The 72,089-nt window shown below is 38.0% G+C and overlaps 1 protein-coding gene and 1 pseudogene across 2 annotated transcripts in view; one reads left to right on the forward strand and one right to left on the reverse strand.

Annotated features, from left to right (window-relative positions):
- LOC147504229 (uncharacterized) overlaps positions 1-207 on the forward strand; it is a 462-nt gene extending 255 nt beyond the window's left edge. Inside the window, exon 1 of the mRNA XM_086605102.1 lies at positions 1-207. This exon is cut by the window's left edge and continues 255 nt beyond it. Within this exon, the coding sequence (XP_086461228.1) occupies positions 1-207 (207 nt within the window).
- A 20,873-nt stretch (positions 208-21,080) lies between these two features.
- LOC147504230 (DNA polymerase delta catalytic subunit-like) lies at positions 21,081-53,270 on the reverse strand (annotated as a pseudogene). The gene is made up of 11 exons (XR_015220362.1): positions 53,017-53,270; positions 46,184-46,212; positions 40,398-40,481; positions 40,164-40,270; positions 39,886-40,045; positions 22,832-23,027; positions 22,601-22,737; positions 22,336-22,473; positions 21,825-21,902; positions 21,337-21,511; positions 21,081-21,233 (listed from the first exon to the last, which is right to left on the reverse strand). The product of XR_015220362.1 is annotated as a DNA polymerase delta catalytic subunit-like (transcript).
- Between the last annotated feature and the right edge of the window lie 18,819 nt (positions 53,271-72,089).

Raw genomic sequence — 72,089 nt, forward strand, 5'->3', positions numbered from 1 at the left:
TTTCTTAAAGCTCGTTGGGTTAGAGTAACACAAAAGCTTGTGCACTGGTGCCTGTCCCATACCTTCAGGGAGGCCAACTTTGGCGTCGATGCTGTTGCAAAAAGAGGATCTTCTCTGATCCAGGATGAGACTCTTTGGAGCTTGACTAGATCGAGTTACATCAAGGCCATCGAAAACCCATATAGGCCTTATTACCGGTTTAGCTAGGCTGGATGCATTAACTTAGTATCTCTCTAGCTGTATTCCTTCTCTCAATGTAACATTCTTTTTATAAGTAATAAAATATATCTACTTGTATGCAAAAAAAAAACAAATTTGTGAGTTGTCATGATGTTGTCGGATTTGTAAACCCTTTATCCTTCACAGGAACTAATGGGCATGAGAATTATTGTAGAGAGCTTGTAGAATACAAGTGGAAAGAGAGTTTTTATTATCCCCTTTACAATCCAAGGTATGTATATTGTCTGATGTTTTTCTTACTACCCATGTTGTTTAGTCCTTTTAATTGGAATGCATATTGCAGTTTTAGTGTCTAATATCTATTTTTAACTATCCATGCCCGATCAATCTTCTTGCAATGGACATTAAGTTTTGATTGTCATTAATTTATTGCGGATGACTTTTAATTGGTTGAATTCGATGCATCATCTACCATCTAATAATGACTCACGTGTGTATGTATATGAAATAATTCGTTACATGCTCAAAGATATTACATTACCTCTTGATTACTTAAAAATAATGACTTTTTCTATTACTCTTCATTATTTAGATATTACATTACCTCTTGATATTTGATCATGTAGATGACAAATTTAACCCTCAAAGATACATACATAGATGATGTTCGACTTCAAATTGTTAAGTTCATCCAGCATAATGGAGCGTTCGAGCCAGCCACTTCTTATCTAGGTTTCGACCTATTCCAATTAAGGTTTGATGTTTGGTCTCACCATTATTTTGATGTTTTAGATGGAACAAGAAGATTGCTCTTTTGATTGATGGAACAAAGTTAGTCATTATTTTTATGTTTCAGATGGATTGGATGGTTCTTTGTGATTGATGACTCGAAAAGTTATAAAATTCTTTTAGCATTTCAATCTTGCGTGTTGGATGTCTAAAGTTATTTCTTTTGTTTGTTGCATGGATGAATTATTTACATTGAGCAATGTGTTTTTAAATCTAGTGTGGATATGGTGAAAATGGGCAAGTTGTAGGTTCAATGAATAGGATGAATGAATATGGTGGAAATCGAATAATTAGGGGCTATTTTCTCTTTTTTTTAAAAAAAACTATAGACCACGGTTTGAATCGGACAGTGGTAAATATCATCACTATTTCCCACGGTTTCAACATCAAGTAGACCAAACCGTATAAACTATTAACCATGGTTTTAGCATTAAAATACCACAGTTATATAACGAACCGTGGTAAATACAAGGTACTTATTGCCACGGTTTTATTAGAAGTATTTGTCACGGTGGTTGTTACCACGGTTTTAAAACAGTGGTTAAAGCCCTTTTACCACTGCATATAATAGTGGTATATGAGATTTTCTGTAGTAGTGTTGGTTAACTACCCAAGCGCCTAATTCTGTGGACTCGTGGGCCAAACTTGTTCAACTATTTATGGAACATTTTTTATCCACCACTGAAGACCGATGAAATGCTTTCCAAGATTCATTTCTTTCGACAGAATCCTCATGAATCATTTTCAAAGGCTTGGAATCATTTCACCGATCTTCTTATAGAGTGTCCACACCATAACCTCGCGAAAGACATGTTAGTTCGTGCCTTTTTCAAGGGACTGTTCCACCACCACAAAGAGGTGCTTAACATAATGAATGGGCGTAGTTTCCTCAGTAAAGGAGCCTCAGAGGCTTATAAATTTTTAGAAGATCAAACAAAGCGTAATAATAATTGGGGGGGGGGGGGGTAGGGACGATATCTCCCATTCTGCTAGTTCTTCTACAACAGTTAAGGCCGCCGGTATGTTTGAGATGAAACCCGATCCTGAACTTAAATATTTAATCGAATCTCTCACTAAAAAGGTAGAGGCTATTTCTGTTCAACAAAAGCTTATCCCCGTCATGAATGTCAACTCTAATCCATGTAATTTCTGTTTGAGTCCAGAGCATCCCGACTCCTATTGTCCTCTCGCCTATGAACAACAACAATCACAACAAGATAATGTTTGTTCCATTAATAGCGAACCTAACGCAGCTTAGCGGCAAAACCCAACTTTGGTTGGCGAAATAATTAACAACCTCCAAGGTTTAATAACCAAAATGTTAGGCCAACAAACAATTACAACCAAGCTCCACCGAGGCAAGGACAAGCTCAGGGTCATTATAATAATTATAACAATAATAATTATAATGCTAATAGATGTATCATTTCGGTAAATAATAACTATCAAAATCCACCCATTAATAATCAACGTGACATAGTTCCTATCACACAACCTATAGCTAACACTCCTCCACAACCGGATCATTTCGACGCCTTTATGCAAACCCAACAACATATTTTACAAGCTATCCAACTTTCCTTACAGCAGTTAGCACAAGAGAAAGTACAACCCAAAGGTGTGTTTCCAGGTCAAGCGATACCTAATCCTAAACCAACAAACACAGCCTTTGAGAGAAACGGTAATACTAGTACTGAAAATATAAACGTAGGTGAGCTAAATGCCATCACCACTCTCCGTTCTGGCAGAGTGGTTGATTACGCCGTAACTATGCATATAATTATCCCACCAGTAGTCCCTACACCGGATATTGAACTAGATATCGAAATAGAAACTGAAGATCCTACCCCTGTAGAGGTACCAGTTAAACCACAGCCTAAGAAATAGAAAGCCAAGGTTAAACATCCTATTGATCCATATGCTAAATATAGAGAGAAACCACCGTTTCCTCAGATATTAGCTTGATAGAGTTATATACTAAAAGCATTACTTTTGTATTAACTCTAATTCTTTATATTTTGAATGAGAATCATATGGGCAAATATTATGCATATTATATATGTTATTAGTTATATGCATGTGTCTAATACTTTATGTTGTAGATGATATGGTGTGAACACACAAAAGATCATATCATCAGTACCTTATAAAGTATAAGTAATCATTCACAACCTAGATGGATTTGGACAAACAATTAGTACGGTTATAGTATAATATGGTATTAGTCTATCTTGACTATAGGATTACACTAGTACACTTTGTGTGTATTAAACAGGACCAAGTGAAGTTGTTTCTCCTTATACTGACTATATAAGAGAACAAACGCCTCTGTTATTATGGATGTTTGTCCCCCTAATCCGGATATAATAACGGGCTCTTACATGTATTGTACATTGCTTTAAATCATCAATGGGTGAGATTCATTTGTGAATCAACAAACTCGATGGATTGGGTAATGACATTGTATGTAAGGTGTGCTGTTGATTATAGAAGGAATCCGTGTCCCGCAAGAAGTCGGGTTGATGATGTCCCCTTGAGGAGCTCAAAAAGATTGTCATGTAAACCCTGTAGGTAGATTTATTCCGACATGACAATGAGGTTAAGTGGTACTACTCAAGGACATAAGAAGTTGATTAATGTAGTTGTCAATAACTTGACTTAATCAACGGACATTTGATATCTTAAACACGGGGAGATCAACGAGCATATAATATGGAGCCCATAAATGCTGACACGTAATTTGGGATTAGGGCGGTAGTACAACAATTGCCTTTAGTCCACTAAAGGCAATTGTTGATAAGCCATTTGTTGATGGACTTGGGCCGTGTGTTCGGGGAGAACATGGGAAGCCCAAGCCCGTCAGGAGGCCCAACCCTAATTTCTCCTCATGGTCCCTGTTGTAGCCTATAAATAGAATACTCTTTCTCTCTGGCCAAAATTTACTATTCATTGTTTTGAAAAAGAGGCAAGAAAAGTAGATCTGAATTCGTTTATGATCTTGAGAGAAAGAAGGGGATTGGTAGATTGTTGCCCACACAACGTCCAATCTGTTCTAAAGGAATACAACAGAAGATCAAGAGGTTGATTGTTGATTCAGATTCATAAAGCTTGGATTCTCAGAGTTATCAAAACCGGATCTAAAAGGTATGTTTTCTCTATCCAAATCGTGAGAACCCATTGATTCCGTTGCGCGTGGTTCTCGCGATTTGTAAAAATATTTGCATTCTGAATAACGGTTCCTACAATTGGTATCAGAGCATGTAAATGTTGGTAGAATTAGAACTGTTCTAACATGGTTTTTTAGGCATCTAGACCAATTGTTATGGTCAGAATAATTTATGGAAAGAAATGGATCGTTTTTGATTTTATGATAAATTAATCGTTTTTACAAGTTTTGATTATCAATGGATGTAATTTAAATCACGGTATGTATCATGTTATTATTTTTATCATTGATGTAATCTATTGTAAAGATCAAAAGATAAAAAAGATCAAGATTTGGATTGGTCGAAATCTGGATCTGGATTTTCTACGCTGGAGCGCGGGTCGCGCCTTATGCAGGCATAACTGGAGCGCGGTCGCCTTAACACCAGAAAGAGAAAAATTGAGCTTGAGCGTGCCACGCACCTTGAACAGGCAAAAGTGGAGCGCGGGTCATGCTTAAGCGCCTGGAGCATGAGCGGGGGTCGGGCCCTATACAAGAACAACTGAAGCGCGGGTCGCGCCCTATACGGAAATGAGAGAATTTTTTTTTCTCTAAGATGTGATAAATTTTTGTTTGCTGTTCGGGGGTCTATGAAGTGATTTCGTGAGGTTTCTAGTGAAGGAAACAGGTCACGATTTCTAAAAAAAAAAAAAAGAAAAAAATCCCCCGCGACCTGATCGCAGGTTGAACCCCATCGGACTTTGCGAAGGCAACTAAAAGAGTTCGGCGAACAGGATGGAGCAATGAATATGGGCCATAACAGTTGGGAATTTGTTTTCCATTTTATTGTTCATATTTGCTTATTCTATATGCATGTTTTTATTTGTGGATGTTTGTTAAAACTAAGCCCACATGAATAATAGATAACATGGACATAGGCCTGACCAGTAAACAGAAGGATCCTTAGTTCTAAATAACTAAGTGGGAGTGGGAATTTAGTTTTGTATAAATCCCACGGTCTCCATTACTGGTTTGTTGGTAATGTAATTATACTTGCGAGTCGGTTTTAGTGCCTTCCTCCATATCGGATGAGTTTAATTACGGATTACCAGAACAAACTTCTAAGGGACAACTATATGAAGTTATTAATGTATGAATTCATTTCTCTATCTGAAGGGATTCATTACAAATAATGGACTAAGAAGTTGAGTAACGGTATAAACTTAGATGCAAGTAATGGTATCCTCCCCATCAGAGTCACTGCTATTATTTGTAGGACCAAAGTAGGCCAGCAATTTAGTTTTACTTGTCTAGATGGCATGTGTCCACTTTAACGAGTGGTGTGATGTTAAGTTGACGAGAAGTAGAACTAATAGGAAAAACCTCTTTACACGAATGTAGATAGGGTAAACGTCCACACTATCGTGGCTTACTACATCTCGGTGTGTAGGGTGCTGATGGGTTAATTAATTGATTTTTAAGTTAACTCCATAAGTATTTCCACGAATGTAGAATGGTAAACGTCCACACTATCGCGGGCTTACTACTTCGGTGTGGAGGGTACAAGTGATGGGTTGATTAATTAATTAATTTTTGTTATTAACTCAAGAAGTTTTTGCCCTACATAATAGTTATTTTATGTGATTCTCAGGTTTTCAAAATGGTTACTTTCAACCCACTAGCAACTATTCTTAAGGAAAACAAACTTCTTGGCCCTAATTGCATAGACTGGAAACGCAACTTGGATATCGTGTTGATTGCTGAAGAGTACAAATATGTACTCAATGAGGAATGCCCACCTAAGCCTGAAGATATTGCTGGAGAAGAGGAGAAAGAAGCATTTAAGAAGTGGAACAAGGCAAATGAGATGTCGCTGTGTTACATTCTGGCATCTATGTCAGGTGTGCTGCAACATTAGCATCAGGCCATGATCACGGCTTATGATATGATGCTCAATCTCAAGGAACTCTTCGGACACCAGAATAGGGATGCTAGGCAAACTGCCATGAAAAACTTGATGACCACAACTATGACTGAAGGGACTCCTATAAGGGATCATATACTCAGGATGATGGCTTATCTAAATGAGTTGGAGATCCTTGGAGCTGATATCGATGCGGAAACGCAGGTCGATATCATTCTCATGACGCTGCCTGAGAGGTTTGAACCGTTTTGCCTTAACTACAACATGAACAAAAGGTTGTATTCTTTGGCGGAACTGATGACAGAACTTCAGTCAGCTGATAGTCTCTTTAAGCAGAGTTATGTTTAGGTTTATGCTACTGAGAAGGTTTCTACCTCTATGCCTAATAGCGGAAAGAAGAAGAATAATATTCAGAAGCATAAGAATATGGCAAAGAAGGGCATGGGACCTCAAGGAGCTGTGAAAAAGCCTAAGGGCAAATGCTACAAGTGCAAGCAGTCAGGACACTGGAAGCCAGATTGTCCTTTTCTCAACAAAGAGAATAATGGAGGTATGTCTCATGCACTAGTAGTTTAAACATGTTTAGCGGTGTTATCTACCAGAACCTGGTGTGTAGATACGGGAACCACTAACCATGTCTGCATTTCGTTGCAGAGGTTCCAGGAAACCAGAAAACTTAGTGCTGGATAGATTGCCATATCTTTGGGGATGCTACTAGAGTAGTAGTTGTTGCAGTGAGAGATGTTTGTTTATCTTTTGGTAGAAATAAGACTAAGGTGTTAAAGAATTGTCTTTATGTGCCTAATTTTAGAAAGAACTTGATTTCAGTTTCTATGTTATTTAAGGATGGATATTCTATTTCTTTTAAATGACAAGACTGTCATTAAGAAAAATAAACTTTTTATCTATTCTGGTACATTAGAAGGCAATTTATACATCATTAATCTTATTCCACCCATAGTGCATTAAATTTTACCCAGAGTAGTATTATTCTAGAAGTATTGAGAGGAGAGACATTAAACTACTTCAGTACCAATTGTACAAGAATAGGAACCACAACGTGTCACAAATGACGTAGAAGAACAAGAGGTGCTTCATTGTAGTGGGAGGGTGATTGGTTTGGGAATGTCTTTAGACATAACCACTGATAACCAAGATCCTGATCCCTGGACCTACAATGAAGCACTCCAAGATAGAGATGTAATATCTTGGCAAAAGGCAATGAATTCTGAGATGGAATCTATGGATTCCAATCAGATCTGGGAGCTTGTCGAGCCACCCAATGGTGTAAAACCCATTGGATGCAAGTGGGTCTATAAAATAGATGTCAAGATAGCTTTCCTTAATGGAAGTCTTGAGGAAACCATCTATATGGAGCAACTAGAAGAATTCATTGAAAAAGGTCAAGAGCATCTTGTTTTGTACAAGAAATTTGATGGAAACATAGTGGTAATTCTTGTGCTTTGTGTAGATGACATCTTACTCATTGGAAACAATGAGAAAGTGTTGACAGACATTAGGGTATGGTTATCCAAACTATTTGATATGAAGGACTTGGGAGAAGCGGATCACGTCCTTGGGATCAAAATTATAAGAGATCGCAAGAAAAGGATGTTGTGCTTATCTCAGGCTACCTATATTGATACTGTGTTGACCGTTCTAACATGCAAAACTCCAAGAAAGGTTTTTGCCTTTCAGGCATGGAGTTCCTCTATCAAAGGATATGTGTCCCAAGATACCAAAAGAGATAGAGGACATGAAGGCAGTTCCTTATGCTTCGACTATAGGAAGCTTAATGTACACCATGCTATGCACGAGGCTAGACATCTGCTTTACCATTGGCATGGTTAGCAGATATCAGAAGAACCCAGGACAAGGGCACTGAACTGCGGTAAAATATATACATCAGTACCTGAAAAGGACTAAGGATTATATGTTAGTATACCATGCAGATAGTTTGGTTCCCTTAGGGTATATAGTATACACTATCGTGAACTCCTAAAAGTATTTCCACGAATGAAGAATGGTAAACGTCCACACTATTGTGGCTTAATACTTCTCGGTGTGGAGGGTGCTAAAGGGTCAGATAGGGACAAGAGTAAGTCTACCTCAGGTTGTGTGTTTACCTTATGAGGTGGAGTCATAGTATGGAGGAGTGTCAAGCAGAAATGCTTGTCTGACTCCACCATGGAAGCTGAATATGTGGCGCCAATCGAGGCAGCAAAAGAATCGATTTTGGGCGAAAAACTCTTGTAAGCAAGTAAACACATTGAGCACAAGTACCACCTAGAAAAGAGGAGATGTTTATGTTACCAAGATAGCATCAGAAGATAACCTAGCTGACCCCTTGACAGGCATGTTGAGGGGATGAGAATCAGATGCTAGGCAGCATAGCTTTAAGTATAAGTGGGAGATTTGTTAGTAGTATACTAAAAAACAATGCTTTGAGTATAAGTGGGAGATTGATAGGGTTATATACTAAAAGCATTACTTTTGTATTAACTCTAATTCTTTATATTTTGAATGAGAATCATATGGGCAAATGTTATGCATATTATATATGTTATTAGTTATATGTATGTGTCTAATACTTTATGTTGTAGATGATATGGTGTGAACACACAGAAGATCATATCATCAGTACCTTATAAAGTATAAGTAATCGTTCACAACCTAGATGGATTTGGACAAACCATTGGTACAGTTGTAGTATAATTTGGTATTAGTCTATCTTGACTATAGGATTACACTAGTACACTTTGTGTGTATTGAATAGGACCAAGTAAGGTTGTTTCTCCTTATACTGACTATATAAGAGAACAAACGCCTCTGTTATTATGGATGCTTGTCCTCCTAATCCGGATATAATAACGGGCACTTACATGTATTGTACATTGCTTTAAATCATCAATGGGTGAGATTCATTTGTGAATCAACAAACTCGATGGATTGGGTAATGACATTGTATGTAAGGTGTCTTTGATTATTATAAAGGATCCGTGTCCCATAAAAGTCGTTGATGATGTCCCCTTGAGGAGCTCAAAAAGATTATCATGTAAACCTTGCAGGTGGATTTATTCCGACATGACAATGAGGTTGAGTAGTACTACTCAAAGACATAAGAAGTTGATTAATGTAGTTGTCAGTAACTTGAGTTAATCAACGGACATTCGATATATTAAACACGGGGAGATCAACGAGCATATAATATGGAGCCCATAAACGCTGACACGTAATTTGGGATTAGGGCGGTAGTGCAACAATGGCCTTTAGTGGAATAAGCCATTTGTTGACGGACTTGGGCCGTGTGTTCGGGGCGAACATGGGAAGCCCAAGCCCATCAGGAGGCCCAACCCTAATTTCTCCTTATGGTCCCTGTTGTAGCCTATAAATAGAATACTCTTTCTCTCTGGCCAAAATTTACTATTCATTGTTCTGGAAAAGAGGCAAGAAAAGTAGATCTGAATTCGTTTTTGATCTTGGGAGAAAGAAGGAGATTGGTAGATCGTTGCCTACACAACGTCCAATCTATTATAAAGGAATACAACAAAAGATCAAGAGGTTGATTGTTGATTCGGATTCATAAAGCTTGGATTCTCAGAGTTATCAAAACCGGATCTAAAAGGTATGTTTTCTCTATCCAAATCGTGAGAACCCATTGATTCCGCTGCGCATGGTTCTCGCGGTTTGTAGAAATATTTGCATTCTGAATAACGGTTCCTACATAGCTATGTTAAACAAGGATACAAATTTTGACGAGATCAGGGAAGTTTTTAAAAATCTAAATATAAACTTACCTTTTCTTGAAGCAATTAAAAAATTATCTCACCATGCTAAGTTTCTCAAAGAGTTGTGCACTACTAGGCATAAGACAAAGATTCCTAAAGAAACCTTTTTAACTGAACAGTTTCCAACTTTAACGAAACACAATGGAATCGTTAAGTACAAGGACCCTGGTCGTCCTACAATGCACCTTAGGGGATACTCACACGACCACTGCTTTATTAGACATGGGGGCGAGTGTTAACTTACTCCCTTATTATTTATATAAACAAATAGGTCTACATGAGATGCAACCTGCAAAAATGACGTTGCAATTAGCTGATAGGTCTATCAAGTATCCTAAGGCTGTAGTGGAAAACGTGCTTGTTAAGGTAGGAATGTCTTGCATATCTTAAGGCTTCTAATGATCTAGACCTGAGAGCTCGAGCTGACACTCATTCATCTTCCATCACCAATTTTCCCCACCTTCCACCTTTTCAAAGGAACCTGGAGTTTGCGCTTGACCCTCTTACTTCTTCTGTGTTTAATGATTTTCTAAATCCTCCTAATATGGAAATAATTTCCAGGGGAAAAGCACTTGACACTTTCATTTTCCGAATTGAGACAGTTCCCACCTACACCATCAATGAGTTTTGTGCTAAACCCACATTCTCATTTCTTCCATTCCTTACTTCTAAAACTTATCCATATCGAACATATTTTCCACAAACATCCATTTTCTCACGATCATTCACTTGGACACCCTCTCGTTCAAAGATGAAGAAGAAGGTGCATGCTCGGTTACGTTCTAGATCTATCAGACTTCGCTTTCCTTTCACTAAGTTGTGTCATAGAAAATCTTGGTGCTTGATTTTGTTTGGGGGCGCATTCCATGGTAATTATTTATGGAACGATCCACAACTATTTCGATTGTTGATATATGGTAAACTGCATGTTAAGTATATACATATGTTTTAAATATAGTCTTGAGTATCTGACTATAAAAGACTCATTTTGTTGTTCGGTGTACTTCCTTTCACGTCCATATCTTGGTAAGTGTACTATTCAGGTAACCGGGCCCTCCCTATGGAGTGTGTGGTCGTAAGTACCGAATCCCAAGTCCACATTTAACATAATTCACGTTTTCCACTCTTGCATGTTTTCTCGGTCTTTGAGTCATATTTATCTATGGTGTGAATTATGCATTTATTGTTTTATTGTTTTTCCTATATTAAATTTTATTCATAAAAAGTAAAACATATCAAATCCATAAAAATAGTAATTTAGGAAGTCTTGGGAATCAGACTTTAAAAGACCCACGCTTTAAAACAAAATTTCTAAACTCTGTTGTCTAAAATTTGTTTGGGGGTGGGGTGTTCGTTTTTCCTTCCTTGATTGGTCAACTTTCCATTTGTGTTGCTTAGGCCGTTTAATCATATAAAAAATTTGGGTTGACATTATCTATGAATTTAGATTTTATTCGTTTGCATAACTTAAGTCACGCACGCACTTCGAGGCATTTTCCATATTCTTATATGTCACCCACAGTTGGAATAAAGTGTTTTATGGATCATTGGATTAGAAATTCTCTCCCAATCGTTTCCATATCTCATTCGTAAAAATCTGACCGGTAACGAAGCGGCAATTTTAGTTTGAAGTTGTGCGAATAGTTGACAAATTTCGAAAATCGAATTGGGCTTGGGTCCCAAATCTCTCATGCACGTGCCACGCACGTGCGCCTCCTTCCTCCAAAAACAAAACAGTCGCGAGTTCCTTCTCACTTTCGCTATTACCAAAGCTTCCAAACCCTAGAAGAAAAAAAAAAAAAAAAAAAAAAAAAAACCTAAATACAACCATGCCCAAAATTTAAACCCACTCCAAATCTCCTCCACAACATCCCCTAGGGGTGGGCAATGGGCCGGGTTGGGCTAGCCCGGCCCTAAACATTTAAAGCCTTTCAGTTATTAGGGCCGGGCCAACCCGGCCCTAAAGTCTCTATAGGGCCGGGTCATAAGTCTAAATTTCAAGTCCTGACCCTACCCTAAGCCCTCTTTAACAGTTTAGGGCCGGGTCGGGCCGGGCCTATATATTTTCTTCTTTTTACTGCATCAGTTTTAAAACTCATTTATATTACAAAAAAATTTCAAATATTTGCAAACTCAAAGTCCCACCACTTTGAAATTTGAATAACAACCAATCTAGTAATAATTCTTGATAAGTCCAACAATTTAAAATGCATATCCACAATCTAATAAACTGAAGTACATAGAGACTCATATTTATATTTCAAAATTACAGTTAAAATGCACAAGACACATTTTGGAATGAGCTTTCAATGACATAAATCCGTTATTTATTGTACTCAAATCTCACCAAAATTACATTTAACATTGAAGAACACAAAGACAAATAAGAGTATGGAATGAGTTTTTACTAACGTCAACCTATTTTTCATTAGGCTAGTGCCCAGTGCTCATTATTGTTCTTGGCGACTAGGTTAGACGAGGAGTTGTGAGGTGTACGTGAGTTGTGAGATAGAAACAATTAGGTTTACAAGTTTTTATGATATAAGACAAGTTATTAGAAGTACCCATACGGTAAGTGATAAATTACAAAGGACAGTGTTATTTTAATTGAAAATATGTAACAAGGAGTTGGATAGTTTTAGTTGTGTATTTTATAGTGAAATTATAACTAGCGCTTGGTTAAGGCTTGGTTTCAAACTCTTTCCCCACCTTATTCAAACCCACAAATTGCCGACAACCGTCAATGGCTCAAAGACAGAGAATTTTGCCGGAATAAGCTTTTACGGCTGACCGCTTCGTGCCGTTTTACAGTGACGAGATGATTAGGAGGGATTGGAGGCATTTGTGGTATTCGACGAACGATTTTTATCACGAAGATTTGGTCCGACAATTTTATAAGACGAGGGAGTTGGATGGGAATATAATTTTTGTTAAGGTGGCCGGGACGAGGAGAGAAGTATCTACGAGGTTGCTTGCTGAGATTTTAGGTATGCCGCCTAGACGCCATCTCGACGCCACATTGCAGGAATCCCAATTTGGTGGGATCGAGCCTTTGATGAACGCGACGGTGTTGGAGGGAAACTACAATGTGACTCACATTGTGTTCGCCAATCGCCTCTACGAACCAACCAGCTGACTGTAACTCAGTGGATTGGTAGGAATGTCATCGGGAAGGAGAAGGTCAATGACATCAGTCTTAACTGTCTTCACGTTCTATGTATACTCCAGGAGCAGAAGTATGAATTATGTATTCTCGAGTTTTGATTAATATGATTAGGGGAGTTGGGAAGAGTATTGCACCTCTCCCCATTTTGATAACAAAGATCGTGATGAGTTTGAGAGCAACTCCGAAAACTGAGCGTACTATGATTAAGTTACATACGAATGTCATAGCGTATACGGACTGTGTTCAGAAGGTTTGGAGGTTTCCTGGAGAGAGGGTAGGGGAAGAGACTGACTCGGACGATGAGGAGGACACGACATGTTTTGATGCCGATGCCTTGGAGAGGTGTACGGCTGATGCAGAACGCTTGTCGGTGCTTCATCGTGGCATGCATTCTCTTAATACAATTTGTGAAGACCTTCGGACTCGCTAGATTGTCATACATTGTAATTGTAATGCCCGTATTTAAAATACTCTTTTTTTTCTATTTATTAATTAATTAAATTATTTATTTAAAAATCGGCTGGATTGGATTTGGGATATGCGGGCCTTGTTTTTAGGGCCCGAGTCCGCGTTGGGCTTGGGTTTCAAACCCAAGTATATATTCGTATTGTTCTAGAGAATAGGGTTCTTAGATAATAAAAAAAATAAATAAATAAATAAAAATGGAGGCGGCTTGTTTGCTCGAGCGTTGGAGCGTGACGACTCGGATTAGGTGGAATTCGTTGAGCTGTCGAGCTGTTAATTACTGTGAGTAGTTAGTTTTCATTTTTTTCTCGTTGATACACACAAGTAGCTTTACTGTAGAAACATGTTTTCGTTCATTTAACATTTTTCTTCTCTGTTCTCTTCAACAATTATTCTTCTTGTAAATGTTTAAAACTTATGCGATTTGTTAGGACTGTCAACACCCGTAGGTGGTTGTAGAGGGAGGCGCGAGCCCCCAAACCTCCTCCCTGTAAAAACGTCATTACTGTGATACTGAGAGTTGGTTTTATATGCGATTTTAATTGTTGTGGTGGTTTTGTATTGTTGTTTGATGTCAGGGAATCAAGGGATGGAGGTTGGTTGTTGGTTGATTGGGTAGGTGTGGTTGAAGCTTTGAACCGGCAGTAATGGTGGTGCGATCCAAAGGTGGAGAAAAGTGAGTGATGGAAGTAAATCGAAGCCAGTGTTGATTAGAATTGTAGGGCTTGCATATAGACTAAAATCAATGGGTTTATGGTTGATTGTAGTGTGTGGGTGAGTACTGATGTATGGGGATGTGGAAGTTTGGAGGAGGCGCGATCCAGTTTGAAGGAGGCGCGATCCAGTTTGAAGGAGGGGATGTGAGGTGAGGAATCGAGTTGGAGCTTTCATTAAAGCTATAGGGGTTTTGATTTGGAGCAAAACCGCTGGAAGGAGGATATGAGATGGTGGTGGCCGAGATTCTCGCCGGTGGTGGCTGGTGAGGTGAGGAAGACAACCTGATGGTTTTCCTTGGGCCTGGGGCTTGGGCCTTAGGTGGTTTAGGTGGTTGGGCCGGATTCTTTTATTTTACTTTTGGTTGGGCCAAAGTCTTTTGGTTTTGTTTTGGGCCGGATTAGATTAAGTGTTGGGACATTTTCAGTTTAGTCTTTGGGCCCAAGATTAGTTTAGTTTGTTATGGGGCCAGTTTCATTTTAGTGGTTTGTGGGCCGAACCAATTAAGGTTTTGGGCCAGTTTAAGTTTCATTTTCTGTTAGCTTGGGTCGAACCCAATTAGCTTTCTTTGGACCGTTTTTTTCTGTTTTTGTTTTGGGCTTGGTCCATATGTTTTAAAGTGGGTTAGGTTGATTCATTAGGCAAGTATAGACTTTTGGGGCCGGGTTCTAAGGTTTGGGCTTCGCCAGTTGGGTTCGAACCATTACCTTAGTCAAGAGCCCATGAGCCATGCACATGGCCCTTAGCCATGAACCATGGCTATGACCACGCACCTGTTGAACATAGAAACGACAGTTTGACTTTGACCATGACATGTTGACTTTGACCACAACGTGTTGACTGTTGACTTTGACCTTTGACCGTTGACTGTGGAATGTTGACTTTTTCCAGTTTTTCACATATTTAAGAATATGGACAAATATAGTAATAAAATATTGTCGAAAATTATATAACGTTGTTTGTCATTATCTAATTAAGATTTGACGTGAGTAGTGTGTAAAACATATATATATTGGGCTTTGATTGTGGACTGTGGACTGTTTAATTGTGCTACATTTTATGTTGTAAATTGTATGGACAAATCAAATGCTAAAATACTGTGGAAGCTTGTATAAATTTGGTTGTCATTATCTAATTAAGATTTGACGTTGATATTGTGACATTATATATATGTTGGGATATATATATTAAATGCAATAGTTTTGGAGAAATAAATATATAAACACTCCATTATTTTATCTGTGAGATGCTAGTAGAGTATTTGTGGATATTTCCCACGGGATTGTGGCGTAGTGCAATAATATATTGGCACGTGACAGAATGAAAGGGGTTATGAGATATATTCGAGATATTTCTAAATATTGTGGTTTAGTGTAATAATGTATTTGACATGCATGTGATATAGTGAAATTATTATGAGTCATAAATGGATGACACTTGAATAAATTACGTAATGAAAATCCTAGAACCTAGCTACCACAACTCATGTGATTTTCCCTATGTGGGCGTATGTGATATGATTGGCCCTTCTGGCGTTTCAGTGAATCTGAATGGCCTTCGGGCGTAAGTAATGTGATTGGCTCTTCTGGCGTTTCAGTGAATCTAAATGGCCTTCGGGTGTAAGTAATGTGATTGGCCCTTCTGGCGTTTTAGTGAATCTGAATAGCCTTTCTGGCGTAGCCGAATAGTGGCTTGATTATTCCGTTCGCAAAATAGAACGAGACGCGCGATATTTTATGCCGAATAGTGGCAGTACTTACATAATGGCTTCCGTGTGAGGGTTGTCTGGTGTGCGGCATCCCGCTTAGGGTAGTTATGCACGGAGTGGTTCATTATGTAAGGGGATGCATGTGGATGTACATGTTCGGCGTTGGGAAGCGATTGTGGTAGCCAGGGAAACTAGGTAAGACATAGATACGACGTGAATTTTAGGGACACACAAAGAAAGCCTTAATTAATATAATTATGGTAATATGTTGGTTAATGATATATCTTTAGATAGATGATTGTATATGCTTGGCTGGTTATAGTTTAGTTAGAACCTAAGGCGCCTCGTGGAGGAACTAAATGCCTTTTTATTATGCGTATGGTTTGTTGTGTGGTTAGTTGGAAGTTAAGGAGCCTCAGTGGAGGATCTACCTGCCTTAGTTATTGAACTTAAGGATGTTGTATTAGTCGTGGAAAGTTAATGCGCCTCGGTGGAGGAACTAACTACCTTATAGATTGTGTAAATATATGTATAAGTATATGTTGTATTTTAGGGCTACTCACACCAGCATTTTTATAATGCTGACCCGATTTGCATGTTTGCTTATCGGGTGTGTTCATTAAATGAACATAGTTGATAAGTATTGACAGGTTTAGTGTTGAAGAAGATTGGTTGCTACTTGTGGATTGCGTTAGCGTCGCATTTCAAGATAGACTTTGTTTTCCTTTGAGGTGATATAGATTTTCAGTTGAGATAAGGTTATTTGCATTTTCATTTGTTAATTTTTGTAATGAAGAAGACTTTTGTTTAAGTTAAAATTTTTATTGGTTTTTAATTATCCGCATATTTAAAATTGTTTATGGGTTTTTGGAAGTGGAGAGTGCGTCACACCTCGGAGATCGAAGAGTCGGGAACAAATAATGTTTTCCCGAATTCTGTCGAAATTCGGGTGTGACAGTAACTATGAAACTCATGCCCAGTGCGAGGATGAGCGTTGGGAATAGATGAAGGCAGAGATGGATGCACAGCGCAAGTTCTGAGAATATATGCTTGAACGCTTCCCACCCCAGGGGGGTTCTTCTTCTGAGGAGGTGTTTGTGAGGCACGAGCGTCGTCGACGAAAGACGGATGGCTCAGGCCCATCGGGAGCTCAGGGCCCATCCTCATCTCATGCTCCATCTTCAACCAGTAGCGCGTGGTTTAGGGAGTTGATTGATTGATGTGTTTTTATTGTTTTTATTAGTTCGGATGTTAATTTTGAATTCAATAGTTAAATTTGAATTCAGTAGTTAATTGTATTTGAATTTGAATTTTAATATAATTTGGTTCTTTTCAAATTATGTGTTGATTTTATTGTTAATCCCACCTTCCCGAATTGTTTGGGGGGTGGTATTATTTCTTTTAGCATGGTTTTTATATGAACCAAAATTTTTTATGTAAGTTTCGCGATGATTGTTGGGAATATTGCCGATATTGGCATGGCTATGAGCAGATATTATGGTAGGATGAAATCTCAATGAGTTTGGCAGTTACTATCCTAAATTCCACCTAAAAGATATTAGGTTTGTTTTGGAATAGAGAATATGGGTTATTTCCGTTTTCGGTTTTGGAAATATTTTGTTTCCGGCAATTGCCTTAAAACTTTTTGGCAACTTGTCGATTCGTTTTGGAAACTCAAAACCTATATAAACTTCCTTCATTTTACACTCACAACCTACACTACATCTCACTTTCATCTTTCACCTTTCACTCCCAAGTTTCCCTCTTTTCTTCTTCACTTCAGCACTTCAGCTGCACGGAGTGCGCATGCGCCTCAGTTGAGCACCACCTGCGCTTGCCCACCTGTAACTCGAAATTCACCTGAGCGCGACCCGCGCCCATCCCAGGCAAAAAGTGAGCGGGCCCTGCGCCTAAGTGCCTGTCACTCAATTTAGACCAGAGCGCACCTCGCGCCCGTCCCAAGCTAAAAGTGAGCGCTCCCTGCGCCTAAGTGCCTGGAATTCGATCATAGCCTGAGCGCACCTTGCGCCCTACCCAGGCATAGTTTGAGCGCCCCTTGCACTCTGACATCCGTAGGCACGAAAAATTCCAATTTTTTGTGGGTTGTTCCAGGATCGTTTGCAGCTGTTCTAGAGAGTAGTTTTGTGATGACATCACTTATAGTCATACCGGAGCAGTCTTTCGAAGACTTGTTGGGAAGTGAGACTTATGGAGGTTGGTTCCGCGACAGGATCTTGCAGTTAGGATGGAGGCATCTACTGGTAAGTGATGACGACTCGTATTCACCTCAGCTTACTGTATTTTTTTACAATAATATTACTTTCTATTGTAACCAAGACGGAGAACAAAACTTTTCCCTTACAATTAATGACTTGACAATGGAATTCAGTAAGTCTTTGGTAGCGTTAATTTCGGGATTGCCCTTGCCTAATCCTATGCACACGTGGGGATATATGACCGATAATGCATACCTCTATGACTATACATATTTCCATGAGTATTATGAGGGAGGGGTGTTTCGTATAATAGACCAAGGGCGTTATAACATATCCCTTGGTAGCCTGTCCCTGAATGTAGCCACCACCATGTTATTCATCCTGATGAATATTTTAGGGGAGTGGCAGTTTACTTCTACAAATAGTACCGCTGGTGACGTTTTCCTTGCTTTAATTGAGGGACGTCGCCGATATGACATTCCCTATGTATTAGTGGCTAGTCTTAAGAGAGCCCAAAGCATGAGGCATAAGTATCTTCTTATGCTTGTTTTGGTTTGCCGCATCATGCGCGGTTGTTTACCTGAATTTTGTACCCAGTTCACGAATTGGAAAACGGTTGAAGTCATGAGACCCACCAATTGGGTGGTTCGTTCATTTTGAGTTATGACTTGGCCGGGTTGGCAGGTGCAACCTCATTTGGTTGTCCCTTACACCCCATCAGTCATAGTAACACTCGACAGGTTAGCACGAGTTGATGACAAACGACGACGTGCTTGGCAAGTTATCATGGCATGGTAGGTAGCGAAGGAACCTCATCTCTTTGAAGAGGATGAGGATGAAGATTAAATGGGAGTTAAGGTAAGTTTTTATTTCAGTTAGTGTCTGCTTATGTCCCAAGCAATTTAATTCTTGTTAACCCTATAATGGGTGGAACTCATATAGAGTTGTGTCTGTTTTTCTTTTTCTATATTAGTATGTTTTAACCTTGTTTTGCAGATGTTCCAGAATTTCACGCATTTCCATGGTATTTCTCTACCCTTTTTATTTATATACTTTGAGGACAAAACATTCTTCTTGTTTTGGGGATAGAAACACGTGTAATTAAGGCATCTGTTAGGATATAGATATGTACAGTATGTACTTGTTTTTTAGTAAAAAATCAAAAATTTAAAAAATATAAATAAAAAGTTTATGCTATACACTTAGGAATATTGGTATTGTTTTCTTTCTCTATGCCCTTGATAATCTAGAAATCTCACGTAGCGTTGCATTAGAATAGTTTTTAGAAACTTAGGTTAATATGTAGATAATAATCTTTGCATCTTTCTATAAATATATTGCATGAGTATCTATGATTGTTTGGCAGTAAGTTTCTGAAATCTAGGCTAGAGTACTTATTCTACAAATCCTGTGAGAATATAGCCTAAAGCCTTATATGAGTGAAACGGTTGAGAAATGACACAAGGGAGAAGTAAAATCCTGATAGAGAAATCACACGTCCACTTGCTTGATCACTATATCATATCCTAAGCGAGAATTTAGGCCCTCTTTGGATCGATATAGCTAGAAATTCAAACCTACAAATTATTTTTCGCTAGTCGCCCCTCTGAGCCTTTCTTTAGCCTTTCATAAACCGCAAATCCTTTAACCTTTTACAAAAACAAAACAAAATAAAAATCAACCTACCCATTATAGAATGAGTCTGAGAATAGGATGAGTGAAGAAAAGAGAAGAGAAAAACCTGTGTAAACAAAAATTAGTTAGTTGCTTCAGAAAAGAAAAAGAAAAGAAGTTTCCATCCAAAGAAAAGAAAAGAAAAATAAAAATAGAAACAAAATAAAACTCCAAAAAAATAGAATAAAGGAGTCAAAAAGCCAAAATAAAAAGGCAAAGGATGGAAACAAACCTTTGTTCTTTTGCTTCTACACTTTGTTTCCATCCTTAGCCTTTTTAAGACGGGAAGAATAATAGGGATGAATAATTGAAATTTGGTGCAATGACGTTTATTTCTAAGACGGGAAGAGAAAAAGAAAGAGAAAGAGATAGTGAGAGGGAAGTGACGACCAGGAGAGGGAAGAAAGAAAGAGAGGGTGTGAACTGAGGAAGAGGGAGAATAAGAGATAGAGAAAGAAAGAAAAGAGCACTAAAGAAAGAAGAGGAGCTTAAAGAACTAAGAGGGGAATTCGAAGTTTTTTCTATAGAATCAAAGCTTGGGAGTTCGGTGTCAATTCTAGGAGTTGGGAATTCACAATCAAGTGAGTAATCATCTTTCACCACTCCATATTATATAGACTAATTGCATGGAAGTTATATTGTATTGACAAATGAGAATTTAACTAGTTTTTCTCTGTTGAGAATATTTGTATTTTTCTGTTTCGTAGAAATTTTGATATGGCGGCTTAGTTCGCACAATAGATTTGAATATTTGTGAGTTGTAATAGGTTGGTCTTGGGATCATAACATAGGTTTATTTTTCTGAGTTCATATTAATTCATGATTGGGTCGACTTCACTACACTATAATAGCCTATTTGTAACAGCAAAAAACCGTTGCTAATAATTTTCGCAACGCTTTTTAAGCGTTGCAAATATGGCGTGGGTAAAGTGTTGGAAATATTTGCAACTGTTAAAAAGCGTTGCAACCAAAAATTTCCAACGGTTATTAACCGTTGCAGAGTGACAATTACTAACGGTTAAAAAGCGTTGCAAACCAAATTTTCCAACGGTTATTAACCGTTGCAGAGTGGTAATTACTAACGGTTAAAAAGCGTTGCGTAATTTGATTTGTAACGATTATTGATGGATGCTTTAATATTTATTTTTTGCTTTGCAACGGTTTATAACCATTACTAATGTGTTGATATGGTAAAAAAAATTATTTTAATTTTTTTCCTACCCTAAACCTGCACCTCCTGTTTTCATATAGAACCAAATTAAATTACCAATGCTTTTTCATACCATTTGACAAGTAAAATAAGCACAAACAAACGCCTAAAAAAAATATTATATTCATTGTACCATATATATAATTTCAAAAGTGTTTTGAGTGTTACAAATTCAGATTTATTAAAGGTTACAAATTTCTATACGATTTTCCAAGCAATCCCGAATGGGCGGCAGCAAAGTAGTTCCAGTTTCCCTGCAAAGTTAAAATATGATCATAAATCAGTAAAAAAATTTCAACTGTTTAATAATAACTAAGACTATATTGAGATTAAAGAAGAAAAAGAAACAATACTTGCCATAAACTATACCCACTAGAGAAAGAGCATAATAAGAATCTTTCCCATCAATTGCCTTTCTAGCAGCATGGAATGTCACTTTTGCCTTGAGCCAATCATCATTCTTAAGCTCCAAAGCACCAAGCATTGACAGAGCATTTGGACACTTCTCATTCACCTTAATTGCCTTGCCAATCTATCGCCAATTAAAAGAAGAAGAACATGAACACATGGGATAATTCAGAGCTTTTCTTTTTCATCTTTTTAAATCGTAAAAGACAAAATCATTTGTAAACACTAGAAATACCAATGACAGAATCACATCAATATAGTAACATTTATTTATATTTCGTATATATAAATAAGACAAATTAGGATGGGATATCCTACAAACACATACTTGAAATCTATGAGGAGGAAGTCTACAAACACATGCAAATAATAATGAGAAAGCAGATGATCCATAACAAATACAAACTTTCAAGGAAAGGAAAAGATATATTTTTTACCTCAATAAGATACGGCAAGTCAAATTTGCAGATGTTATATCCGATTATGATATCGGGATCAACTTCATGGACAAAGTCCTGCATTGGTCTTAGATTAAGTAAAGGCATGTGAAAATAAAATGGCAAACTCAAAAGATAAGATGATTGCTTCTTGGAACTTGAACTTAGTTATCACTGTAACTTTGTGATCCTCATTACTAGATTGCTCAAAATTAAATGATATGATTACACAGCTACGAAATAAGTAACATCAATCAAAGAGACCAATGGTTTGTGACCATGCTGAGACTAAAGAACTCTAGCCGAGAAAAAGAATTTCTTAAGCTCACGGGCATCCGACTTCGAAACCAATTACCAATCAGTAGAGCAGCCCCGGGATTTTTTTATATCATAATGCAAGGCTTTGAATGCCGCAAATGATTATTTCAGTGACAGAATCCACAATTTGTCCCTTTAGTATAAAAGAAAATTTCAAAATATAGAAAAGATTAATTAAGTGGTAGAAGAATACCCTCCAAGCAAGTAAAACTTCTCTTTTGTTCTCAAATGACATAACATCAGCACCTACAATTGGAGAGTATAACTTCAGAGTCATAATGTTGCGAACATAAGGCTGGCTCTCTCCTTGTAAAGTGATAAGATTGGTCACCTACACATAAAATAGAATTAAGTAAATTGTAAAATTTAATTGAAAATTACCAAGAAAATTTATTAAGAGGGTACATATGTTAACTTCTTATTCCAACGGCTGCAGAAAAACAAAATGAAACTTCAACCTGAATAACATGATCATAGGTTGGCTCCGCAAAGTGCCCTTTGCGGCCATCGCACTTCTATGTCAAAACTCAATATCCGAAAAGGAGCCATTTTGGAGAATTCTCCTTTTGGAGCATGACTGATCAGTTCAGAATACCTGAGAAAAAGGCTAAGGAAAAGGGTCTATTAAAAAAGGTTATGCAATGAATTCTCTAAAGGGAATATGACCAGCCTCTGGTGCATAAGGATACATGCAATCAAACTCCAGTTGACAATATGACATTGTCCTAACAGCCTTCTTGTACTTCCCAACAGGTACTTCAATCAAATTTCCACCAACAATATCGCAATCAATCATGAAGCGAAGAGCAAAAAGAACATTGCTTTCGTATGTTACAAAGCTCTTTATACCAAGACCGTCAATTTGTATGCCTCGTTCAAGGATGCCTATGAGGAGCAATGATGTAAAAGACCAAAATAACATATTATTAATTGGTGGAGCAAGAAGGAGAGAAGGGATCATCTCCAATCTAGTTGTAAGGTCTTGTCCCCTTATTAGTAGCCGAAGTGTAGGTCGGGTAATTTTAGGTAAAACTTTCAAAAAGAGATTTCTTTCGTATGCTTCAAATCGTCTTTTTCTGCTTCGTATCCTTTATTTCTTTCTTCAAGGAGGGATTTGACTATTCTCTTCTCTTCTTCTTTCAGCTTTGCTTCTCTTTCGCTTATTTTCTTCTTCTTTTATGCAATTTGTCTTTTAGGTGCTTCTCACGAGTTGGATTCGAACCAATCAAGCTACTTTTCCTTTAGTAGAAGCTACTTTCCCTTTAGTAGATCGTGAGTGGGTCCTGTTGTCCTCCTCATATTATACTATTATAGTCTTCCTTTAAACCAACAACATTTCATCGGAATAGCAATATGAAGGGTAAAATCATGCCATTCTTCCTATCTGCAATGAAAGTTGAACTAGCCATTCGAGCATGAAGGGAGGGCTAAACGCGTGTTGACTCTGATGGAGTGAATTGAGGAGCACGGGAGTTTTCTGGTTCCATTCGCGAGCTTGTCTAGATTTTCTTACCGAAGCATCGCTAGCCGATTGACTACCGCTCCCCTCAAGAGCTGACTTCTACCTGATCGATGTCCGATAGTGCTCATAGTAAGAATTGCCCGTATAACCAACCTGGGGTGTTTAGCCATGAGGTGTACCAAACTGCTGTTTTAACTTCTTTTCATACCGATTCCGAAGTCGGATAAGACTTAGCCTCTAGTGCGGTGTTTACTGAACAGGCATAAACTCTAGTTTTGCCTACTACCGATTCCGAAGTCGGAGAAGCATATCTTATTCTTAGATTCTCTTGGCTCACTTATGGTTGTTTACCGAGATCAATAGCATGCCATAGCCAATAGCCTATCCACTTCGTTACCCTTCTTTCTTAACAACAGGTTACGGGTTGCCAGTTCAGAAATAAGGGATCGGAACCCGTCAATAGGCGAGAACGGAACTCACGTTCCGAAACCAAATAGGCGATCTATATAGTGAAAAACAGAGTTTAAGCAGAGGATAGGCCTTACTAATAGTCTCGTTTCATGCCAGCTAGTCTCTTCCCCGGGATAGGCATATCTAGTGATTTGATTTGCTCAGTTAGAAAGTAGGCTTATTCTTCTAGTCCCTCGTTACTATTTTTATCTCAACTCGGATACGAGATATCAATCCTGGGTTTACCTAGCGGGGTAGTCTAGAAAGGGTCCAAAACAGGCTTTATGCCTACTAAAATAGTAAATCCTGAAGAAATATAGTCAACTTATCATTCGCATCTCTTGTGCAGGCTGACTTCTGGTTGTTTACCGAGAAAAGAAAGAAGAACCAGTACAGTAGAGTTTACGGCTTATGCGTTGTTTGCCTCAGTTTGCTTATGAGACTTAACTTGTTCCGAAGTAAGCAGTAAGCGAAACTTCATAAAGTATATAACTGAACTCATGTTCTGAAACTCGGTTACGCAATAGTGAAAAAAAAAGAGTTTAAGCAGAGGATAGGTCTTGGCCCGAGAACTGGACTCAATTCGGGTTTAGCTACAATGCCTACTAGCTAAGCTAACTAAAAGAGCAGTTACCGAAAGTCGGATTTGACTTTGGTTGGCTACCGCGGATCCCGTAACTATTTCATATAGGATACGCAATTTCTATAGTACTAAACAGATATTTAAGCAGAGGATAGTTCACCCGTTAAGTCTCCGAAACTCTAGTTTCATGCGCTTTTGTCTTCTAATACAAGAAAATCGGAATAAGACTTTCTTCTGAAAATCGCGAACTGCATCGACTGAAGAAACCTACCGAAAGCATAGCTGACAGGTCTTTGGCCAATCGGAACTAGAGTTAGAGATCTTTGGAACTACTAGCAGTGGGTCTTCCTTGTTTTCACTAGCTCTGATGAAGAGTTCAGAAGGCCATAAGCGAAGTTGAGTCTCGAACTGAACTCATGTCCAGAAACTCAATAGGCGAGGCGAGAACTCATTCTATATAGTCATAAACTCTAGTTTAAGCAAGCCTTGGGGTGTTGACCCATCAGCAGGACTCAAGTTGCATTTCCCCTACTTAGAATGAAAATACTGATTCCGAAGTCAGATCAGAATAAGGCGCTTGCTTAAATCTGGATTAGCTAAGTCTTCGTTTACACCCAAACTTCTTACTATTCGGATACGGGATATCAATCAATATGGATGGGCTTAATTGGACTTTTAAACAAGCCCTAGACTCTTTCTTTTCTAGAAAGAGTCCATGCTGTTTAATGCGCTTTTTCTTAGAATACAATAAAACCGCTAACTCAAAAAAGAAGTTACCGAAAGTTGGATTTTACTTTGGTTGGCTATGGGTTATTGATAAAACGATAAAATGAAAGTATAAACGTAAAAAGAATAAAGTTTACCTACGAAATGAACGATGAAACTCAAAACGTAAGTAAACTAAAACTTAATACGTGCCTATTTTTATTAAAGATTTCTACTCTCAATCCTATGAGATATAGTGGATTAGATTGATTCGTTCCACTCCTAGTCCTTCCGCATGCTGTGTTCTCTACGTATAAATAATCGGTCTTAAAGTCTAATGAGAGATTTACGAAATGACAACTAGACTATGATGCAACTACCCACAAGATGCAACTAGTCGACTATTAGAACAACTATGGGAATGCTACGTCGATTCTATGATAAGGAGTTGAGGGGGATTGATTCCACCTTAACTCGACTTAATCCTACTAACGACAAATCGTCGTAATCCAAATTGAACTACTTCGCAGAACAATCTGGTTACTCCTAATCCCTAATTACACATGGCATTTCTACCAATTCATAACTAGCATGTGAACGATTACACCCATTCTCATGGCGAACTAATCATTTCTAGAGTGGAAAGGAAATTACGACGACTCTACGATAATCGGGATCAAGCTTTCATCAAGGCTTCTCAACCCCCTCAAATGGAGGTTTAGCTGAGAATCATCACGCTATCATTCCCAATAGAATTCAAACAAGACATGATATAAAGATTTGAACTTTACTTGTTTAAACTCAATTCAAAACTACTCATGCAATAATTGAATTAAACTAATACTGACAAATAATTGAAACTAAACAATCAATGGAAATGAAACTAGATTATGGAGAACACTATTTTATTAATCTAATGAATAATAAAAACAATGATTCAAATACTAAATTAATAATCTAACTAATCTAGGTCTATCTATCTACGTAATAAGGGAATTTAGATCTAAACAATTGTAAATGACAAGAATCGAAATTGACAAATAGCTATTTTATTTATCAAACTAATTAAGAACAATGATTCTAAGAGTTTAATCTAAAACAAGAATTGAATTGAAGCTAAACTAAATTAAAAACAATTAAATCTAGATCTAGAATTATCTATAGTTTTAGGTCTAACTAGCTACCATTAACAAAGAGTCAAGCTCTTGTTTTTATACTTTCAGATCCAAAAATCGTGCATGGGCTTGGAGCCATGTTTTGGGTCAGAGAATCAGGCCCAAAACCCAATTCTTTCAGTCCAAAAAGGCCTCTTCAGCTGTAGTTGGCTTCAACAGACTTTTCGTCCACTTCTGCTCCTCTGATTGGGTCAAGGCTTGGACCATTGGAAAGCTCTTTCCGAGCCGGTCGTTTTAACATAAGGTAGGCCCCATTCCAAGGTCTGAGTCCAAAGATACGGCCTTCGGAAGTTCTCACGACTTGTGTGTCAAGTTTACGTCAGCGTCGACTTTTCAGCTTTTACCCGGCTTTAAAAAGGGTTTGTCTTCTTGAATCTTGGCCTTTAATCACGGAACTCCTTAGTAACCGACCTTTGCTCCTTTATCTCGCTAAAGTGGCACATTTCTGCACGTAATGGACTTTGAAGCCTGAATTGCATAAAAACACGTAATTAGTGTTAACTCTTAATTATTACTCACATAATTGCTCTAAAAGTATGACTGTTACAGGGTTAAAACTACAGTTTTGGGCTCTTATCAAACCACCCCCAAATAGCATTTAGCTTATCCTCAAGCAAAGATGAGAAATTAGAATAAGTGACCAAAAATGGAGTTCTATCTACTCTCGTTTCGCTGAGTGCGATTGCATTGACCATATGCAACAAGGCCTTAAACCACTAGGAATTATTCCCTAGTGGACGAGTTATAGCCTCGTGAGAGTTTTCCAGTGAAGGTACTCACAAACTTCATCTATACTACAACAACTAAGAAATAAAACTATTGTTTCCTTATTCATGCTCTAAATTAACTATACCTCTCACTAGCAATGCATATAGAGTAATCAAGTCGAAACCTAAGCTAATATGTGCATAATAATCAATCATCTACATAAACATATATACAATGAGTAATACTATGAAATGCCTAGCAGGTTCGTTTCTGAAACTCGGGATAGCGTCCTTAAGTAGGTTCTCACAATAATAATCAAGATACAACACTCTGATTTTTCCACTCAAGTTCAAATTACTCCATTCATGCGGTGGGCACACTTTACCTTACAATCTCAATGACAACAAGGAAGCCGGAGTCGATCAAACACATCTGCCACTTACTATCACACTAACCTATTCCTAATTGAGCTAGAGGTCTTTATTAGGTGTTGCGGGGATTAGGAGATGGTTTAAGAAGGAAGGAAATGGATATTAAAAAAGGACGACTCTGAGATAATAGAGTCTTCATATTATGTAAATAGAGAAAACCTTGTTATTTACTTTTGCTTCTACACTTTGTTTCCATCCTTAGCCATATTTTTTTCTTTTTCTTTGGCTTTTGACTCCTTTTATTCTATTTTTTTGGAGTTTTTATTTTATTTCTATTTTTATTTTTCTTTTCTTTGGATGGAAACTTCTTTTCTTTATTTCCTAAAGCAATTAACTAACTTTTGTTTACACAGGTTTTTCTCTTCTTCTTTTTTCCTCATTCTATTATCAGACTTATCTAAATTGGGTAGGTTGATTTTTTTTTTATTTTTTTTTTATTTTGTTTTGTTTTTGTAACAGGGTAAAGGATTTGTGGCTTATGAAAGGCTAAAGAAAGGCTCAGAGGGGCGACTAGAGGAAAATAATTCATAGGTTTGAATTTTTGGCTATATCGATCCAAAGAGGGCCTAAATTCTCGCTTAGGATATGGTTTAGTGATCAAGCAAGTGGACGTGTGATATCTCTATCTGGATTTTACTTCTCCCTTGTGTCATTTCTCAAATGTTTTGCTCATATAAGGCTTTAGGCTATATTCTCACAGGATTTGTAGAATAAGTACTCTAGCCTAGAGTTCAGAAACTTACTGCTAACAATCATAGATACTCATGTAATATATTTATAGATAGATGCAAAGATTATTACCTACATATTAACCTAAGTTTCTAAAAGTTATTATAATGCAAAAGCTACGTGAGACTTCTAGATTATTAAGAGCATAGAGAAGGAAAACAATACCAATATTCCTAAGTGTATAGCATGAACTTATTTATTTATATTTTTGAATTTTTGAAATTTTAACTAGAAAACAAATGCATATTATACATATTTATATCCTAGCAGATGCCTTAATTACACGTGTTTCTATGGCCCCCCCCCCTAAACAAGAAGCATGCTTTGTCCTCAAGGCATTTAAATAAAGAGGGTAGGAAAAATACCATTGAAGCGTGGAAATTCGTGGAACATCTGCAAAACAAGGTTAGAACGTACTAATATAGGAAATAAAAAAAACTGACGCAACTCTATAAGAGTTCCACCCATTATGGGGTTAACAAGAATCAAATTTGCTTGGGACATAAGCAGACACTAAGTAAAATTAAAACTTACCTTATCTCCCGCTTTATTCATCATCCTCCTCATCATCTTCTTCTATAAAGAAGTGAGGTTCCTTCGCGTCCTGCCATGCCATGATAATTTGCCAGGCTTCCCGCCATTTATCATCTATTATTTCTAACCTATTAAAGCCCCACTTGAGTCCGGCGGGTGTAGGGTGCAACCTGATGAGGTTGTATCCTCCACCCTTGCCAAGTCATTTACGGAAAAGATCGAATAATACTATTAGTGGGTCGCATAAATGTCGGCCGTAATCCAATCCGTGAAAACGTGTACAAAAACAAGAAAGAAACATAACATAATACGGAAATTAGAACGGGCATAAGAAGATACTTATGCCTCATGCTATGGGCTCGTGCTAAACTAGACATCAAGGTTCGGGAAGGTCATGGCACATATCGTCCCCGTGGCTAAAGCAAGGAAGATGCTGCAAGTGGCATCATTCACAGAAGAAAAACACCATTCCCCTAAAATATTTAGCATGATCCAAAACATAACAATTCCTATGTTCATGGACAGGCTACCAAAGGTGATGTTATATTCCCCTTGGTCCTCGATACGGAAAATGCCTGCCCCATAGGACTCATGCAAAAACTCATAAGTGTAGACATACATATTATCTACTCAATAGCACCATGGGTCTTGTATTTCAGCGGGCATAGCAAGTCTAAGAACAAATGCTAGCAAGAACCTGGTAATTTCCATTGGTTCATCATCAATGTTGATGGAGAACACTTGTTCTCCATCTGGTCTCTCAAAGAAAATGCAGTTATCGTAAAAATAAGATGCTAGGGTTGGAGAATAAAGTGCATTGGGTCTTACCATAAGCGGTTCCCAGCCAACGTATGTGATCGCCTCACGAAACCAAACACCATAAGTAGTGCTTTGGAACAAATCTTCGAAAGACTGTTCCGGTATCAATGTAGGAGATGTCATCTCAAAATTACACTCTGGAATAGCTGCGAATAACCCGGTAACAACCCGCAGAAAACTGGAATTTTTCTGGTCCACGGAAGTCGTAGCGAAGTTAAGCTCCACTTGAAGCGAAGTCGCTCGATGATTTTGGAATTCCTGTGTTTTTGGTCGCGAGTCACGCCACCTTGAAGTGCGAGTCGCTCTGTACAAAATTCTGACAAATGTGTAGGGCGCGAGTGCGCTCCTCTGGGGCGCAGGCGCGCTCCGAGGTGCTGAAGATCGAAAAATGAGACGAAACGTGGGAAATGTGGGAGTGAAAGGTGAGTGATGGAAGTTAGGTGTAGTGTGGGTTGTGAGTGTAGAATGAATGAAGTTTATATAGGTTTTAAGTTGCTAAAACGGATCGGGAAGTTGCCAAAAAGTTTTTACGTCAGTTTCCGGAAATATTAAAATTTCCAAACCCGAAAACGGAAACAACTCATTTTCTTGATTCTAAAACAAACCTAGTATCTTTTAGGTTGAATTTAGGATAGAATCTACCTATTTTATCGAGATTTCATCCTACCATGATACTTATTCATAGATATGCCTAAACGACCATATTTTCACCCTGACTCCGCAATAACTTCTAAAACAAGGGTCATATAAAAATCATGCTGGAATAGATAACACCACCCCCAAACAATTTGGGCAGGTGTGATCAATATTAAACAATCACGCACAATAAAAATAACGACATTATATTAAAATTGGCATTAAATGCCCTTTTACTACAAAATCCAAATTACGGAATTAAACCTTACATTAAAATAACTAACAATAATAAAACTACAAATAAAAAACATCAAACTATACTATCCCTAACCACTTCGGTACTGGTAGCGGAGGGCACACGCCGAGATGGCTCCCCGAGCTCCCCGATGGGCCAGCACCATTCGTCTTTCGGCGACGACGCTCGTGCCTTGATGGTGTGTCCTCAGAAGGAGAATCCCCATGAGGTGGGAATCGTGCAAGCATGTCGGCCCGAAACCGGCGCTGAGCTTCTAGCTCAGTCCTCATCTGTTCCCACCGCTCGTCCTCCCGTCGGGATCGGATCTCGAAGTTATGATGGATAGTAGCCTGTCGAGTCCGGAGGTCTTCGCAGATAGTGTTGAGTGAACGCATGCCACGATGAATTACGGCCATGCGTTCTGCATCTGACCAACACCTCTCCAAGGCATCAGCATCAAAACAAGTCAAGTCCTCCTCATCTTCCGAGACATTCTCATTTCCACCATCCTCCTCATCCTCTTCCCTATCCTCAGGCAACCTCCAAACTCGTTGGACACAATCTTTATAGATACGAGGATTTCGGTGCAGGGTGAGGTAAATCCTATCAGACGCCGGAGTTGCTCTCAACTTTAGCATGATCTTGGTTATCAACACAGGGAGAGGTGCAACAGACTTCCCTACTCCCCTAATCATGTTAAGCATAAACTCCAAGATACAGAACTCGTACTTCTGCTCTTGGAGTATCCATAAAATGTGGAGGCAGTTCAGACCGATGTCGCTGACCTTCTCCTTTCCTAGGACGTTCCGACCAATCCATCGAGCTGCGGCCGGTTTGGTTCTTCTTAGATGCTGGCGAACACAATCTTGAAGCTTCGCATTGTAGTTCCCTTCGATAACTGTCACATTCATCAACGGCTCTACCCCATTAAATTGGGACTCCTGTAACGTGGCATCCAGATGGATTCTAGGCAGAATGCCTAGAATCTCAGCTAACAACCCAGCAGTTATTTCCTTCCTCCTCTTCCCCACCATAACAAAAATTCTACTCCCCTCCAACTCCCTCGTATTGTAAAACCGTCGGACTAAGTCTTCGTGGTAAAAGGCTTCGGTCGAGTACCACAAACTATTCCAGTCTCTACTAATCATTTCGTCACCGTAAAACGGCGCGAAGTGGTAGCCAGTAAATGCTTGCTCCGGCAAAATTCGACGTTGTTGAGCCATTGGAGTGTTAGGAATGTAGTGGGGGTTTAAAGGGGATGTGGGGTTGGAATTTAAGTCAACCAAACGAAACAAACAGTGGTGGTGGCGCGGTGGTGGCGCGACAGCTTGAATTTTTGTAATTTTCGGTGGTTTTTGGTGATGTAAGTTGGTGGATTTGGTGGTGGTTTGGTTTTAGAGAAGATTTGAAGTGGATTTTTGATGGTTGGCGTGGGTTGGTTTAGGTTTCTTTTTATTTAATTTTTTTTTTTTAGGTTTTGAAGCTTTGGCGGTCGTTAATGGCGGTTTGGAAGTGAAGAACTCGACTGTTGGTGCATAGGTAAGGGGCGCAGTTGCGCTGCCGGTGCGCGCGGGTTGGGCCCAAGCCCAATTCGAAATTTTCGATTTTTTGCGCAACTTCAAACTAAAATTGCCGCTTCGTTACCGGTCCGATTTTTGCGAATGAGATATGGAAATGATCAGGAGAGAATTTCCAATCCAATGATCCATAAAACACTCTATTCTGACTGTGGATGACATATGAGATAGTGGAAAATGCCTCGTAGTGCGTGCATGACGTACGTTATACGAACGAATGAACTCTAAATTCATAGATTATGTCAACCCGAATCGAAATACAATTAAACGGCCTAAGCAACTCTAATGGGACATAAAACATTCTAGAATGGAAACATGAACACCCCACCCCCAAACAAATTTTTTACAACAAAGTTTAGAAAATTTGTTTTTTTAAGTGGGTCTTTTAAAGTCAGATTCCCGAGACTTCCTAGATTACTATGTTTATTATATATATATATATTTTTATAATTATATATATATATATATATATATATATATATATATATATATATATATTTTTTTAACTTTTAGAAGGAAAAACAATAAGCAAGAAAGACATAATTCACCCCATAGAGAAACATGACTCAAAAATCCGAGAAAACATGCAAGAGTGGAAAACATGAATTATGTTAAACGTAGACTTAGGATCCGGTACTTACAGCCACACACTCCATAGGGAGGGCCCGGTTACCTTAATGGTGCACTCACCAATATCTGGAAATGAAAGGAATGCACCAAACACAAAAAATTGAGTCATTTATAGTCAGATACTCGAGACTTTATCTAAACATATGTATGAACATGCAGTTTATAATATATCAACAACCGAAATAGTTGTGGATCATTCCATAAATAAATATCACAGAAAATATATCCAAACACAATCAAGCACCAAGATTTCCTATGACGCAACCTAGTGAAATGACAGCGAAGTCGGATAGACCTATAACGTAACCTAGCATTCACCTTCTTTTTCATTTTTGAATGAGAGGGTGTCCTAGTGAATAAGTGTGGAAAAGTGAATGGTTGTGGAGAATATGGTGGATATGGATAAGTTGTAGAGGGAAAGCATGTAGACAATGAGGATGTGGGTTTAGCACAAAATTCATTCATGGTGTAGGTAGGGACTGTCTCAAGTCTGAAAATGAAGGTGTCAAATGGTCTGTCCTTCTGAAGTATTTGTTTACTTGTTGGATTTAAAAAATTATGAAGCACAGGAGAAACAAAAGTATCGAGTGCAAACTCGAGATTCCTTTGAAAGGGTGGAAGGAGGGGAGTCGAGGTGGATGTTGTGCAAAGTAGTTCTTGATAGGGTGAATCATCACCTGCTCTAAGAAACTCATCGAATTTCTCATCTAGATTGGTCATATCCACATTACTATGGTAGTCCTCTATATCTTTGAGAAAGTCATCTATCTCGTCCTCTTCCATAATATGTGTATCGACTAGTGTAGGGATGAAAATGTTGGAGTCTGAACTTCCAAAGGAAAGAAATTTGGGCATATAATTATCCGGAAACGTGTTGTTGAAATAATCTCGAGCGAAGCTCTCGATCATGCTAACCTCTCCATCCATAGACGAATCGGGTAAATGTGACTTTGTTTTAAAAACATTTACTTTAACAACAAGATGGCCAAACGACATGGACATCGAACCATCGCGGCAATTAATGAGCTCATTGGCAGTTGCCAGGAAAGGACGCCCTAAGATGATTGGGACAGAGTCGTTAGCGACTTCTGTATTGAGGATGACAAAATCAGCCGGATAGTAGAAATCCTGAATTTTTACCAGCACATTTTCGACCACACCCTTAGGATACTTAATAGACCGATTAGCTAATTGCAATGTCATTTTAGTGGGTTGCATCTCGTCTAGACCTATTTGTCTATACAAATAAAACGGGAGTAAGTTAACACTAGCCCCCAGGTCTAATAATGCGGTCGTCGTATAAGAATTTCCTAAGGTGCATTGTACAGTAGGACGACCAGGGTCCTTGTACTTAACAATTCTATTATGTTCAGATAGAGTTGGGAATTGTTCTGTTAAAAAGGCGTCTTTTGGTATATTGGTCTTACGCCTAGTAGTACACAACTCCTTAAGAAAATTAGCATGGTGTGGTAGCTTTTTAATAGCTTCGAGGAAGGGAAGGTTTATAGTTAGATTCTTGAAAACGTTCCTAATCTCCTCATAATTAGTATCCCTAGTTAACATGGCTAATTTTTGTGGAAACGCGGTGGCTTCGTCTATTTAGCTTAGCACCGGTATCACCCGGATATTTAACCTTGGCTTTCTGTTTCTTAGGTTGTGTTGTAACGGGTACCTCTACAAAGGTGGTAGGCTCTTCATTTTATTTCGGTATCTAGTAAAATAGCGGTGTAGGGGCTCTTGGTGGGGGTAACTATAGGCATAGTTACTTTGTTAACAACCACTCTGCCGAACGAAGAGTGGTGATGGCCTTTAGCTCACCTACATTTTCATATTAATTACTAGTATTATCGGTTACCTCAAAGGTCGTGTTTGTTGTTTTAGGATTAGGTATTATGTGACACTGAAACACACCTTTGGGTTGGGCTTTATCTTGGGCCAACCGTTGGCTTAAATTATTAACGGATTGTAGAAGCTTGCTTGGTTAGATTGAGCCATGGTTTGGAAAAGTTTTGGCTCACTTGTATGAAAGTGTCAAGACGATCCGGTTGTGTGGGTGTAGTAGTCACGGGTGGTGTGACTGGAACTATCTCGCGTGAATTATTTATGGGCGGATTTTGATAGTTATTATTTATCGGGACGATACCTCTATTAACATTATAATTATTATAACTACCTTGACCTTATACTTGACCTTGTCGAGGTTGCACTTGGTTGTTGTAATTATTAAAATTACCCTGACCCTGTCCTTGTCGTGGTGGAGCTTGGATAAAACTGTGCGTTGGCCTAACATATTGATTATTGTACCCTGGAGGTGTGACGTGTTGGTTATTTCTCCAACCGAAGTTGGGATTTTGTCTCCAAGGGGCATTAGGTTCACTATTAATGGAACAAGCCTGTTCATAGGCTATAGGACGATGGAAGTCGGGATGCTTTCGGGGCTCAAATGAAACTACATGGATTTGAATTTACATTCATGACGGGATAGGCTTTTGTTGAACGAAATGGCCTCTACCTTTTTAGTGAGTGATTCGATTAGAGTTTTAAGCTCGGGATCGTGTTTAATTTCAAACATACCGGCCGCCTTTAATCAGATTAGAAGAACTAGCGGAGCGGTGGATATCGTCACTACCCCCCCAGTTGTTATTTCGCTTAGTTTGATCATCTAAAAATTTATAAGCCTCCGAGGCTCCTTTACTTAAGAAACTACCCCCATTCATTATGTCAAGGACTTTTTTTATGGTGGTGTAGAAGTCCTTTGAAAAAGGCACGAACTAACGTGTCTTTCGCTAAGTTATGATGTGGACACTCTATAAGGAGATCGGTGAAACGATTCCAAGCCTCTGAAAATGATTCATGAGGATTTTGTCGAAAGAAATGAATCTTGGAAAGCATCTCATCCGTCTTTAGGGGTGGGTAAAAATGTTCCATAAACAGCTGAACAAGTTTAGCCCACGAGTCCACGTAATTAGGCGTTTGGGCGGTTAACCAAAGACGCCTTTATCGGCTAAGGTGAAAGGGAATACCCTCGGTTTAATTTGTTCCGCACCAACCGTAGAATGGTGGAATGTTGTTATGACTTGTTCAATCCTATGCATGTGCTGATAAGGTTTTTCATGGTCTAAACCATGAAAAATGGGTAACAAATTAAAATATTTGGGGATTCAGAAATCCCCAATTTGGGTCTACTAGAACGATGCAAGATTTGGGGCTATCGCTCAAGGCTTTGTAGAAGTCCGAGAGAGGAGTCTCTCCTTCTTCAGGCATTATATCAGGTGGTGTGTGTGAAATAGTAGCTAGAGGTGTAGTAGGTGGTATATATACTAGATAGAATTGTTTGTTGACGTTGTTGTGTAATTACGTTTGGTGTTTTTGTTCGACCAGACCTTAATCTCATACAAGGCTAAGACCAAACTTAGCTAAACACATCAACACTCCAAACAATTCGATATACTAGTATAAACCTCTAACGAGAGATCGCGAGGTGTGGAAGAAAGGAATACCTGATTAAGGTCCTTGCTTCGCTTATGAATAGCGTCTTGTTTACGCGTGTTCAGTGTATATAACAAGTTAGAACACTGAAAAACTTGAAAAATCAAAGTTCGAATCAAACCTGTGGAAATCCGGCAAAATTCAGCTCGGTAGCGGGTCACGGCACTTTACTTTGGAGTCGGTGTGCTCGGTGTAAACTTCGAAGTTACGTGTTTTGAGCTGGTCATGCTCAAACTTCGAAGAACTTGAGCTTGGTCGCTCCTTTGGAAGCAGGTGCGCTCCGTGCAAATTTTTTTTTCGAGGAAGTTTAATGCTGAAAAAGACAACCACAGTTAGAATCAAACAAGGGTGGGTGGGTGAAATGGGACTTTCAGAAGAGTACTTATACTACGAAAACAATGCGAAAGTGAAACTAAGATGGCAGCGGCGCCATTTGATAAAACGATAAAATGAAAGTATTAACGTAAAAAGAATAAAGTTTACCTACAAAATGAACGATGAAACTCAAAACGTAAGTAAACTAAAACTTAATACGTGCCTATTTTTATCAAAGATTTCTACTCTCAATCCTATGAGATATAGTGGAGTAGATTGATTCGTTCCACTCCTAGTCCTTCCGCATGCTGTGTTCTCTAAGTATAAATAATCGGTCTTAAAGTCTAATGAGAGATTTAAGAAATGGCAACTAGACTACGATGCAACTACCCACAAGATGCAACTAGTCGACTATTAGAACAACTATGGGAATGCTACGTCGATTCTATGATAAGGAGTTGAGGGGGATTGATTCCACCTTAACTCGACTTAATCCTACTAACGACGAATCATCGTAATCCGAATTGAATCGCCCATGAGAATAAATCGGCGTTACTCTAATCCCTAATTACACATGACATTTCTACCAATTCATAACTAGCATGTGAACGATTACACCCATTCTCATGGTGAACTAATCATTTCTAGAGTAGAAAGGAAATTACGACGACTCTACGATAATCGGGATCAAGCTTTCATCAAGGCTTCTCAACCCCCTCAAATGGAGGTTTAGCCGAGAATCATCACGCTATCATTCCCAATGGAATTCAAACAAGACATGATATAAAGATTTGAACTTTACTTGTTTAAACTTAATTCAAAACTACTCATGCAATAATTGAATTAAACTAATACTGACAAATAATTGAAACTACGAATTGAAACTAAACAATCAATGGAAATGAAACTAGATTATGGAGAACACTATTTTATTAATCTAATGAATAATAAAACAATGATTCAAATACTAAATTAATAATCTAACTAATCTAGGTCTATCTATCTACGTAATAAGGGAATTTAGATCTAAACAATTGTAAATGACAAGAATCGAAATTGACAAATAGCTATTTTATTTATCAAACTAATTAAGAACAATGATTCTAAGAGTTTAATCTAAAACAAGAATTGAATTGAAGCTAAACTAAATTAAAAACAATTAAATCTAGATCTAGAATTATCTATAGTTTTAGGTCTAACTAGCTACCATTAACAAAGAGTCAAGCTCTTGTTTTTATACTTTTAGATCCAAAAATCGTGCATGGGCTTGGAGCCATGTTTTGGGCCAGAGAATCAGGCCCAAAACCCAATTCTTTCAGTCCAAAAATTGGCTTCAACAGACTTTTTATCCACTTCATCTCCTCTGATTAGATCAAGGCTTAGACCATTGGAAAGCTCTTTCCGAGCCAGTCGTTTTGACATAAGGTAGGCCCCATTCCGAGGTCTGAGTCCAAAGATACGGCCTTCGAAAGTTCTACTGACTTGTGTGTTGTTTCTGCCCGCGTCGACTTTTCAGCTTTTGACCGGGCTTTAGAAAGGCTTTGTCTTCTTGAATCTTGGCCTTTAATCATAGAACTCCTTAGTAACCGACCTTTGCTCCTTTATCTCGCTAAAGTGGCACATTTCTGCACGTAATGGACTTTGAAGCCTGAATTGGATAAAAACACGTATCAGTGTTAACTCTTAATTATTACTCACATAATTGGTCTAAAAGTATGACTGTTACAGGGTTAAAACTACAGTTTTGGGCTCTTATCAGTTATCAGAATCCTAAACATAATTCTTATTGGATACACAATCTATATAGTAAAAAACGGATGTTTTACCAACCCCGGGGTCTAAACCCGATAAGTACCTGAAACTCAAGTTTCATGTGCAACAACAGCTAGCCTCTTCCCCGGGATAAGCATGTTTATCTTGACTTCTGCCTTGCATGATCAACAGCTAATGATTATGCGCATAATAGCTCGTTTAACCACACTGGTGCATAAACCTTTGAACAGGACTCAACTATAGTTTCACGCGCTTTTGTCTTCTAATAAAAGAAAACCTCAGCCTAAGCCCTGAAAGATTATCTATTCCTAAAAGAGATGGGTATCGGGATCCTAAACTCCATCTATATGTGCAGAATCAGACTTTGACCATGCCCAACATTTACCCATAAACGTACTAAAAGCACTGGTAAATGCATCTAAATGGCCTGTTAGCCTCGGGATAAGTCTTTTATTACGAGGATCGCCCTCCAATAGAAGCTGACAGATTTGCTTTCAAACTAAGCTAAGTTCGAGAAGTAGAGATTCAAGACTTGCCTCGAAGCAAGCAAAGACTAGAAAAAGAGAATCATCTAATATGCAAAGTGAGAGGCCTTACCCAAAAAGAAGCCGGCTGACGTTTTAACGTTGACTCTATTCCTCTCAATATATACTCCCGGGCTTAGCTATAGGATCTGATTAGTGACTTCTAGAAAGAAGCGAAGGATGTTCTATTCTCGATACCTTTTCTCTTGCTTCCTCCCCGTGCAAAGGGATCGATCCGAACAGATGGGTGCCAGATTTTAGTCCTTCTCTTTCTTTCTCCTCGACCCGTAAGGTAAGACCACGACGGAATGGAACTAATCTTAAGAACAAAGAAATAAGGATAAGAAAGGCATTTTTCTTTGCTTTCATTTAGGAAGCTCTTGACGGAGCCTACCTCAGATAGGGGCAGAGGGAGGGAAAGGAGTAGTTTGCCTAATCGAAAATGACAAGCATAAAATACATACCGTAGGTAGAGTCCCAAAGCCAACCCAGGGAAGTAAGAGAGAGAGATAAAGAACGAGAGTTTCAAGCGGTCATGCTTCTAGCGAGGCTTCACCTATGCTTGAAATGGCCTAACGGATACATTCATGAGTCAGTTAATCAAACATAGAGTTAGTAAGTCCAACAATCAATCAGAGCTGCCGGGCACAGCGAATGCAGCCTTCATTTATTCTTGGGCCTTCGGGCCCTTAGGGATGACTCTAGTCAAGTAATACAAACAATGACATTGACAAGCCAGTTGAAAGTAAAGCGAAAATTCACTTAATTCCTTGGATAGGAGCAACTACTACTCGAAATTGACTGACTTCAAGTATCGAAAAGAATGACATTTGAAAATATTTGCATGTGAGGAAATTTTATGTCAATAATAGCAATACAAAACTAACTTCTCGGGAAGATTGCAAAATATCCAAAAGTTTTAGAAAATCAAGAAACACTAAAGCTAGAACAACCCTTGAATTGCTTACCTCGACAACCGGCTACCATTGTTGGTAGTGCAACTACAATCTTAAGGAAAAGATTAGACTATTGTTGTTGGTAATACATAATGCTCTTCTTCTGCACCATCTCGATCAGTAGAACAAATTGGGGAACCGTGCTGTTCCGGTTTGCTTCTTTCATCTTTGACTGAAAACCAACAAAACATGATTAGTACCATAGACCACCTTTTCTACATATAGTACTCCAACCCATCCATTAAAGGAACAAAATAATAAAATAGATAAAACTAGTAAACAAAAGGTACCTCAAGAATGTGATGGAAGCGAGAGACATCATCAGGGCCCATTCCTTGAGGACAACTAATGTAGAAATATGGCTCGAACCCATGAACATTGCAGCAGACACTATGCCCTAACAATATATAAAACAGAACACTTAAATTTTCCAACATTATCCAAAAATACACCTCTTTTTCTTTTACTCATTTAAAAAAAGTAAACACCTTTTTTTAAATTCACAAAGAAAAAAACAGACAAACCTTCTCTAGTAACACCAGAAGAATAAGGCAATAACTCTCTATTCCTTTCACCAATAACATAATCAATCTCCAATTGCTGAAAAACTGCAACAAACAAACAAACCCCCAAATCTAAAAAAAAAACTAAAAAACACACTTAAACTTACTGATGCTATTGGAGTGGAAAATATATGATGAGGACTGATAAGAGTGAAATGATTAGTCTACCTACGAAATGAACTATGAATTCACAACGTAAGTAAACTAGAACTTTCTTTTACGTGCTTACTTATCAAAGCTTCTACTCTCAATCCTATGAGATATAGTGGAGTAGATAAGTTCGTTCCACTCCTAGTGCTCTAGCATGGATGTTTTCTAATCTAACTAGTCGTTTTTAAGTCTATGAGAGTTTTACGAAGGGAATTATACTACGATGCAACTACCCACAAGATGCAACTAGTCGGTTATCAGAATACTAAAGGAATGCTACGTTGATTCTATGATAAGGAGTTAGAGGGGGATTGATTCCACCTTAACTCAACTTAATCCACTAACGACGAATCGTCAGAATCCGAATTGAATCGCCCAGAGAACAATTTAGTTATTCCTAATCCCTAATTATACATGGCATTTCTACCAATTCATAACTAGCATGTGAACAATTAAACCCATTCTCATGGTGAACTAATCATTTCTAGAGTGGAATAGAAAATCGGCGACTTAATTTAATCGAATCAATCTTTCATCAAGGCTTCACAACCCCCTCTAATGGAGGTTTAGCCTTGAATCATTCCGCAATCATTTCCATTTAGATTAAAACTAAACATAATATAAAGCATTGAAATTTACTTAATTTAACAATAATGAAATCTAATTTAATGACTAAATTGAAATAAGGACATGAATTGAAATTTGATCTAGAATTGGAATTGACAAAATCGAAATTGATGAAGAATATTACTTTATTGATCTAATCAAATTGAAGAACAAGATCCAAAGGTTTAATCTAATAAAGGATTTGAAACTAATTAAATAAACAATTAAATCTAGATCTAGAAGCTATTTTAATGGCTACTTTCTATTCTAAGCTATCTACCCTAATTCTCTACTAATTAATCTACCATTAACAAATAATTAAGCTTTTGTTTTTATACATTCAGATCCAAAAATCGTGCATGGGCTTGGAGCCATGGTTTGGGCCAGAGAATCAGGCCCAAAACCCAATTCTTTCAGTCCAAAAAGGCCTCTTCAGCTGCAGTTGGCTTCCACAGACTTTTCGTCCACTTCTGCTCCTCTGATTGGGTCAAGGCTTGGACCATTGCAAAGCTCTTTCCGAGCCGGTCGTTTTGACATAAGGTAGGCCTCAATCCGAGGTCTGAGTCCAAAGATATGGCATTCGGAAGTTCTGCTGACTTTTGCTCCTTTAACTCGCTAAAGTGGCACATTTCTGCACATAATGGACTTTGAAGCCCCGAATGCATAAAAACACTTAATCAGTATTAACTCTTACTTATTATTCACATAATTGGTCTAACAATATGATTATTAAGGGGTTAAAACTACAGTTTTGGGCTCTTATCAAACCACCCCCAAACAGCATTTTGCTTGTCCTCAAGCAAAGATGAGAAATTAGAATAAGTGACCAAAAATGGAGTTCTACCTAATCTCGTTTTGCTGAGTGCGATTGCATTGACCATATGCAACAAGGCCTTAAACCACTAGGAATTCCCTAGTGGGCCGAGTTATAACCTCGTGAGAGTTTCCCAGTGAAGGTACTCACAAACTTCATCTATACTACAAAGCGACTAAGAAAATAAAACTATTGTTTCCTTATTCATGCTCAACTATCTATACATCTCTCTAGCAATTACATAAGAATAACAAAAAAAACCTAAGTTAATATATGCATAATAAACAATCATCTACAATAAACATATAACAATGAGTAATACTATGAAATGTTCAGCAGGTTTGTTTATGAAAACTCGGAATAGCGTCCTTAAGTAGGTTCTCACAATAATAGTCAAGAAACAACACTCTGATTTTTCCACTCAAGTTTAAGCTACTCCGATTAATGCGGTGGGTACACTTTACCTTACAATCTCAATGACAACAAGGAAGCGGGTCGATCAAACACATCTGCCACTTACTATCACACTAACCTATTCCTAATTGAGCTAGAGGTCTTTATTAGGTGTTACGGGGATTAGGAGGTGGTTTAAGAAGGAAGGAAATGGATATTCAAAAGGACAAGTCCGAGATAATAGAGTCTTCAGATTATGTAACTTAGAAAAACCTTGTTATTTTCTTTTTGCTTCTATACTTTGTTTCCATCCTTAGCCATATTTTTCTTTTTCTTTTCTTTGGCTTTTGACTCCCTTTTTATTCTATTTTTTTTTTTTGGAGTTTTTATTTTATTTCTATTTTTCTTTTCTTTGGATGGAAACTTCTTTTTTATTATTTTCCAAAGCAACTAACAATTTTTTTGTTTACACGTGTTTTTTTTTTCTCTTCTTCTTTCTTCATTTCTATTCTCGGACTTATTCTAAATTGGGTAGGTTGATTTATTCTTTTTTTTTTTTTTTTGTTTTTGTTTTGTAACGGGGGGTAAAGGAATTGTGGTTTATGGAAGGGCTAATGAAAGGCTCGAGTGGCGACTAGCGAAAATAATTCATAGGTTTGAATTTACGGCTATATCGATCCAAAGAGCGGCCTAAATTCTCACTTAGGATATGGTTTAGTGATCAAGCAAGTGGGCGTGTGATTTCTCTATCCGGATTTTTACTTCTCCCTTGTGTCATTTCTCAAATGTTTTACTCATATAAGGCTTTAGGCTACATTCTCACGGGATTTGTAGAATAAGTACTCTAGCCTAGATTTCAAAACTTATCTTGCTAACAATCATAGATACTCATGTAATATATTTATAGATAGATGCAAAGATTATTACCTACGATTAACCTAAGTTTCTAACAATTATTACGATGCAAATGACTATGTGAGACTTCTAGATTGTTAAAAGCATGGAGAAAGAAACAATACCAATATTCCTAAGTGTATAGCATGACTTATTTATTTATATTTTTAAATTTTTGAAATTTTAACTAGAAAACAAATGCATATTATGTCTATCTATATCGTATCAGATGTCTTAATTACACGTGTTTCTATGCCCCCAAAAAAAGCATGCTTTGTCCTCAAAGCATTTAAATAAAGAGGGTAGGAAAAATACCATTGAACGCGCGTGAAATTCGGAACATCTGCAAAACAAAGTTAGAACGTACTAATATAGGAAATAAAACCCGACCATGACTCTATAAGAGTTCTACCCATTATGGGGTTAACATAATTAAATTGCTTGGGACATAAGCGGACACTAACAGAACTAAAACTTACCTCCGCTCCGTTGTTATCGTCATCTTCGGTCATCCTCTACTTCTATAAAGAAGTGAGGTTCCTTCAGCGTCTGCCATGCTATGATAATTTGCCGGGCTTCACGCCATTTATCATCTATGGTTGCTAAACTATTAAGTGCCACTTGGTCCGATGGGGTGTAGGCGCAACCTTGGTGAGGTTGTATCCGCCACCCATGCCAAGTCATTGTATGGAAAGATCGAATAATACTATTGGTGGGTCGCACGTGTCTACCTTAATCCAATCCGTGAAACGCGGTACAAAAACAGGAAAGAAACATAGCATAATACGTTGAAATTAGAACAGGGCATAAGAAGGTACTTATGCCTCATGGTATGGGCTCGTGCTAAACTAGACATCAAAGTCCCGGAAGGTCATAGAACCGGGCGTCCATTGGCTAAAAAAAAAGGAAAAACGGCTGCAAGTGGCGTCATTCACGAAGAAAAAGCGCCATTCCCCTAAAATGTTTAGCATAATCCAAAACATAACAGTTCCTATGTTCATGGACAAAGCTACCAAGGGCAACGCGTTATAGTCCCCTTGGTCCTCAATCTGAAAAATGCCTGCCCATAAGCCTCGTGCAAAGACTCATAAGTATAGACATGCATATTATCGACCCAATAGCACCATGGGTCTTGTATCTCAGCCGGGCATAACAAGTCCAAGAACAAATGCTAGCAAGAACACGGTAATTTCCATTGGTTCATCGTCAATGGTGATGGAGAACACTTGTTCTCTATCCGGTCTCTCAAAGAAAATGCAGTTATTATAAAAATAAGATGCAAGTCTTTGGAGAATAAAGTTCAGCCGGTCTTACCATAAGAGGTTCCCACCAACGTATGTGATCACCTCATGAAACCAAGCACCATAAGTAGTGCTTTGGAACAAATCTTCGAAAAGACTGTTCGGTATTATTATGGGAGATGTCATCTCAAAACTACGCTCCGGAATAGCTGCAAAACGACCGGCACAACGTCGCGAAAAAGCTGGAATTTTCTGGTCGGAGAAGTTGCGGCGGCGCTTTTTGTTAGATTTTGTATTTTAGAATTCCAAGAACTTAGCTGGTCGTCGCTTTTGACTTGAAGCGCTGGCCTCGAAAGCAAATTTTTCGGAAGTGTAGGGTGCGCGGCCTTCAACTAGAGGCGGCCCCGAAGTTGCGATTTTGTGAAAATGGAGACGCGAAACGGGAATCGGGGTGTGAAGGGTGAGTGATGGGGTTTTAGTGTAGTGTGAGTTGTGAGGATAGATTGTATCAAGTTTATATAGGTTTAAAGTTGCTAGAATGGATCGGAAAGTTGCCAAAACTAATTACGGCAGTTTCCGGAAATCCTAAAATTTCCAAACTTGAAAATGGAAACAACTCATATCCTGTATTCTAATTCGAACCCAGTATCTCTTATTTGGATTTTATGATTGAATGTACCTATTTAATCTAGATGTTATCCTACAATGATTCTCAATCATAGATAGGCCTAAACTCCATATTTTCACCTTATTCCGCAGTAAATTCTAACACTAGGGTTTTTTATAAAAAATACAGCTTGACATAATCAAACCACCCCCAAACAAGTTGGGAAGGTGGGGTCAATATGAAACAAGCACACAAACTGAAAATAACCCCTTATATTAAAATTTTCATTCAGAGGTCCTTTCACTTACAAAATTCAAATTACGGAAATAAAAGTTACATTACAATAAAAACAACAAAAGTAAATAAAACAACAACTTATAAAACAAAAATAACTACGACTATCACTCCTCATCCTCTCTAAACACCTGCGCCAAAGTGGTGAGGGCACAGTCTCTAGTGGTGGCTCCCGGGCTCGGAAGGTCCAAAGAAGAGATGTCGCCCTTCGTCGACGACGCTCATGCCTCGTAGGCTGTGTCCTCGAGAGGCGAGTCCAGATGAGGTGGGAAGCGTGCTAGCATATCCACTCTAAACCGGGCGCCGGGCTTCCATCTCAGCCCTCGCGCCTGCTCCCATCTCTCATCCTCCCTCCGGGGTGCGGATCTCGGTTGTGGTGAATGGTCGCTGTCGAGTCCGGAGGTCTGCCACAGAGTTGAGTGAACGCATCCCCCTATGAAGCATAGTCATGCGCTCAGCATCAGACCAACACCTCTGGAAGGCATCCGTATCAAAGCAAGTCCCATCCTCCTCATCCTCCTCCGAATCATCCTGCTGTCCCCCAGCCTCCTCTTCTTCTTCCTCTCTATCCTCAGCCCTCCTCCATACTTGTTGAGTACACTCCCTATAGATACGCGGGTTACGGTGCAGGGTAATGTAAATCCTCTCGATGCAGGAGTTGCTTTCATCTTCAGCATGATCTTAGTAATAAGCACAGGGAGAGGTGCCAAAGACCTTCGAACCCCCTAATAATGTTCAAGGCAAAAACTGCGGGATGCAGAAATCATACTTCTGCTCCTGGAGTACCCATAGGACGTGGAGGCAGGTCAGACCGATGTCACTGACCTTGTCCTTGCCTAGGACATTCCGACCAATCCACTGAGCTGTAGCCAGTTGGTTGGTCCTGAGGGATGCCTGGCGAACACAATGGGAGTTTGGATTGTAACTCCCATTGATGACAGTGACGCCCATCAACGGCTCTACCCCGTCAAACTAAGGATCCTGTAAAGTGGCATCCAGATTGATTCTAGGCGGAATGCCTAGAATCTCAGCCAACAGGCCCGTAGTCAACTCCCTTCTTCTTCTTCCGACCATCACAAAAATCCTACTCCCTCCAACTCCCCTAGTGTTGTAGAATCGTCGGACCAAGTCTTCGTGGTAGAAGTCTTCGGTCGAAAGTACCGAGACTATTCCAGTCTCTACTAGCCATTTCACACCGTAAAATGGCGCCGAAATGGTCGGCGGCGATGAAAACTTGCTCGGTATGATTCGCTGAGCCATCTAGTGTTTGGAATGGAGTGAGGGTCTAAATATGATGTGGTGGTGGTGGATTAACCTTAACCGACCTAAAAACAACAGTGGTGGTGATGGAGGAGTGGTGGCAAAGACCAATTTTATAAATTTCGGTGGTTTTTAGTGCTTAAAATCGGTGGGGGTTGTGGTGGTTTGGTTGTAGAGAAGATTTGGGTTAGGATTTGATATTGGGCGTGGGTTTATTGGATTTTCTTTTTAATTTTTATTTTCTAGGTTTGGAGGTTTGTTAATGGCGGTGGAAGATGAAAACGATGAACTGTTGCTAAAGAAGGTAAGAGCGCGAGCGCGCTCTCCATGGGCGCGGGTTGGGCCCAAGCCCAAAATCGAAATTTTTGATTTTTTTGATTTTTTTCGCGAATTTCAAATCAAAATTCCCGCTTCGTTACCGGTCCGATTTTTGCGAATGAGATATGGAAATGATCAGGAGAGAATTTCCTGTCCAATGATCCATAAAACACTCTATTCCGACTTCAGATGAGATACGTGATAGTGGAAAACGCCTCGAAATGCGTGCATGACGTAAGTTATGCGAACGAATGAAATCTAAATTAATAGATTATGTCAATCCGAATCGTAATACAATAAAACGGCCTAAGCAACTCTAATGGGACATAAAACATTTTAGTACGAAAACACGAACACCCCACCCCCAAACAAATTTTTTACAACGAAGCTTAGAAAATTTGTTTTTAGCAGTGGGTCTTTTAAAGTCAGATTCCCGAGACTTCATAGATTACTATGTTTATTTTATTTTTTATTTTTTATTTTAGTTTTAGAAGGAAAAACAATAAGCAATAAAGACATAATTCACACCATAGAGAAACATGACTCAAAAATCCGAGAAAAACATGCAAGAGTGGAAAACGTGAACTATGTGAACCGTGGACTTAGGATCCGGTACTTACAGCCACACACTCCATAGGGAGGGCCCGGTTACCTGAATGGTGCACTCACCAATATATTGAAGTGAAAGGCAGTGCACCAAACACAGAAATTTGAGTCGTTTTTAGTCAGATACTCAAGACTTTATCTAAAACATATGTATGAACATGCAGTTGATCATATATCAACAACCGAAATAGTTGTGGATCATTCCATAAATAAATATCACAGAAAACATATCCAAACACAATGAAACACCAAGATTTCCTCGACCAGACCTAGTGGAATCCAAACAAAGTCGGATAACCCTATTGTGTAACCTATCATGCACCTTCTTTTTCATTTTTGAATGCGTGGGTGTTTTAGTAAATAAGTGTGGAAAAGTGAATGGTTGTGGAGGATATGGTGGATATGGAAAAGTTGTAGAAAGACAGCCTGTACACACTGAGGATGTGGTTTTAGCACTGAACTCATTCATTGTGTGTGTAGGGACTGTCTCAATTCTGAAAATGAAGGTGTCAAATAGTTTGTCCTTCTGAAGTATCCGTTTGCTAGGAGGATTTAAAAAATTATGAAGCACAGGAGAAACAAAAGGATCGAGTGCAAACTCGAGATTCCTTTGAAAGGGTGGAAGGAGGGGAATCGGGGTGGACGTTGTGCAAGTTAGTTCTTGATAAGGTGAATTGTCACCTTCTCGAAGAAACTCATCAAATTCCTCATCAAGATTGGTCATATCCACATTACTATGGTAGTCCTCTACATCTTTGAGAAAGTCATCTATCCCGTCCTCATCACTAATATGTGTATTGACTAGTGTAGGAATGGAAATGTTGGAGTCTGACTTTCCAAAGGAAAGAATTTTGGGCATATGACTATCAGGGAACGTGTTGTTGAAATAATCTCGAGCAAAGCTCTCGATCATGCTAACCTCTCCATCCATAGACGAATCGGGTAACTGTGTCCTTGTTTTAAAAACATTGACTTCAACAGACAAGATGGCCAAAAGACATGGACATTGAACCATCCGCGGCAATTAATGAGCGCATTGGCAGTTGCCAAGAAAGGACGCCCTAGAATGATTGGGACAGAGTCGTTAGCGACTTAGATCGAGGACTACAAAATCAGCCGGATAGTAGAAATCCTGAACTTTTACCAACACATTTTCAACTACACCCTTAGGATACTTAATAGACCGATCCACTAATTGCAACGCGTCATTTTAGTGGGTTGCATCTTGTCTAGACCTATTTGTCTATACAAATAAAATGGGAGTAAGTTAACACTAGCCCCGTGTCTAATAACGGTGGTGGTCGAATAGGAATCTCCTAAGGTGCATTGTACAGTAGGACGACCAGGGTCCTTGTACTTAACAATTCCATTATGTTCGAGATAAGGTTGGGAATTGTTACGTTAAAAAGCGTCTTTTGGTATATTTGTCTTACGCCTAGTAGTACACAATTCCTTAAGAAACTTAGCATGATGTGGTAGCTTTTTAATAGCTTCGAGGAAGGGAAGGTTTATAGTTAGATTCTTGAAAACATCCCTAATCTCCTCGTAATTTGTATCTCTAGTTAACATGGCTAATTTTTGTGGAAACGGTGGTTTCTGTCTATATTTAGCAATGATATCACCTGGATGTTTAACCGTGGCTTTCTGTTTCTTAGGTTGTGTTGTAACTGGTACCTCTACAGTGGTAGGCTCTTCAGTTTCTATTTCGGTATCTAGTAAAATAGTAGGTGTAGGGGCTACTGGTGGGGTAACTATAGGCATAGTTACCTTGTTATCAACCACTCTGCCAGAACGGAGAGTGGTGATGGCATTTATCTCACCTACATTTTCATATTCATTACTAGTATTATCGGTGACCTCAAAGGCTGTGTTTGTTGTTTTAGGATTAGGTATTGCGTTACCTGGAAACACACCTTTGGGTTGGGCTTTATCTTGAGCCAATTGTTGGGTTAAATTATTTACTTATTGTAGAAGCTGTTGGTTAGATTGAGCCATGGTTTGGAAAAGTTTTTGGCTCACTTGTATGAAGGTGTCAAGACGATCCGGTTGGGTGGGTGTAGTGTTCACGGGTGGTTATTCTTTGGAACTATTTCCGTGAATTATTTATTGGTGGATTTTGATAGTTATTATTTACCGGAACGATACCTCTATTAGCATTATAATTATTATAATTACCTTGACCTTGTCGAGGTTGCACTTGGTTGTTATAATTATTAAAATTACCCTGACCCTGTCCTTGTCTTAGTGAGGCTTGGTTAAAGCTTTGCGTAGGCCTAACATATTGATTATTGTACCCTTGATGTGTGACGTTTTGGTTATTTCTCCAACCGAAGTTGGGATTTTGTCTCCAAGGGGCGTTAGGTTCACTATTAATGGAACAAGATTGTTCATAGGCAATAGGACAGTGTGATTCGGGATGCTCAGGGCTCCAACAGAAACTACATGGATTTGAATTTACATTCATGACGGGGATTGGCTTTTGTTGTACAGAAATGGCATCTACCTTTTTAGTGAGGGATTCAATCAGAGTTTTAAGCTCAGGATCTGATTTAACCTCAAACATATTGGTAGCCTTAACTGTGGAAGAAGAACTAGCGGAGCGGGGGATATCATCACTACCCCCCCAGTTGTTATTTCGCTTAGTTTGATCCTCTAAGAATTTATAAGCCTCCGAGGCTCCTTTACTTAAGAAACTACCCCCATTCATTATGTCAAGGACTTCTTTATGGTGATGTTGAAGTCCTTTGAAAAAGGCACGAACTAACGTGTCTTTTGCTAAGTTATGGTGTGGACACTCTATAAGCAGGTCGGTCGGTGAAACGATTCCAAGCCTCTGAAAATGATTCATGAGGATTTTGTCGAAAGAAATGAATCTTGGAAAGCATCTCATCCGTCTTTAGGGGGTGGGTAAAAATGTTCCATAAACAATTTGAACAAGTTTAGCCCACGAGTCCATTAGAATTAGGCCGGCGCTTAACCAAGACGCCGCCTTTATCGGGCTAAGGTGAAAGGGAATACCCTTAATTTAATTTGTTCCGTACCAACCGTAGGATGGTGGAATGTTGTTAAGACTTGTTCAATCCTACGCGTATCTTTGGTAAGGTTTTCATGGTCTAAACCATAAAAAACGGGTAACAAATTAAAAATTTTGGAGGGATTCTGAAATCCCCGGGTTTGCTAGAACGATGCAAGATTTGGGGCTATCGCTCAAGGCTTTGTAGAAGTCCGAGAGAGGAGTCTCTCTTTCTTCCCCCATTATATCAGGTGGTGTGTGTGGAATAGTAGCTAGAGGTGTAGTGTGTGGTATACTAGATAGACTTGATTGTTGATGTTGTTGTGTATTTACGTTCGGTGTTTTATGCGAGCGACCTTAATCTCATGCAAGACTAAGTCGAGATTAACTACACATGCAACACTCCAAACAATTCGATATACTAGTATAAACCTCTAACGGAGATCACGAGGTGTGGAAGAAAGGAATACCTGATTGGCGTCCTTGCTTCGCTTATGAATAGCGTCTTGTATGCAGCGTGTTCGGTGTTTATAAGAGAATAGAACACCGAAAAACTTGACAACTTCGAAGTTTGAATCACCCCCGTGGAAATCCGAATTTTCAGATAAAGAGCGGGCGCTTTTGTATTAGCTGGCGCTGGGCGCAAAGTCGAGATCGGTCAAAAGTCGAGATTCCAATAACTTAGCGGGTCGCTCTCTTTGAAGCGCTGGCGCCTTCGGTTAAACGAAATTCCAGATAACTTAGCGGGTCGCTCTCTTTGAAGCGGCCAGCTCGGTTAAAAACGAAAATTCCAAACTTAGCGGGTCGCGCTCTCTTTTGAAGCGTGGGCGGCGAAATTCGATTTATTTCTTTGAAGCCGGAATTTTTCCAAAACTGAAACGGCAACCACGGTATGAATCAAACAAAACAAGGGTGGGTGGGTGATGGGACTTAAAATTACTAATTCTATTATGAAAACAATGCTAAAGTGCAACTAAGATGGCAGCGGCGCCATTTGATAAGAGTGAAATGATTAGTCTACCTACGAAATGAACTATGAATTCACAACGTAAGTAAACTAGAACTTTCTTTTACGTGCTTACTTATCAAAGCTTCTACTCTCAATCCTATGAGATATAGTGGAGTAGATAAGTTTGTTCCACTCCTAGTGCTCTAGCATGGATGTTTTCTAATCTAACTAGTCGTTTTTAAGTCTATGAGAGTTTTACGAAGGGAATTATACTACGATGCAACTACCCACAAGATGCAACTAGTCGGTTATCAGAATACTAAGGGAATGCTACGTTGATTCTATGATAAGGAGTTAGAGGGGGATTGATTCCACCTTAACTCAACTTAATCCACTAACGACGATAAAATCGTCAGTAATCCGAATTGAATCGCTTCAAGAGAACAATTGGTTATTCCTAATCCCTAATTATACATGGCATTTCTACCAATTCATAACTAGCATGTGAACAATTAAACCCATTCTCATGGTGAACTAATCATTTCTAGAGTGGAATAGAAAATCGGCGACTCTACGATAATCGAATCAAGCTTTCATCAAGGCTTCACAACCCCTCTAATGGAGGTTTAGCCTTGAATCATTCCATAATCATTTCCATTTAGATTAAAACTAAACATAATATAAAGCATTGAAATTTACTTAATTTAACAATAATGAAATCTAATTTAATGACTAAATTGAAATAAGGACATGAATTGAAATTAGATCTAGAATTGGAATTGACAAAATCGAAATTGATGAAGAATATTACTTTATTGATCTAATCAAATTGAAGAACAAGATCCAAAGGTTTAATCTAATAAAGGATTTGAAACTAATTAAATAAACAATTAAATCTAGATCTAGAAGCTATTTTAATGGCTACTTTCTATTCTAAGCTATCTACCCTAATTCTCTACTAATTAATCTACCATTAACAAAGAATTAAGCTTTTGTTTTTATACATTCAGATCCAAAAATCGTGCATGGGCTTGGAGCCATGGTTTGGGCCAGAGAATCAGGCCCAAAACCCAATTCTTCGATCCAAAAGGCCTCTTCAGCTGCAGTTGGCTTCCACAGACTTTTCGTCCACTTCTGCTCCTCTGATTGGGTCAAGGCTTGGACCATTGCAAAGCTCTTTCCGAGCCGGTCGTTTTGACATAAGGTAGGCCTCAATCCGAGGTCTGAGTCCAAAGATATGGCATTCGGAAGTTCTGCTGACTTTTGCTCCTTTAACTCGCTAAAGTGGCACATTTCTGCACATAATGGACTTTGAAGCCTGAAATGCATAAAAAACACTTAATCAGTATTAACTCTTACTTATTATTCACATAATTGGTCTAACAGTATGATTATTAAGGGGTTAAAACTACAGTTTTGGGCTCTTATCAAGGACAAATTGGGCCTTTTCCAAATAGTTAAAAGAGAAGATAAAGCTCTTTTACGATCTTCTTCATTTTGAAGAATGAAAATTTCTTCTTCTTCTTCTCTAAGTAGGTTTTCTTCTAAAAACACATCTTCATCCATCATTTCTTCTTCTTCCATCCTTGCTACTACTGCTATTGGTGTTCGTTGTTGAAACCGTTTTGGCGGCTGCGGTGTTGTTGTTGTTAACTGCTTCCAAACCAAACATCAAGGAACTCAAATGAATCCTATTATTTGGGTATCTAAGTGACATCATCATTAAATAAGTTTACAGTGAGAGTATGTGTGGGCAGAGAGAGAGAGGGAGGAGACTGGAGAGTGTAGCGGCGGTGAGAGAGAGAGAGAGATAGAGGAGAGAAAGTAAAGTATGTTTTATATTTCAAGATTTTAATTTGCAACACTTCTCACACGATTTGTAAGTGTTAGCAATTAATTCATAAAATTCACCTAAATAAAGTAACGCTTTATAACATTGCTAACGCTTTTATAGCGTTGGCAACTTACTAACAGTAAATAACCGTTGCAAAGCAAAAAAAGTCTGTGTTGCAAATATCCTATTATGGTATAGTGCTTCTTGGTAGTATAGTGGTTTGTCTAGGGGGCTTCATATGTTTTTGCTCAAGGATTATCGCTTAACTTCATGTTTGAACTTCCCTGGCTTAGAGCTTATTTCTTGTGTTGGGCAAGTTTTATTTTAGACCTAGTTAGGTCTGATTTTTATTACAAGAATTCTTTCTTTATTTGATTGGAAGTGTGAAAAGTTAGGCAGTCGATAAGACCATCAGAAATCTGTCTTATGAAAATCAGGATTTGCGTCAGTTTTGGAGCCACGTTTTCACATAGTTTGGCTGAGATTCAAACCCATGCTAAAACATGAAAAAGTAAGACCCGTGTGTAAGCTTTCCAACCCAATTGGCCTCGATATATTCCGAGTCCTATGGAGATAGACACGGTATCCTGTGTTCGAGTCTAGTTTTAGTATATTTAGAATGAGATTGAGAATTTTTGTAAAACATAAAGAAGTATGGTATGTGTGTTATCTTTACAACGCAAAAAGCCTCGTTGTTTATGGATATTGATAAGAGTGATAGTAAAATATGTTGATAAACATCAGATTAAAGATGCACGAACAGTAGATTTATGATGGAAAAACAATAATTAAAATACTATCAATATCATAGAAATATTGAGAACTAGTCGTGTTCGGTCCACTCTAGTCGTTTGTTACTTGAATTCAAATCTAGATTAGTTAAATGCTTTTACTAGTGAGAGTAATACGATGTGAAAATAGTGAATTAATTTATGAGAGAAGATATAGAGAAGGTTAATCCACCACGCAATTCGATTGACTATTAGTTAGTTATCGAATTGCTTGTTTGATCCCCAGTGAACACCAAGTCGTCTCGGATGAAGGTTTCACTAGCTTGAGAGTTTAGCTCCTCCATAAATCTCTTGGGTGGTGGCTCTAAACTCTAGTTCTCTGTTATGAGCTCTATCTCTAGACACTCACAACGAAAAACTTGAAGTTCTTTATGCAAAACAATAATAAACTAATGGTTAATCATCCTCACGTGGCTTCATAAACCTCCTCTAATGGAGGTTTAACCTCGTGTCATTGCAATCATATTAACTAAACAATTAAATAGAGACATAATGATAAAAACAAGAATTGAAATTAATACTAAAGATTTTATTGAAGAAAGTTTAATGGAGGCTACAATTATAAAACTATTCTAATCCTAAACTAACCTAAAACTAATAATAGACTAAGGGGTTTGAGAGAAAGGAAGAGGATAGGAGTGTTTAGCCTTAACCCTCTTTATATAGGAGAGTATTAGGGTTAAATTTTCGTGTATGGGTCAAAAAGGGAGACTTTGGGCCTCTAATGTGAGCCTAAAGTCCATTAAGGTTAAGTTTAAAGAGGCCATAACTACTAAAACTTACTTTCGTGCCCTTTTAGTGTACTTATACAACTTTGCTTGGAGTAAGGCTGGGCCCATTGGAAAGCTGGTTCCGAAATGGTCATTTTGACATAAAGTAGGCCTAATTTCGAGGTCTGAGTCCAAAGATATGACCTATTGAATTTCTATTGACTTTTATGTTCTTTTTCTACCCGAATTGACTTTGACTGGGCTTGAAAAAGGCTTTTCTTCATGGTTCTTGGGCTTTAAACGTAGAACTTCCTCATCAATCATCTTGACTCATTTTCCATGTAAAAGTGGTGCCTTTTAGTCACCTAATTAACTTTAAGTCCTGAAATGCACAAAAACACGTAAACAGTACTAACGCTCATTTATTATAAACATAATTGGCCTAATTAGAATACTATTAAGGGGTTTAAACTACATTTTTGGGTGCTTATCACACCACCCCCAAACAGTATTTTGCTTGTCCTCAAGCAAAGATGAGAAATAAAAACAGATAAGTGGCAAAAAATGTGGTCCTAACTAATCTCGTTTCGTAGAGTGCAATTGCATTGACCATATGCAATAAGGCCTTAAACCACTAGGAATTCCCTAGTAGACGAGTTATAGCCTCGTGAGAGTTTTCCAGAGAAGATACTCACAAACTTCATTTATACTACAACGACTAAGAGATAAAAATAAAATTTCCTAATTAATCTCAAATATCTATACATATCAATAACAATAGAATAAGAACAATGCTTTTGAAACCTAAGCTAATACACGCATAATAATCAAATCATCTAAAGATACACATGCATGCTATGAACTATGTTATGGAATGCAATGACAGGTCCGTTTATGAAACTTTTGGAATAGCGTCCTTAAGTAGGTCCTCACAATTTGTCAAGACAAAAATACTCTAATTTTTCAACTCAAGTTTCACTCACTCCAGTGTGTAGTGGGCACACATTTCCTCACAATCTCAATGACGTCCAAAGGAGCCGAGGTCGATCAATTACATCTACCACTTACTATCACACTAAATTAATCCTAATTGAGTTAGAGGCTTTTATTAGGTGATACGGGGCTGAGGTGATGGTTTAAGAAGAAACAGAATGGATATTCAAATAAACAAGTCTGAGATAGTAAGGTCTTCAATTACATGTAACTAGAGAAAACCTTGTTCTTACTTTGCTTCAACACTTATTTTCCATCCTTAGCCTTTTTGTTTTGGCGTTTTGACTCCTTTGATTACGTTTTTTTTTATAGTTCTAACTTTTTATTTTATTTATATTATATTTTTATTTTTATTTTTCTTTTCATTTCTTTTGTTTGGTTGAAACTTCTTTTCTTTTTATTTTCTGAAGCAACTATCTAATTTTGGTTTTCCACAGGTCTTTCTTTTTATTTTCCTTACTCATCCTATTTCTCAGACTCATTCAAGATGGGTATGCTTATTTTTTATTTTTATTAGTTTTAAAGATGGGTAAAGGATTTGTGGTTGTGAAAAGACTCAATAAGGCAACTAGCGGATAATTACTTATAGGTATGAATTTTTAGCTATATCGATCCAAAGAGGGCCTAAATTCTCGCTTCAGATATGGTATGGTAATCAAGCAAGTAGATGTGTGATTTCTCTACTCATATTTTACTTCTCCTTTGTGTCATCACTCAAATACTCACTCATGCATATGAGGTTTTTTGGCTAGATTCTCACAGGATATATATAATTAAGTAGTCTAACCTAGGTATTCGAAAAATACTGCCAAGTACATTCATACATGCTCATGCAAGATATTAATGAAAAGATGCAATAACTATTACCTACATATTAACTTACGTTTCTAAGAACTAGGCTTAATTCGATTGTTACTTGAGATTTCTAGACTAATATCATCATGGAAAAGGAAATAATACCATTATCCTAAGTGCATAGTAGAAACTATATTTATGTCTTTTTATGCTTTTCTACTTTTTATACGATAAATAATACATAATATACAACCTAATATGTGCTTAAACATTTACAGCGTGTTTCTATACAAACAGAATCATACTTTGTCCCCAAAGTATGGAATGAAAATAAATGATGGAGAGTACCATAGACACGTGCTTGTAAATGGGAGCACCTGTAAAAGAAAGTTTAAATGATACAAATATAAAGAAATAAATTGCAAGTGCAACTCTTATATGAGTTCTATACATTCTAGAGATAACATGAAATAAAAATCGCTTGGGACATAAGCGGACACTAACAGAAAATTATAAATATTACCATATATATATAGTTGCGCTAATCAGGCATTATCCTCCCTTTGCTCCTCACTTGTGAAATGAGGCTACTTTAAGTCTTGACAATCTATGAACAATTTCCATGCCTTCATTCTATTTTCATCTACCCTAGCCAACCTATTAAGTGCAATTTGGTCGGACGGGATATATGGGGCTATTAGGTAAGGTTGGATGCGCCAGCCAGGTCAAACCATAACACGTAAAGAACAGACTATAGCATTGGTCGTGCGCATTGTATCAACTTTGACCCAATCGGTGAAACATGTACAGAATTCCGAAAAAAAGAATGTCATGATACGACTGACTGTGACGGGCATAGGAAGGTACTTATGCCTTACAGTCTGGGCTTGGGCAAGACTAGCCACTATGGTTTTGGATATATCATAAAACCAACGCCCCTTTGCTAAAGCAATGAAGGCGTTGCATGCGTGGGAATCCACAGATTTGATGTGCCAATCTCCTAGGACATTAAGCTTAAGGAAAAGCATAGCGAGGCCCATATTAAGGGCCATCCTATCTAAGGATACATTACGTTGGCCTTGGTGTTGTACTTGGAATATACCTGCACCATAGGTCTCGTGGAAGTTTACCCAGTCATAATGGTTGTTATTATCATCTATATAATTAATATGGGTGTGTTGGGCAGGGATAGGAATTTCTAATGCACATGAAATTAAGTACTTAGTTAGTAAACAAGGTTTGTCATCTAACGTCACTATGAGTCCATCTTCTCCATGGGAGCGTGTAAAGAATTCAACATGCTCATAAAAATATTTAGTAAGGGTAGGAGAATAAGTTTGATCAGGTCGTACCAGCAGGGTGTACCAATCGTGCACCATTACCATATTATCAAAGTATGCACCGTATTTGTTATTGAGAAATAGATCCTCAAAAGACTATTCCGATATAATTTTTGGAGTAGTCATAGCAAACAAGTAATGAAAGTAATTACTGGAAGTTAGAGAAGAAAAACCTAGAAATCCGAGCCTGGAAGCTTGCGGTGAGGGCGCGCACGCGCTTGAAATATACCTTCGGAGGGTGCGGGGCGTGATGAAGTAAAGCTGATAACAAATTTATATGAGGGCGATGTGCGCTCTGGTTGCTCGTGTAGAGCGCGTGCACTCTCTGAGATGCAACATTGTGTTTAGGGATTTTAGTTATGGAAAATACTTAGAGATTGTTTTTATAGTGTTTGGTTGCTAAGTGTAATGCCGGATGGTTACTAAATAAAAAGGTGTGCAAAAACATATTTATAGGAATAGTTTCTAACACATGAATTCTATTTATAATTTGGGAATTTCTATATATGATTAGCTTCCGAAATTCCATGAAATTTTGATATTCCACAAAATTTAAGGTTCCTAATTACATTATGGATCCCAATTGAATAAAACGAGGCCCATGGGTTGTTATATTTTGGGTTTTCTCAATTAGATTAGCTTATGAAATTCCGTGAAACTTTGAAATTCCTCGAAATATCAAGTACCTAATTACATTGTGGATCCCAATTAATTTAAACAAGGCCCAAGGGTTGTTACATTTTTGGCCCAAAACTTATAAAAATGTGGTTAAGGCATGCAATTTCATACGTGCACATACATTGTGCTAAATTAAAATATACCACTCCCAAACAATTTGAGAGGGGGGGGGGGGTGTTCATGCAATAGTTTAGTAAAATACCTAAACATGCTGAATTGCAACAGAATGTGTGATTAATCATGCATTAAATTTAATGATATGTGCATTGTAGAGTAATCACATAAACAAATAAATACTAACTACTTAACTAAAGAAAATGCAATTAACAAATAATTAAACTAAGGAACTGAAATTAAAACAAGTACGGAAATTAAATAGTTATTACAAAACAAAAATAAATCTAAATCAATTGCATCACAACAAATCAAAAAGAAATAATCTATCCCTAAGAAGAAGATGGTCCAGAACCATCAAAAGGACGACGGTGACGACGCTCACGTCTAGATTTAGAAGAAGAAGACGAACCTCCGGGCTGGGGCAAACGTCTCAAGACCTCGGCCTGAAAAGCTGCCTGCGCATCCCGGTGTTGCTGTTGCTCTTGTTCCATATTCTCTAGAGTATTAAGCATGTCACCGTGGTGGGCATCTATGGTTTGAATGTTCTGCTCTAAGTTGTGGTGATGACGTTGAATGGAACCTTGGCGCTTCTGTATTGAGTCACAGAGTGTAGTTAGGGTTCGCTGGTGATCATAAAGCGTACGTATCCCGTTATGGAGTAGTGAAAAATGTGCAAAATCAAAAGAAGCACTATCTATACCATTCTTAGCAAAGCAAGCCGAATATTTATCCTCTTCTTCATCTTGATCTATACCATCAGCCTTCTCTTCCGACAGTGTCCAATGCCTTTGAACACAGTCACTATATGGCTTTGCCCTTTGCATTTGAGTGAAGCTTAATATGAGTCCTAGGTGACTCAGAAACGCAACCCCAAGATAATATAATCTTAGTAACTAAAATAGGTAGGGGTGCAGTGGTCAGGCTTACAACCATAAGCTCTTCACTCAGAAAATCAATGAGGCAAAAATCATACCTCCTGTTCTGCAAAACCCAAAGGACATGCATGAATGACAAGCTAATGTCACTTGGCTTTGAGTTGCTACAGATGTTCTTGCCTAGCCACTATGTGACAACCAGTTGGTTAATCAACCTCAGCGACTATTGCCTGTCAAAGTGAGAACGATCGTTGTATCGACCCTCGAGTAGCATCTCTAGCATCAACTAATGCACTCCATCAAACTAGGATCTCTGTAAGGTCAGGGTGACTTATTTTATGGGTATCCTAGTGATGGTTGCAAGCAATTCGTGCATCACATCCATCTCAACTCCGTCTAAATCTAGAAACAGCCTCCCTGAGGGAGTTATCCTTTTATTACGAGAAAATTTCAACATCAAATCCTCATGGTAGTACTCATCAATAGAGTACCACATTCTATCCCACCCTCTAGCATACATCTCTGTACCATAAAATGGCTGGAATTGGTCCGCGTTGAATGCAAATTCTGACATGATTTTTGCTAGTCTGGCCATTGGTAGGTTGAAATTTGAATACGGGTAGGGGTATAAGTAGGGGATGATTAGGGGAAGGTGCTGTAAAAAACTTGGAAAGGTCTGTTTCGATGAAGGCGCGTGGCGGGCTAGGATTTAGGTTTGGATAGGCGCAGTTCGCGCTGTCCTCGATTTAGGTCAGATTGATTTTGGTTGGGGAAGATGAAGAAATTGGGCCGGGGCACGAGGTTAAATGGGATGGTCGGTGGGGTGTAAATATCATGGGTTGGGTGGAAATTGAATTTTTTGCCCAATCCCAAATCTTTTCTAAAATACCTATCATGTCATGCTGCTTCGTAAAAATTAAAACTAAGATACCCGATTCGTTAGCGGTCCAATTTTTGCGAATGAGCTATGAAAATGATCAGCATGAAGAATGCTATCTAATGATCTAGGAAAAACTCAAATCTAACAGTGGGTGACATATCAAATGGTGGAAGAACGCCTTGTAATACTTAAATGGCATAAGTTATGAGGGCGAAGGAAAATCTAGAAGACTCTGTGTCACACGAATCTATACGACTAAAAGGCAACATAAACAAAGATAGGAAATTGAGAGAACAAGATGGGGTGATTACCCACCACCAAACAAAATTTTGAAATAGAATGATTTTTTTTTTGTTGTGGTGAAAAAGAGGGTCTTTTAAAGTCAGATACCCTAGACTTTCTAATATATCTAATATTTATGGGTTTTATATTTTCTAATTTTTATGAAAATAATTTTTGAAAATTGCAAGAATAAAGTAAGTAAAAATGTAAATCACTCCATAGAGAAACAATACTCAAAAGAAACGAGAGAAAGTGCGAGAAAGGAATGCATAAATTACATGAATGTGGACTAAGGATCCGGAACTTACAACCACACACTCCGAAAGGAGGGTCCGGTTACCTTAATAGAGTACTCCCAAAATATAGAATATGGATAGAAAGTACACCAAGCATAGAGGGCCAGTCCTCATAAATAGGATATTGTAAAAGGGTTTCTTCGACAACTGGCGACCTTAATTCATGGAAATGTTTTAAGCATTGGCCATTTACTTGAAATGTATTGTTGTCCTTGGGATTTACCAAGGTAATTACCCTTTGAGGGCTAACATCAGTAACCAGAAAAGGACCGGACCATCGTGTTTTTAATTTACCAGGAAAAATATGCAACCGTGAGTTATATAGCAAAATATTTTGGCCAAGGTCAAACTCTTTACGCAAAATATGTTTATCATGAATACGTTTCATGTTAGCTTTATAATCCTTCGCTAAATCATAAGAATCGCTACGGATTTCTTCAAGCTCATTTAATTGTAATTTATACTTGACACCAGCGGCGTTAATGTTGAAATTAAGACTTTTAATAGCCCATAGGGAATGGTATTCCAACTTAACAGGTAAGTGACAAGGTTTAACAAAAAGTAAGCGGTAGGGTGACATACCAATAGGTGTTTTAAAAGCCGTTCTATATGCCCATAAAGCATCTGTTAGGTGTCTAGACCAGTCTTTCCTATTAGGATTAACTGTCATTTCTAAAATCTTTTTTATTTCTCTATTGGACACCTCTACTTGACCACTAGTTTAAGGATGATACGGAGTTGCCCCACCTTATGGGTAACTCCATATTTCTTGACTAAAAATTCAATAACTCTATTACAAAAATGTTTTCCTCCATCAGTAAAGGTGGCCTTAGGTACGCCGAAACGTGAGAAGATATACTCCTTCATAAACAACACTACAACTTTATGGTCATTAGTACGACAAGCCATGGCTTCAATCCATTTAGAAACATAATATACAGCTACAAGAATATAAATGAAACCATGCGAAATGGGAAACTGGCCCATAATATCTATACTCCAGATATAAAAAATCTCCACTATGATAATGGGATTTAAGGGCATCATATTACGTTGAGTAATACGCCCAAGTTATTGACATCTAATACACGCTTTGCAGTGTGCATGGGCATCTTGAAATAGGGTCGGCCAATAAAAACCGCATTGAAGAACTTTGGTGGTAATTTTCTTTCCACTAAAATGACCCCCGCATGATTATTCATGGCAGAAGGATAAAACCTCATTGTACTCCCACTTGGGAATGCAACGTCGAATTATATGATCCGCACAATACTTAAAAAGGTATAGGGTTCATCCCAATAGTAAAACTTAACTTTGGCCAAAATAACTTGCATTCATTCCTGGACCATATCTCAGGAATGATCTCGGCCAATGAAAAATTAACAATGTCTGCATACCAAGGTGCAGAAAAAATAGAATAAAGATGCTCCTCTGGAAAAGAGTCAGATATCGATTCGGAATCATTGTCATCCTCATTAGTTAACCTAGATAAGTGATCTGCAATTATATTTCCAGCTCCTTTTTTATCCTTAATTTCTAAGGTAAATTTAGTTATGAGAAGAATCCAACAGATCAATCTCTGTTTAGCATCCTTCTTCGCGAGAAGGTACTAAAACGCGGCATGGTCTGTATAGACGATGGTAGTGGAGCCAACCAAGTAGGGACGGAACTTATCTAAGGCATAGACAATGACTAGAAATTCTTTTTCAGTAGTAGTGTAATTACGTTGCGCATCATTTAAGGTTTTACTAGCATACAAAATAAATGTGGATTTATTATATAACTTCTGTCCTACCACAACACCAATGACATAATCACTAGCATCACACATAAGTTCAAAAGGTTTTGACCAGTCTGGTACTTATATGATAGGTGCAGAGGTGAAAGCAGCTTTCAAAGTTTCAAAAGCCTTTTTGCAGTCATGATTAAAATATAAAATGACATCTTTTAAAAGCAATTTTGTTAAAGGCTTAGCTATTTTTGAAAAATCTTTTATGAAACGTCTGTAGAAAACTGCATGGCCTAGAAAGGCTCTAATGTCATGGACAGTTCATGGTATAGGCAGAGACACTATCTTATATATTTTAGCTTTATCTACTTCTATTCCATTTTTAGAAACAATATGACCTAAAACTATGCCTTTAGTGACTATAAAATGACATTTTTCCCAGTTTAAGACTAAGTTCTTTTCCTGACACCGTTTCAAAAATTTAGAAAGATTTGAAAGACGATCTTCGAAGGAATGAGCATGAATGGAAAAATCATTCATAAACACTTTTATGAATTTCTCCACCATGTCACTAAAAATAGGTAGCATACAACGCTGGAAAGTACCAGGTGCATTACAAAGGCCAAAAAGCATTCTTTTATATACATACATACTGAAGGGACATGTGAATGTAGTCTTCTCTTGGTCATCAGGGTCAATAATAATCTGGAAATAGCCAGAGTAGCCATTTAAAAAACAATAGTAAGTATGGCCGGCTAGACGTCCAAGCATTTGGTCGACAAAGGGTAAAGGAAAGTGATCCTTACGTGTCATAGCATTAAGCTCCCTATAATCAATACAAATCCGCCACGTTATAGGAACTCGGGTGGAAACTAACTCTCATCGGCATTACGGATGACTGTAACACCTGATTTCTTAGGGACTACATGAACTGGGCTCACCCATTCACTATCTGAGATAGGGTATATAATGTTATCATCGAGTAATCTCAAAACTTCCACTTTAACTACCTCTTTCATGGTAGGGTTCAAATAACGTTGTGGCTCACAGGAGGTTTTCACATTATCCTCCAAATGTATGCGATGTTTGCATACACTAGGGTCAATACCCTTAATATCGTCTAAAGACCAACCAATCGCAGAACGATGTTCACGAATAACCCTAATCAAATTTGCCTCTTCAGTAGCAAATGACTGAGATGAGATAATAATCGAATGAGTGCCGTCCGTATCAAGATGAATATACTTTAACTTAGTGGGAAGAGGTTTAAGCTCAGGGGTGGGAAAAATGGGAATGAGGGATTCAGGAGGGTTGTCCACCTCTACAATGCAGATTTGTTCAGGAATGAGTTCTTCAAACTCAGGAGCTAGATCTATTAAGGAGTCATGGATAGGAGTAGATTCTAAAAGAGCATGTATTTCTTGGATGTAAGAATCCTCAGTACTACCAAAAGAAAGAAATTGGTGCATATGGTTTTGTGGAAAAGTTTTGTTAAAATAATCTTGAGCGAGACTTTCTATCATGCTAACTTTGCCATCTATAGTCGTGTCTGGTGTCTGTTGCATCATCTTAAAAACATTTGCCTCAATAGCAAGATTTCCAAAGGAAATGGACATTGAACCATCGTGACAATTAATGAGGGCATTGCCAGTCACCAAGAAAGGATGCCCTAAGATGATAGGAACAGAGTCATGAGTGACTTATGTGTCTAAAATGATAAAATTAGCTGGGTAATACAAGTCTTGAACTTTAACAAGAATATTGTCAACTATGCCCTTAGGATACTTAATCGAAAGATCGGCTAACTGCAAAGTCATTTTAGTCAGTTTTAGATCATGTATACCTAGTTGTTTATAAAGGTAAAACGGGAGTAAGTTAACACTCGCCCTTAGATCTAGAAGAGCAGCTCTGGTGAAAGTATTGCCTAAGGTCCATTGTATAGTGGGACGACCAGGGTCCTTGTACTTAACGATTCTGTTTTGCTTAGATAAAGAGGGAAACTATTCTATTAAGAAGGCTTCTTTAGGTATGTTTGTTTTCCTATTTCTGGTGCACAAATCTTTAAGAAACTTAGCGTGTTTTGGAAGATATTTTATGGCATCGAGGAAAGGTAGGTTTATAGTTAAATATTTGAAAACTTCCCTAATCTCGTCAAAATTATTGTCTTTATTTAGCATAGCTAGTCTCTGGAGAAACGAGGGGTTTTCCCTATATTTAGCATAAGGGTCAATAGGAGTATTGCCCTTTTCTTTAACTGTTGTCGGTTTCCCCTTAGGTTGAGGTTTAACTGGTACTTCTATAGTGGTAGGATCTTCAGTTTCAACTACGGTATCTAGTAAGGTTCCTTTATCTTTATTAGTTTGTGGGGATTCCTCAGGCATTATTACTTTGTTGTCAACCATATTCCCTGAACGAAGAGTAGTTATGGCCTTTAATTCTCCTTGTATGCTATTAGAGTAGTTTGTGGGGATTCCTCAGGCATTAGTACAGTACTCGTATGCTATCAACTACAAAATTTTAAAAATTATTATTTTCATTCTAAACGGTGTCTAGAAAACTCAAAGAATTGGGGTTCTCTAATTAAGGAACGTGCACGTACGGACAACCTCCCTCAATTCTTAAGTGGCCTGGCCGTTGGTTTGATACAAAAATTCAAAAAAATTAATTAGTAAGCCCACCCACTACCAAAGCCCGTTTCAAGGCAAATAGAGGGCGCGTGTGCGCTCGTGAATTAAAACTAGAGTTTGAATTTTTTTAGGGTCAGGTACGGGAGGGCATAGAGTTGGTTGCGCAACTCGTATGCACTTAGACAGTAGCAGAAAAATTTGAAGAAATTGTGAATAGTGTTTTCAGTGTTGTTTTTGAATAGTAAAAATAGTCTTTTCTAATCTAAACACGTGTAATGTAAACGAACTAGATGGCAAGCGGCGCCATTGATAAGAGAGGTATTCAAATAGATTGATGAACAGTAGATTAGAGATTCATGAATAGTAGATTTATAATGGAAAAACAATAATTAAAATACTCTCAATATCATAGAAATAATGAGTAGTCGTGTTTGGTCCACTCTAGTCGTACGTTACTTGAATGCAAATCTAGATTAGTTAAATGCTTTTACTAGTGAGAGTAATATGATGTGAAAACAATGATTAAATAGTGAATTAATTTATGAGAGAAGATATAGAGAAGGTTAATCTGCCACGTGATTCGATTAACTATTAGTTAGTTATCGAATCGCTTATTTGATCCCTAGTGAACACCAAGTCGTCTCAGATCAAGGTTTCACTAGTTTAAGAGTTTAGCTCCCCTACAAATCTCTTTGGTGGTGGCTCTAAACTCTAGTTCTCCATCATGAGCTCTATTTATAGACACTCACAACGAAGAACTTTAAGTTCTTTATGCAAAACAATAATAAACTAATGGCTAATCATCCTCACGTGGCTTCACAAACCTACTCTAATGGAGGTTTAGCCTTGTGTCAATGGAATCATATTAACTAAACAATTAAATAGAGACATAATGATAAAAACAAGAATTGAAATTAATACTAAAACTATTATAACCCTAAACTAAACTAAAACTAATAATAGACTAAGGGGTTTGAGAGAAAAGAAGAGGAGAGGAGTGTTTAGCCTTAACCCTCTTTATATAGGAGAGGGTTAGGGTTACATTTTCGTGCATGTGTCAAAAAGGGGGACTTTGGGCCTCGAATGTGAGCCCAAAGTCCATTAGGTTAAGTCTAAAAAGACCACAATTGTTGGAAATTACTTCCATGCCTTTTTCTTCCACTTTTACAACTCTGATTGGGGAAAGGCCGGATCTATTGGAAATCTGGTTTCGAGACTGTCATTTTTTCATTCCGAGGCCCGAGTCCAAAGAGACGGCCTGTTGAAGTTTTGTTGACTTTTTTGTTCTTTTTCTACCTGGATTGACTTTGACTTCCCAGATTTGACTGGGCTTGAAAAAGGCTTTTCTTCATGATTCTTGGGCTTTAAACATAGAACTTCCTTAACAATCATCTTGACTCATTTTCCATACAAAAGTGGTGCCTTTAGTAACCTAATCAACTTCAAATCCTGAAATGCACAAAAACACGTAAACAGTATTAACTGTCATTTATTATAAACATAATAGGCCTAAGTAGACTACAATTAAGGGGTTTAAACTACAATTTTGGGTGCTTATCAGATATCTATAGAAAAAGTTGTGCTATCCCGAAGAAAGCCCATCAGAAATCTAGTTTGTTGAAATTCAGGATTTTTACCGTTTTAACCTAAGTTTTCTTCTAGATGGGCTGAGGTTCAGACTTTGAGTTCTACATGTGAGTAGTGTGAAGGTGTGGTGTATATATATGCGAAATATGGCATCTCTGGTTGGAAATAATAGAGGTGTAAAACAATGATATAAGTGGAAATTTATGTATATGTTGTTTTCATTTTAATTCGATATTGTATATAATTTATAGTTTTCTTTTGATTCGAGGATTGGTTACATGACTTAACTGGCATTGGTCGAGATGGTTAAGTAGTTGGTTCTACGAATCAATATATATTTGAGTAGTTGGGTACTTGGGTTTGCAGCCGAGGTCTGAGGTTTTAATATATGTTATGGAAGTATATTATTTGATTTTTAGGTTATGACAGGTTTTAAATTTATGAAATGTTGAAAATACAAAGGAAATTCTGCCAATTTTTTTTTAGAATGTGATGTTCAGTGGTGGTTTTATATTTGAGTTATGTATCATAAGCTATATTTGTATTCTTGAAGTCATCTAGAAGAGGTACCCATCTTTGGTCCTTGTCTTTGAGGGTAGAGTAAACTCTTCCATGAACTGATATGTACCATGCTACATCCAAAGGGGTAGATGTGAACATATTATAGTAATTGAGATGAAATTTTTGCTGAAGCCTTAAAGCAATTGTCAGACAACAATTTAAAAAACTTTAGCAATACAAGTATGTTCTCAGTGGTTGCTTGTTTTTCTATTTTACAGCATAAGCACCACTAAAAACTTAGTTGTTGCGCTCTAGGTATGTCGTGTTGTCTCAGTAGTTGTTTGTTCTTTTCCCACTTTTGGTTGTTGCGCACTAGGTACGTCGTTTTTTCCCCCCAGCAAATATCATTTTTTCTAGTATTTTGAGTAAGAAAGTCGAGCATTTATTAGTAAGAATAATTCAAATAACCTGTTCATTATTGGTGCAGTAGTGGAGTTTGATTTGTAGTAGTGGAGTTGGCTTCTGATTCTCTTGAGGTAAAACTTCCACCCATTTTGTATAATAGTTTTATTTGTTGCTTCTTTTTTTTTTTGCAACAACTGAAATTTCATGTGGGTGTTTGTATATGATAAAGTTCTATTGGTGCACTGGGAATCTCAATTGCTTTTTACTTAGAATTGGTTAATGCATTAGAAACATTTTTGGGGTTAGTAAGAAGTTTTCTGGTTTTCCAAGGCTTGAGATGTAAGAGCATATGATGAGAAGTGTATAGTATAGAAATTTACCATTGCTTACCTTTTCTTTGGCCAAAGTCGATATTGTTTTGGGATTTTCAACACTGGAAAAATTTTACACTAAAAATACAAGATTAGAAGTATCCATGTTACTTAGTTTAAGAAATATGGCGATGGTATTGTTGAACTATATGGTAATGGAGTGTCCATGCTAACTATGAAGGGTCCATTGGCCCCTAGGTCTTGGTTTCGATCCTCACCATCACTTGGGGAAGGGGGATTCCGGATCTAGGTGTTAAAATAGTGGAAAAACATTATCCTGGACCGTAGTTATTTTATTTGCTCGTTAAAAATATCAAATTTCCTGGGGAAAAATTAGTTGACCTAAATAAAATTTAGGAGAATTATCCACAACTCCTAGTTGTTTGTTACAACATTAAATGGTATTTACTTATTCAGTCAAAGATTCTCCTAGGTGCACCCAAATACTATTTCAGTTAAAGAAGTCAAAGAAGCGATAACATAGGTAATGAATAAATGTTTTTATAAGGTAACATGCATACAAGGAATATGTTTTGGTTGTGTGCCATGGTAAAGTCATTTGGTTTGTTTATTAGGTAGTGTTATGATTTATTCTTGGTTTAATTATTAAGTGTGAAGGTTATATGTATTTTATATTTTATTTACACATAACTCTAAATTAATTTGAATGGCTAATGTAATTTAACTTGGTATTCAGATTCTATGGATGAACTGATAGTTATAGAATTTATGTTTGTCTTTTTGGGGGTTTTTTTTTTTTTTTTTTACTATATGAGTATTTTAGGCGTAATACAGGTGGTCAAAAAGTTGAATAAACAAAGGAAACTCTGTCAAAATATTTTTAGCTTTTTTGTTTTATAAACAAGCAAGTTAGTGTTAAAAATAGATTGCAATGGTCAAATTGTCTAAATGATTTATATCGTTATTTCTAAGTACAGGGAAGATATGATTAACATTGGTTGAGGCATGGATATTAGAATTAGATGTAGGAAAAGCGCCCGACACAGTTATGGCAACATTGGAATGTCAATAAAAGCTTGGAGTTTCTTTTTACTCTTGTCAGTTCATCTTCTTATTTAGTTCTTAATGTTCTTGATATCACTCAAAGTACAGTTTGGTTCTAGAACACGGTGCACCTACGGGTGATATGAGAGTTCCTACTTGTTTAAAGATTGGTTAATTCCGATCACAAGCCCGGATGTCGGTTTCTAACTTGACTGCAATTGTTTGATATTGTTAATATTTGGGATCTTGACTATTAGAATTAAATATAGAAAAAATGCCAGACAAAGTTAAGGCAACGTTGGAATTTGAGTTGTAGGACCACGTACTTGATCCATGTATTTTTAAATAGGAATCATCAAAATTTTTTTTTTATGTATATATTAAATTATTCTCGTTTGATATCAGGTGGGACCACGCTATCTGTATCCTTGGAAATAAAAACTGGAAACAGTGCAAATACTGTGATAAGTACCAGAGGCTCTGCGAGGAGGGCTCTAACCAGAGAGAACACTAATGTTCCCAGCACAAGCTCTCGCAAAGGCAAATGTGTTATGTCTTTCTTCTCCCGTTCAAAAGCACTAGCATCCCGAGCTTATTGATGTTGATTCGCCGAAGAAGGCCTGATATTTATCAACCTCCTGTCCACCAGATTGATAGGGTTATATACTAAAAACATTAATTTTGTATTTACTCTAATTCTTTATATTTTGAATGAGAATCATATGGGCAAATGTTATGCATACTATATATGTTATTAGTTATATGCATGTGTCTAATACTTTATGTTGTAGATGATATGGTGTGAACACACAGATGATCATATCATCAGTACCTTATAAAGTATAAGTAATCGTTCACAACCTAGATGGATTTGGACAAACCATTGGTACGGTTATAGTATAATCTGGTATTAGTCTATCTTGACTATAGGATTACACTAGTACACTTTGTGTGTATTGAACAGGACCAAGTGAGGTTGTTTCTCTTTATACTAACTATATAAGAGAACAAACGCCTCTGTTATTATGGATGCTTGTCATCTTAATCCGGATATAATAATGGACACTTACGTGCATTGTATATTGTTTTAAATCATCAATGAGTGAGATTCATTTGTGAATCAACAAACTCGATAGATTAGGTAATGACATTATATGTAGGTGTGCTGTTGATTATAGAAGGAATCCATGTCCCGCAAGAAGTCGGGCTGATGATGTCCCCTTGAGGAGCTCATAAGGATTGTCATGTAAACCCTGCAGGTGGATTTGATCCGACATGACAATGAGGTTGAGTGGTACTACTCAAGGACATAAGAAGTTGATTAATGTAGTTGTCAATAACTTAACTTAATCAACGAGCATTCGATATCTTAAACATGGGGAGATCAACGAGCATATAATATGGAGCCCATAAACGCTAACACGTAATTTGGGATTAGGGCGGTAGTGCAACAATGACCTTTAGTGGAATAAGCCATTTGTTGACGGACTTGGGCTGTGTGTTCTCGGTAAACATGGGAAGCCCAAGCCCGTCAAGAGGCCCAACCCTAATTTCTTCTCATGGTCCTTATTGTACTCTGGCCGACTTCTACACAAGAAAAATCAAGGTTTTGCACAAGAAAAATAGATCCAGAAATTGGATCCATTTTTGAGAGTGATAGAGGCCAAGTGAGAAAGGAGAGGTTTGTAGATCGTTGCCCACACAACGTCTACTCTGTGCATAGAAATACAACAGAAGATCAAGGGGTTGATTCAGATTCATAGCTATTAGATTCTCAGAGATATCAAGAAGCCGATTCAAAGGTATGTTTTCAATCCAAAATCATGAGAACCATTAATTCCGCTGATAGTTTTCACGGTTTGTAGAAATATTCATTCTGAAATAACTGTTCCTACACAGATGATGCCAGCCGGTAAGTCAAAAGCTCAGAAGTTTAGAACAGCTGTGGCTAGATTTGTACTTTAGGGAAACTTGTCCCCAAATGTAGTGGATAACAACCCGTATTACAAGACGATGTTCAATGAGGTAGGTCGCGCCAGTCCTAGGGTGACCCCTCCTTCAGCTCATCAACTTCTAAATTCAGAGTGCAAATTGTATTTGACCATATGAAAATAAAATGGTCTACATATGGTGTCACTGTTATGTATGATTCCTAGACTGGTCCAACGCGACAATGCTTGATGAACTTCATGGTGTATTGTGATGGGCTCATGACTTTTGATTCGTCCGTTGATCTATCAAAACACATAAAAGATCGCCGCCACTTACTGAAACATATGAGACGTGTTGTTGACAAGGTTAGTGATAAGTGCTCAAAAAGTGCAATTTAACCCTCGATTATGCCTCTTGTTTAACCATTTTAGTGGACTAATAGTGTTTGTAAGTTATGTTTTATGATTCTACAGGTCAAAGAGAGAGTTTCGTGGAATATTAGAGAAAAAGGGGTAAAACGGAGCAATTCGGAGCATTAAGGATCACATGGGAAGCCCGTGGACAATCATGGAGAAGGCCAAGGAATTGGAGCTATTAAAGATGCGACTTCGACCTATTTTAAAGCATATTTGGAAGCTTAAGGCCAAAGGATTCGTTGCTTGGACCAAAGCCCACAAAAGAGGATAAAAGGATAGAGCAGAAGAGACAAAATTGGCTTATGCGTCTGGGACGCATGGATCGAGCATCCAGACGCATTGAT

Source organism: Coptis chinensis, chromosome 4 (assembly GCF_015680905.1).
Source record: "Coptis chinensis isolate HL-2020 chromosome 4, ASM1568090v1, whole genome shotgun sequence".
NCBI classification, from domain to species: domain Eukaryota; kingdom Viridiplantae; phylum Streptophyta; class Magnoliopsida; order Ranunculales; family Ranunculaceae; genus Coptis; species Coptis chinensis.